Source organism: Zingiber officinale, chromosome 6A (assembly GCF_018446385.1).
Source record: "Zingiber officinale cultivar Zhangliang chromosome 6A, Zo_v1.1, whole genome shotgun sequence".
NCBI lineage: Eukaryota > Viridiplantae > Streptophyta > Magnoliopsida > Zingiberales > Zingiberaceae > Zingiber > Zingiber officinale.
In genome coordinates this window covers 84,475,719-84,547,072 of record NC_055997.1, presented here as the reverse complement: position 1 = coordinate 84,547,072, position 71,354 = coordinate 84,475,719, and the positions used below count along the sequence as shown (strand labels likewise).

General features: G+C 40.5%; 6 protein-coding genes and 1 long non-coding RNA gene across 14 annotated transcripts in view; 5 read left to right on the top strand and 2 right to left on the bottom strand.

Annotated features, from left to right (window-relative positions):
• Nucleotides 1-4,202, top strand: part of LOC121996760 — a 10,517-nt gene extending 6,315 nt beyond the window's left edge. The window contains exons 11-12 of one of the 5 annotated variants that reach the window (XM_042550844.1): nt 1,744-1,825; nt 4,067-4,202. In XM_042550844.1, the coding sequence (XP_042406778.1) occupies nt 1,744-1,825; nt 4,067-4,138 (154 nt within the window). In that variant the 3' untranslated portion in view covers nt 4,139-4,202. The other 4 variants (XM_042550840.1, XM_042550843.1, XM_042550845.1 and 1 more) reach the window with 4 other exon arrangements.
• On the top strand, nt 4,096-5,274 carry LOC121996761 (transcription factor MYB74-like). The gene is made up of 3 exons (XM_042550846.1): nt 4,096-4,364; nt 4,448-4,927; nt 5,024-5,274. Exons 1-3 carry the CDS (start codon nt 4,096-4,098, stop codon nt 5,049-5,051), a joined length of 777 nt encoding a protein of 258 aa, XP_042406780.1. The 3' UTR covers nt 5,052-5,274.
• A 16,460-nt stretch (nt 5,275-21,734) lies between these two features.
• LOC121994993 lies at nt 21,735-22,985 on the top strand. Its single transcript, XM_042548857.1, has one exon. The coding sequence runs from the start codon at nt 21,735-21,737 to the stop codon at nt 22,983-22,985; it is 1,251 nt and encodes a 416-aa protein (XP_042404791.1).
• Nucleotides 22,986-46,294: 23,309 nt separating this feature from the next.
• Nucleotides 46,295-47,378, bottom strand: LOC121994144. The gene is made up of 3 exons (XR_006115603.1): nt 46,888-47,378; nt 46,681-46,793; nt 46,295-46,355 (listed from the first exon to the last, which is right to left on the bottom strand). It is a non-coding gene; the product is annotated as an uncharacterized LOC121994144 (long non-coding RNA).
• A 4,081-nt stretch (nt 47,379-51,459) lies between these two features.
• Nucleotides 51,460-53,684, top strand: LOC121996759 (uncharacterized membrane protein At4g09580-like). The gene is made up of 4 exons (XM_042550839.1): nt 51,460-51,782; nt 52,640-52,910; nt 53,000-53,170; nt 53,275-53,684. The coding sequence occupies exons 1-4, from the start codon at nt 51,616-51,618 to the stop codon at nt 53,410-53,412; spliced, it is 747 nt and encodes a 248-aa protein (XP_042406773.1). The 5' UTR covers nt 51,460-51,615; the 3' UTR covers nt 53,413-53,684.
• A 124-nt stretch (nt 53,685-53,808) lies between these two features.
• Nucleotides 53,809-57,340, top strand: LOC121996756 (DNA repair protein RAD51 homolog 3-like). Of its 4 annotated transcripts, none has more exons than XM_042550838.1 (8): nt 53,809-53,982; nt 54,614-54,736; nt 55,058-55,091; nt 55,161-55,241; nt 55,518-55,578; nt 56,018-56,149; nt 56,784-56,850; nt 56,981-57,340. In XM_042550838.1, exons 1-8 carry the CDS (start codon nt 53,922-53,924, stop codon nt 57,154-57,156), a joined length of 735 nt encoding a protein of 244 aa, XP_042406772.1. In that variant the 5' UTR covers nt 53,809-53,921; the 3' UTR covers nt 57,157-57,340. The 4 variants fall into 4 exon arrangements, with proteins under 4 accessions (XP_042406772.1, XP_042406770.1, XP_042406769.1 ...); XM_042550836.1 differs by having other exon boundaries at nt 53,815-54,002; nt 55,171-55,241; nt 55,355-55,578; XM_042550835.1 differs by having other exon boundaries at nt 53,816-53,982; nt 55,171-55,241; nt 55,355-55,578.
• A 1,818-nt stretch (nt 57,341-59,158) lies between these two features.
• Nucleotides 59,159-60,983, bottom strand: LOC121994992 (protein HAIKU1-like). Its single transcript, XM_042548856.1, has 2 exons — nt 60,846-60,983; nt 59,159-60,371 (listed from the first exon to the last, which is right to left on the bottom strand). The coding sequence occupies exons 1-2, from the start codon at nt 60,981-60,983 to the stop codon at nt 59,505-59,507; spliced, it is 1,005 nt and encodes a 334-aa protein (XP_042404790.1). The 3' UTR covers nt 59,159-59,504.
• Between the last annotated feature and the right edge of the window lie 10,371 nt (nt 60,984-71,354).

Genomic DNA, 71,354 nt, shown 5'->3' with positions numbered 1-71,354 from the left:
TCATTAGCCTCCTCGTGTCCAATTGACTCTCCCAGAGTGTTGTCCTGATGCTGAGTTTGACTTCATGAACTAGCAAAATGGAAGGTAACCCACAGTCCAGGAGGACAGAATGAAACTTTAATCCTTGTTTGTTTGACAGGAAATATGCACTACATGCTATTCAAACGCATAAGGATCTGTTGTACAAATGCAAACATAAGTAAAAATCAAAATTTGGGTGGTGACGCATACCTAGGTGTTTATCGGCATTCACTCCATTCCCTCTGGCCTCAAATGTACTAACCCTTGCTTTCTGACCTTGAATATCTTCTCTGGTGTTGATTTTTTCCTCTTGTTACAGCTCCCAATGTCCAATTGATTGTTCTGTTGGTGTTTGTGTCTTGATTTCGTGAAGCACTAATGAAGCAGTACGTGTCACCAATTTGAGAAGTCAAAGAATGAAATTTCAATTCTTGTTCTCTGATCATATGGGAGCAAACATACACATCACTTTAAAAAAAACAAAAGGAGTGAACCAAGGAGGTTTTCTTGAGATAGCAGTACATGATAACAACTGACATCACAAAAAGGGAAGTTCCAGGAGAACCATAGAAAGCAAAGAGAGTTCACTGGCCTGGCCGCAGTTGATACTTTTAACCCTCCAAAGCCACTGAACATCTTCCCAGTCCCAAATACATTAACACTCTCTCTCTAAAAGATTTTGGAGCATCTGCAGTGACAAATTTCATGGTGCCAGACATCCACAAAAGTGCAGTATACTCTTTGTTTGACCCTGGAAACACCTGATCAAAAGCCATTGCAGAACCAGGTAAAAAATTAAAGAGAAGGTAGAATCTGATGAAGCCTGTGAACAATTGAGACATTTCTTGCTGATCTTCCGCTTAACTTTTCGGAGTTCTGAATTGATCTACCAGTATGGTGGTTGATATAAACTCATTGAAGGAGATGGAGAACTCACCAATCTCTGAAATCTTAACCTAAGCAAGGGAATCAGTAAATAAAAGAAAGCTTTTTTTGTTGGCGTTGTTGTCTTTAACACAAACTCATATATGATGGTACTCATATAATAAATCTCTCTTGTGGCTACTAACTGCTGTTCTAGCTTTAACACTATTTATTTCAAGATTCTCCATCTAATAATCTATCCACATTTTTGATACATACATCCTCCTGTCTTATTCCCAACTGCTCCTACCTTCAGTGATCTTGCTGCTTATGTTTCTTTTGTTTATAGAATTAATAACTTTTGGCTAGTGTGATACTTTTTTGACTGAGTTTTACTGATGCTATATCAGTTAAATTTTCTTGGCTATGTTCTGATATTGTATCTGTAACTGACACTATGCTGACTGAACAAAGGATTTATATCTATTGGAACATTAGCTGTGGGTTTGACCAATTTTTGCATTAAAGCCCTTGTTTGTTTTATTTTCCTCTTGTTCTCAAATCCCATTCCATTTTTTCTTTCCATAGAGATGCTGATGATTAAACTGCAATTATTTACTTTGTTTTCTCAGCAAAGCTACAAATTTATTTTCTTTCATTATATTGCAGTGCTACAGATTTATTTGCTCGTCATATTCACGCCACAGTTGTATTCTATGCAACTATTGTAAATCTTTGCATGCAATACAGTAAATATTTTCTCAGTTTTGTTATGTTATCTGACAAATGATATCATTTATGCATCCTTTTAATTATTGACGACATACTTTTTGAGTTGATTATATTTTTCTTCTGCAGGTACTGTTCTGCAGATGATCGATTATCAGAAGCTGTCAAGTTTCTAGATCTGGGAGATGGTGCTGGCTGGGAGTTGCTTCAGGTTAGCATCTGTGTTGTCACATTTTATATTTCTTAAAGTTCTCTCAGCAAATTATCATTATTTTCATATCTCAATCATCTGTAAGTATTGTTCAAAGATTTAAGGAATTACGCCCCAGGGCATAGCTAAGCTGGTCACCACATGGTAGATTTGCAGTAATAGGCAAGGGCCGATTCCTGGCGAAGCCGACGGAAATACCTCCCATGTGATGACCTGCTTGGTTTTCTAATTTACCCCTCTACAAATGACTATGGGGCCAGCCGTGTGGGGCATCCGGGATCAGCGTATGACCTTTTGAAGAAATAGATTTAAGGAATTACACTTTTTGGCATATTATTTTCTTAAATGAAATGTTGTTATCTCTTTGTAACACAATAACAAAAGGTATGTTATTACAAACAAGTTACTCTTTTAAGTTCTAACATGAAGTTATTACCTCGCTCCTCAACTCACACGGTCAAGTGAGCTTCGATGCCATAATCTCTCTTAGCAAACCATCATTCCACCTGATCCACTAAGAACCATGGCGGTTCATTAGCTTCCTCAGGAGAATTAACTGTTTGAGAAAAATCAGAGAAAACTTTGGCGCTTCTCATTTCTTTTCCCAAGCAACCTAAATAGTCTGGCACTCATCTTGCAATGGGGAATGAGAGACCTCGGGCTTTCGTAATCCTCTTCCTGTTGTTATATTCTTGAATTTCTAATGTTTATTGGTTGATAGTTGTGCTTATTTGTGGGTCCTAACACATTAATTAATGGGTCCTAACATCAATGCTTTAGTAGTCGAACACTCATTTCAACTTAGGCTGCTTTCCCTTTTTCTTATTATTCAGGCAATGCTGAACCCTGATTACCGTCAACGTCCAATTGCAGCAGCAGTATTGAATCATCGGTTTATGACAGTTGCTGTCCCATGAAGATCATACAGTTTGTGGCATTTAATGACTTTACTAGCAAGGCCATGCCATGTAGTTGATTTATTCCCTTTGGCTGAGCCAAACGGTTTCTGGATTTGCCATGCTTGAGCAATTTGAGAGTCATGCTACTAAATTGCAGACATGCAAGGGAACCGTGTGCGCTGTGTTAATTATGTAGATTATGTGTATATTAACAAGTAAAGTTAAATTAAGAATAAAAGACGTTTAAGCCCTCTTTTTTAGTGGTTTTCTATTTCTTTAGTTAGCAAATTAAATGCTTAAAATTTATCATATTCCTAAGTTTTGTTTTTTTTTCTGAATGCGTGGAGATTTTTATACATCATTAGTTTAAATGCAAAACAAGTATTATATGAATCTTTTTCTCGTCAAACTTTATATATTTCTTTATCACTACGTATGCATGCTTTAAATTATTGAAAACTATATTTGTACAGGTTGACTCAATTACAAGTCTAGATCTTGGACGTAATACACATGCACCTGAAGATATAGACTTGAAAATTATTCAAGTCTATATCTTGTTTAACTTACTGCCCCAAATTGAGGTCATTCATTAGGTGTCACCACCATTTACAAATATAATTAGCAAGGTGACTTCATTTCTTTAAGAGTTATTTTATTATTTTTATCTGAGAGTGATTGCTGTTGGTTGTCATAAAGCAAGGCCGCCATCTAAATCTATTCATTCATTGAATGATTTGATGACAAACTTTGAGGATCCTCTTTGACTAACCTTTTGGATGGTAAAAGACTAAATTTTTCAGTACTAATTTGTCAGCAAAATCCATTGCAGTCACCAAATAACTACTTGATGAATCAATCATGATTCATGAAACCAATTTTGACTTGGCTAACAGTTTTGAAGAACACAGTGAGTAGCAATAATCTGCAAAAATTTAAGGGAGTGTTGGATGAGGGGAGTTAAACTAATCAACTGTAGAAGGAGAAGAAATATTTGACTAAGAGGAGCAAAACATGCATGAATTTCTTGAGGACGATGACATATGAATGAGGAAGAAAATCTTGAGCCCTGACGGATGAGTATATTTTTTGAACTTTATAGTGTTCTTGTCAGTAAAAGGGAACCTTCCTATTTATAATACAAGTCTACTTGTTCCAACAAAATGTTGTGCACCACCAAAGTCAATAACAACTCATGTTGAACCATAAACCGAAATATAACCATTAACAATTTGACTTCTTTAATTTGTAATCGTTATAATTTATAAATAATCTAAAAGTCTCTATCTTCTTTTCAATTCCCTGTGTATATATATCTATGTCTCCATCCACTTTGTTGCAGCTACAAATTAAATATCAGCTTAGCAATCCATGGGGAGGTCTCCTTGCTGCAAAGAGACAAAGACTGACGTAAAGAAGGGGCCATGGACTCCGGAGGAGGACAGGAAGCTCATCGAATACGTTCAACTCCACGGCCACCGGAGCTGGAGGAGCCTACCAGAGAATGCCGGCCTCAACCGGTGCGGGAAGAGCTGCCGGCTCCGGTGGAATAACTACCTCCGGCCCGGCATCAAGAGGGGCCAGTTCTCTGATGAAGAAGAACGCCAGATCGTTCACCTCCATTCACTCCTCGGAAACAAGTATGCATGATTTATTTATTTCAGTTTCCGACTAAATTAAAAACTGCATTTCTCTTCACAAGAACTATTTATACTTCTTTTAGGTGGTCGAAGATCTCGTCGTTCCTGCCTGGACGCACTGACAATGAGATCAAGAACCACTGGAACACACGCCTGAAGAAGAAGCTCCTCAGAATGGGCATCGACCCTGTCACCCACGATCAGCTCCCTTCCCTAGCAAACTTAAACGCCCTCCTCATGCAAGTCGCCAATTTGCAGATGCTGCAAAACCTTGTTCAACTCATGAGTACTCCTAATCCCCCAGAGCCTTGCTCAGGCATTAATCCTCATCTCATTGATCTCCTCCCACTCAATTCTCTGCTTGAAGAATTACTCGTAACGAGTCCCCTCGATCCAATTGTCAGTTCTTATGGCATGCCAATTAGTTGTTCAGATACTCATCAGATGGTGCCGGAGGGTAACCTTGAGGGCACCGAGTGCTTGCAGAGGGATTCAGTTGCAGCAGCTCCGTGGCAAGGCCTAAATCTAGCAGAGCAAGAGTTTTCCTGGAAAGATATTTTAGAGTAAGTAATTGTTCTTACTTCTTAATTAACTCCCTAGTAAAATGGCTGCCAATCCATAAATTAACCTACGTGATCGATGATCTTGTTTTGTTGCAGCCAAATCAACTCTCCGAATGAAGATTGAAGTGTAAAAGATAGAGGGGGAATAACTAAATAAAATAGATATGTTATTTGAAGCTAGTAAAGATGCTGGCGAACATATTTGTTTTTTGATATTATTTGCTTTATTCCTTACGTAAAATATTGTTTCTGTTTAACAGAATTTTGTCATTGTCGTTTTAGGGTGAATGTCGATCCATTATTTCAAAGGTTGCATCTTCCTTTCAGAGTCAAAGCCATGGAAATGGAGCTCTCTCCTTTGCCTTCATTTTAAAAATTGTATATCATAAAGATATTTGTTAACTTTTATATTCATATTTGTTACTTAAAAATCTTTATTTTCTTTCGTAAAAATTGAAATTCAACTAGTCAAGTAAATTTCTAAAATTATCACAATTAATCGGAGTTCAACTTAGTTATAAATATAATTAGGGAAAAAATTACCTTTTAACTCCCCTTTATTTTCTATCTAGTAGTATTTTATCCCCGTGTATTTTAAAAAAATAATATTTAATCTCTTTTTATCAAAGTCAAATGTGAAAAAATTATTATGTCCTTATTTTTTTTATAATTTTTTAATAATTTTAAAAGGCAAAATATTTAATAATCTTAAAAGAAAAAAATTATTATGTATATTTTTTTAATAATCTTAAAAGGAAAAAATAATATTGAATTTATTGATAATTTATGTTCAATTCTGTTTCCTTTATTGATCAATATCTGAACTAATTCTAAATAATTAAAGGTTGTAATTTATATTTTTAACATGTGTATTACTGCTAATTTATTAATTAAAATTAATAAATTATATGTAATCTCTAATAATATAAAATAAAATTAAGTAATTTAAAATATATATTTTCGTCGCTCCACCTGCTTAACCTTCAAATACAATATATAATAATTATTTTCTTCACTTCCTAATAAATTTAAAATTTTAAATCCACTCATGTCCACGGTTATATAATATAAGATTTCATAAAAATATGTGAGTTATAATTCTTCTTCGAGTTCTTTTACTTTCTCATGTATACATGTGAGTCTCATATCATTCATCACTAATTTGATCGGCAAAGATGATAACATCGATAATGCCAACTCTCAATTGATAAATTTTGTTTTGTAGAACATCGGGGATTAAATATTATTTTTTAAATACAGAAGATAAAATATAACTTGATAGAAAATAGAGAAGGGTTAAAGGTACTTTTCCCATATAATTATTCCATTAGGTTTGTTCATTTTGAAGAAAATATTTTTAAAATGAAACTATGATAATTCAATTTAAAAAAAAACATATGTGAGTATATATTTTATAAGTGGTTAGTTATTACAAATTGAATTACAATTTTTTTTAAATGAACATATGAAATGTAAATTAAGGATTTCAAAAGTGAAAGTGAAGAATTTTAAAAGTAGGTTGAAATAGTGAATAATTTAATTAAGTGGATAATGTGAGCGATATTTAGGAAAATCGATGATCTCTTATTTGATAATTTAAAAATAGCATTCTAATTATATCTATAATTCATTGTAATTGATTCGATGTTATAAAATTTCTCATCAACTATTAGATTATTAGATAAATAGCATCAGGATAATCTAATACCAGGAGTGATTTAAACATCATAGTCATTTATTTGCACTAGATAAAAATTAAACCATTGTTATTTTAGAAACTCATATCGTAGCACCTCAGTAATTGAGAAACTCGTTCCTTCGTTTATTATAAAAGAATGATGAATCAACTAACACTAAATCTAAGATGAAAAAAATATTGAAATAGTAACATTGAACTTGGGACGGTTAATCTGATGATATAAAAAATTTTCATGGATAATTAAGATAAATTGAGTGCACGGGCGGCCGAGTAATAATTAAATTGTACATATCGAATAATAATTTAATACCCTTCTACTATAGCCCAGGGCGTTCCTTCGTTTACTATAACACCAAGCCTTGGGGCCTAAAGAAAGCAAATTTGATATTTAGGAAACCTGGTTAGATAAATAGCTGTCTTTTCTAATTAATTACTAAGGGAGATCTACTACTCGTATAATTAATTACTAAGGGCACTTATAACATAAGATTTATGATCCAATGATAAAATGGGGTGGATGCCCGCTCGACTGAAGGTCGAACACTCGACAGATGTTTGACTGTATAGATAACCTTCCTGATCGATAGGAGGAATAGCCGACCCGACATTTCGACAGCTCGGTCCGACATCGAGTTTCCGACGCTCATAAGGCAAAGCGGGAAGAGACAAAAGCCGAGCGGCCATCCCGCTCGGCTAACAAGTAGACCCGGTGTCAACCCTGCAGTTAAGGCTCACTCGCCGACACGGAAGGTGTGGACACCAAGTCACTGGCTGAGCGGGCATCCGCCCGGAGGGCGTTAGCCGACATGGCCTCCGCTCGACCCGAGAAAGGCGCTAGCCGAGCGGTTCCTCCACTCGGCCCGGTAAAGGACAGAGGGGGTAGGTGGCGATATCTTCCTAGGAGCTAGTGCCGCCGACGAGAGGCATGGTTGGTGGCATGGTCAGATAGAGGATTGTACGGTGGAAACTTCCACTGTCACATCAGAGATATGCTCGTGCTGTTGAGGTAGGGTGTCAGGCATACTTTCCTGACACGTCCATTCCAAGTATGCTTTAAGGAGCGTGCACACCTCGGGAAGCGTGCACGCGCCTCTGGGAAGCCCTATATAAGGGCCCCCAGACTTCGACAGAGGTATGCTCACTATTTTACTGTAGCTATAGTTCTCGTTTCTTCTCCGCTCTACTTCTTTCTGCCGGAGGTTTGACTTAAGCGTCGGAGGGTCGTCGCCGGGAACCCCTCCCCAGCTCGACATTGTGTTTGTAGGTTCACGGCGGCAAAGGATCTATGTCTTGGGAGTCTTCGACCAGTCAACAGGAGCGCCACATCCCCAGCGTCCATCGACTCAGCACTCGGACATGATCAAATTAACGCCGTCTGTGGGAACACACCTGAATCTGAGTCAAGGAGATGGAAGAAGCTGGACGCCAACACACCGTGACGCTCTCTCAAGAGGAGCTTGACGCACTCGTACAGGCGCGAGCAGCCAAGATGATAGAGCAGCAACAGAAGGCGCTGGTCGACCGGCTGACGCAACAAGCAACTTCAGCATCTGGAGGTCAAGCGGTGCATGAAGACCAGCCGGAATAGCTCTCCATATGGGGTCAAAACAAAGGCCCGACCGGTACACAAGTAGAGGTGCCGCTCACCCCGATCCCATTCCATCGGGCCTTATTTCAGATGCCCTTTGAGATCGCACATGCAAATCAAGACCGGTCTTCATCGAATGAAACTCCCGCTCGATATACGAGAAAGGGTAAAGCGCCCCAAGCTGATTCATCCCCCGAGCGGATCAATCGCCAATTCTCTGAGGCGATTCTACAAGATCCTCTGCCAAGGCACTACGCGCCCTTGGCGATCGACGAATACAATGGATTGACTAATCCGGATGACCACCTTAGTAAATTCGATAACGCTGTGACCCTTCACCAATACACGGATAGAGTCAAGTACTGAGTCTTCCTTACTACGTTGTCGGACTCAGCACAACGCTGGTTTCGAAGGTTGTCGGATGGGTCGATTCAGAGCTTCAAGGACTTCAGGACGACCTTCCTCCACCACTTTGCGAGCAGCCGACGTTATCAGAAGACCAGCGTCAGTCTGTTCTTTATGAAGCAAGGGTCGAGAGAAACTCTACGGGCCTACATTCAACGCTTTAACCAGGCAGCCATGAACATTCCCACGTTCTCATCTGAGACTATGATGCATGCCTTCACCCAAGGGCTCATTGACGGAGACTTCTTCCGCTCGCTCATCAGGAAGCTGCCCCGCAATTACGACCATATGCTGATAAAGGCCAGTGAGTATATCAACGTGGAGGAAGCTCAGGCGACCCGAAGGAAAGAAGCGCTCTCTGAACCATCGGTACATGCCGAACGGAGATCGCCGACTAGACACCAGCCTCCAAGAGGACCTCGGGCCGATGCAGCCCGACCACATCAGGAAGCGAGGTCGAACGCTGTTCAGCACGTGGCGGCCGAACAACCGAGGCTCAAGGGAAAGGTATGGACTCCTATGTTCTGTGCCTTCCATCAATCCGCGACCCACAACACCCGAGACTGCCGCGGAGTCCCTGCAGTCACCTAGCCAACTCCTAGGAGTTATCGTTGTCGATCACCTTCCTCGGAGCTGCGATATAGGCGGCCGAGTACTGGACGACGAGAGGAGAACATGCAATCACCCGAGCGGTGGCATCATCATCAAACCAGGAGTGACGACCACACCCTAACCTCGCGTAGGCAAGGCGGGCACCCCACTCTGGAGGAGGAAAACCGAAGCAACGCCGCTCGGGGTGAAATCAACATCATGATGGATCGAAAGCGCTAGAGGGGGGGGGGGTGAATAGCGCTCGTGGCTATTTTTAGCGATTTATAACTAAGAGTAGAAATGCAGCGGAAATGAAAAGTAAAGTAAATACAAACACAGAAGACACAAGTATTTTACTTCGTTCGGAGCCTATCGCGACTCCTATTCGAAGGCCCGCGGTCCTTGACCGCTTTCGGTGGGCAACAACTATATATTTGAACTATTACAAGCTAGAAGCAATTACAGTTAAGTGCCAATACGAAAGTTTTACCAACGAACAAGAAAGTAGAAGAGCGTTGGAGGTTCAGTTCGTTGTTGCAGCAAAGCGTTGTTGAAGCGTACGGAGCACACGAGAGCACAAGACTTCTGTTCGGAATTCGATGTTCTGAGCTGCACCTCGAGGCCCCTTTTTATAGCTCTGCAAGGTCTGATCCAGATCCCCAAGTCTCGGGATCAGATTTGACCTGAAGCGGATCGGTCGACCGATTCCCACGTTCGGTCGACCGATCAGATGATCTCCACTGCATCTGATCCGTCCATCCGTCGCTCCGCTTCGATCTGGTCAAACTTTATCCCTGGGTTCGGTCGACCGATCCCAAGGTTCGGTCGACCGATCCCAAGGTTCGGTCGACCGATCAGTCTCCTCTGACCCGCACACCTCGGCTTGATCCAGTCGACACCTATCCCAGGTTCGGTCGACCGATCCCTGGTCGAACCCGGTCCAACTTCTGGAGATCTGATCTGGTAGCTTGAAGGTTCGGTCAACCGATCCCAAGGTTCGGTCGACCGATCCCGGTCAGTACTAACCCTGCACAAAAGTGTTAGTTTCCTGCAAAACAGAGTTAGAACACAAAAGATAATAAACAAATGAATTGACAGCCTTCGGACTGTCCGGGTCTGACTTCGGGTTTCCGGTCGGAAACCCTAGGTCGACCCGACGCCTACTGTTCCCTCTACGGGGAACGTGTCCTCACCTATTCCACTCAGGAGATTTACCTGATGCCAGTCCGGTCCTCCAGACCGACTGGACTTTCCGCCTAGGGTTACCACCCCCTAGGACCTAGGGTTACCGCCCCTAGGGGTTTTTCTCCACCTAGGGTTATCACCCCCTAGGACCTAAGGTTACCGCCCCTTAGGTTTTCCTTCACCTAGGATTACCACCCCCTAGGACCTAAGGTTACCGCCCTTTAGGATTTTCCACCTGCCTAACCGCAGTTAGGACTTTCCTGCACACTTGTTTAAGCTCATTAGATAACAAAACAACTTAACTTGAACCCTTTGGCATAATCAAAACACCGGTTCGATCGTCGGATGCTTCCTGCACTAACAATCTCCCCCTTTTTGATTATGACAACACAGTTCAAAGTTAAGTAAAAGTATGACAAAAGTTAAATATGAAATTATTAAGAAATTTTGTAAGACTTGTGCTCCTCTTTATGTTTAAATTCTTAATTTCTTTAACTTTGACTTTTCTCTCCCCCTTTGACATAAATCAAAAAGAGTATCAGGAAGAGAAAAGAATAATTAGTTTAAGCTCCCCCTGAAGAGTAGCCCTTTATTTAATGTCTTAGTGTTTCAAAAAGAATTATTTTACTTAAATTAGGAAATACCTTGGAAAATACTTAGTGTTTTCAACAAAAACTTAGCAAAATTTAGCAATTGAAAATCATTACTTTGGTAAACACTTAGCTAAATTTGAAAAGCCTTTCATGAACAAATAGTTAACTTAGTTAATTTTGAAAAAGGCTATAGAAGTCACTTAGCTAAATTTGAAAAGCCTTTCGTGAACAAATAGTTAACTTAGTTAATTTTGAAAAAGGCTATAGAAGTCACTTAGCTAAAATTTTAACAAGTCTTTTGAAAAACACTTAGCTCAATTTGAAAATGATTTTGAAAATACGTAACTCATTTTCAACAAAGATTAGCTAAACTTAATCTTTTGAAACTAATTGTTGTTTGAAAAAATGAGTTATATAAAATTTTTTTTGACAAAACACTTAAAGGTATATATATATATATATATATATATATATATATATATATATAATTTTTTTAATATTTAAAAAAAACTTTGCTTGAGTATTTAACTTTAAAAGGATTTTCATAAAAGCTTAACTTAAGTACTTAGCTTTGAGAGACTATTTCTTGCAAAAAAAACTTAGTAAAGGATTTGGATAATTTTAGTGCTTATTTTTGAAAAATGATTATATGAAAATCCAAGCTTTTAAAAATAATGTTAATTCAATATCACATCTATCATAATTTTTTATTTTAAGTCAAGTCAAAAATAATTTTTTAAAACCAAGTCAAAGATAATTTTTATTTTAAAGGAGAACTAGCTTGAAAAGAAGAATTCACTCCCCTTGATTAATGTCTTCTAAATTCTTAGGTTCTTATAGTCCAAGCATGAGTCACGTTAAATAGTTGTTAAATTATTTAAATTGTTTTGATCAGGTATCAGAGCCCTAAAGTGTAAGCAAGCTTAAGCTTAACATTTCCTTCACCAACTGTCTAACCGTTAGCTACTTGCTGATTGCCTAGAGGGCAATAACTTTCACTTGGTTAGTCAAGTAAAGTCATTTAGTCCAGTTAGATTTGACTAAGGCTAGAAGACTTGACTTAATTATTGTTAATAAAGTATTTAACGCCCAGATTCATATTGATGCACAGTAATAAGCATTCTTGAGTCCAGGCTGTACCCTATGCATCTCACACCATTCTATGTTTTACAAACACAAGCAAGGTATACCTAGGTGCTTGTGAGATGCTCTGGCTTAAATTTAGGGGAACAAGATTTCTAGGGTAGATCCTAGGCTAAGTCATATTTTTGAAAATTCTAAGAAAATGGGATTTTAAAATCATTATTTTTCCTAGATTTTGAAAAGAATAAAAGAACAAGTTTTGAAGTAAGACAGTGAGTTTTGAAAAATTAATATCTATTCTACCCAGCACATTCCTATTTGCCTTCTAAGTGAGCTGAACTCAAGTTCAGGTAAGGGCTTTGTGAAGATGTCAGCTAGGTTTTATTTTGACTCAACATAGTTGAGTTCAATATCACCCTTAGCTACGTGATCCCTTACAAAGTGGTGTTTCACTTCTATATGTTTAGTCCTTGAGTGATGAATTGACTTTTTTGTTAGATTTATTGAGCTTATATTATCAATTGAGATTTTAGTTTTATGATACTCCAGTTAATAGTCTTTAAGGGTATGCATCATCCACAGCAACTGAGATGTGCATTCACCTAAGGCTATATATTCAGCTTCAGTGGTAGATAAAGCAACACAGTGTTGCTTTCTACTTGACCAACTTACTAGGCATTGTCCTAGAAATTGACAGCTACCACTTGTGCTTTTTCTATCTAGCTTGCATCTGGCATAGTCTGAGTCAAAGTAGCCGTTTAGGTCAAGGGTGCCAGATCTAGGGTACCATAGTCCTACATTTAGGGTTCCCTTAACATACCTAAGGATTCTTTTGACAAGGGTTAAGTGAGACTCTTTTGCACAAGATTGGTATCGTGCACACATACCTACTGCAAAAATAATGTCTGGTCGACTTGCAGTTAGGTACAGTAGACTTCCTATCGCACTCCGATAGTATTTCAATTCTACTGATTTACCTTCTAAGTCTGAGTCAATTTTAGCATTTGTAGCCATTGGTGTATTGATTATTTTTGAGTTTTCCATGCCAAATTTTATAATTAATTCCTTAGCATATTAGTTTGATAAATGTAAATTTCATCTTTAGTTTGCTTAATCTGTAAATCTAAGAAGAAATTAAGTTCTCCTACCAGACTCATTTCGAATTCATTTTCCATAAGTTTGGTGAATTCTTTTAGAAATCTAGAGTTTGTGGAACCGAAAATAATATCGTCAACGTAAATTTGGGCTATAAAAATGTCATTTTCTAAGGTTTTTACGAAAATGGTTGGGTCTATTTGACCTTGTTTAAATCCTTTTGATATTAAGTAATTGGACAGACATTCATACCAAGCCCTAGGTGCTTGTTTTAGTCCATATAGGGTCTTTTTTAATTTAAAGACATAATTTGGTTGTTCTAAATCTTCAAATCCTGGGGGTTGCCCTACATACCCTTCTTCTTTAATAAATCCGTTTAAAAATATGGATTTTACGTCCATTTGAAATAGCTTGAATCCTTTGTGTGCTGCATAGGCTAGCAACATCCTAATGGATTCAAGTCTTGCTACTGGAGCATAGGTCTCGTCATAATCTAACCCTTCTATTTGACTGAATCCTTTAGCTACTAACCTAGCTTTGTTTCTAACTATTTCACCTTGATCGTTTAATTTATTTCTAAAAACCCATTTAGTGTCAATTATGGATTTGTTAATGGGTTTCGACACTAATTCCCAGACCTGATTTTTTTCAAATTAGGCCAATTCTTTTTGCATTGCTATAGTCCAATCTGGGTCTGGTAGGGCTTCTTCTATGGTTTTGGGTTCGATTTTTGAAATCTAGGCTATTTGGCTCTGGTTTCTATAAGATGATATAGTTCTGACTCCTACAGTTGGGTCACCCAAAATTTGGTCAGATGAGTGATTTGTGCTTGTTCTAGTTGGTCGTATATCATTTGAGTTAGTGATTTGTTCTTCAGATTCAATAGGTTCAGGTTGAATTTCGTCATCTTCTCTGTTTATTGGGTTAATTTTTTCTGTATTTTCAGTTTCATTTATTGTGTTGGGTAACTTATTTTTTTCATCAAATATTATATTTATTGTTTCTTCTACCTTTAGGGTATTTTTGTTATACACTCTATATGCTCTACTAGTTGTTGAATATCCTAAAAATATTCCTGGGGTTATTTTTGATGTAAATTTCCCTAAGTAGTCTTTAGTGTTCAAAATGAAGACTTTACACCCAAATACTTTTAAATAGTTTAAGTTGAGAATTTTATTATAATAAATTTCATAGGGTGTTTTATTTTGAATTTTGTTAATTAAAATCCTATTTTGAATGTAACATGTTGTACTAACTGCTTCAGCCCAGAATTGATTAGATAGTTTTATATTCGTTTAACATGGTTCTAGCAGCTTCTTGTAGGGTTCTGTTTTTACGTTCTACTAAACCATTTTGTTGAGGGGTCCTAGGGCAGGAGTATTCATGTTTGTATCCATTTATTTAATAAAATTTAGTAAAGTTGTGATTCTCAAATTCTCCTCCATGGTCACTTCTTATTCTTTTAATTTTAGTGTCTTTTTCATTTTCTGTTAATTTACAAAAATTACTAAATATTTCAAAGGTTTCATCTTTTGTTTTTAGAAATTTTACCCAGGTGAACCTGGAGAAATCATCTATTATAACTAAGCAATACTGGTTCTTGCTTAGTGACTTGGCTCCGTGTGAATCGAATAGATCTAGGTGAAGGAGCTCAAGTAAACAAGTAGTTCTACCTAGATTGGTTGACTTGTGGGTTGACTTGGTTTGTTTTCCTTGTTGACACGCATTACAGATTGAATTTTCAATAACTTTTAATTTGGGCAATCCTCTGACTAATCCATTTTGACTCATTTTTGAAATGAGTCTTGTGTGAGTGTGACCCAATCTCCTGTGCCACAACTCAGTTTCCTCTTGTTGTGTTAGAAAACACTTTATCGAGGGTGTTGGTAGATAAATTGTGTAGACATTATCTTTCCTTGTGCCCTTAAGTATGATTTTTGGATTATCAATATGTTTGACTATACATTCGGACTTGGTAAAATTAACTGAGTAACCAGTATCGCATAATTGACTTATACTTAATAAATTAAAATTAAAATTTTCAACTAATAACACTTTTCGAATAATAAAATCGGAGTTAAGTTCGATATTACCTTTTCCGATTACTTTCAGTTTTCCATCGTTGCCGAATGCAACTGATCTTAGGTTCTTTAGTTTTAGCTTAGTGAACTTCAACCTATCTCCAGTCATATGTCTGGAGCATCCACTGTCCAACACCCATTGATCCAATTCCTACCCATAAAGTAGTTGATGGATCAAAAGACAGTTTGATTGAAGTACGTCCTTAATTTTGCATCCTACCCAATCTGAGTTAATAATTAGTTAATTCTATTGAAGAATTTTTTGAAAAATGTTTAAGTTTGAAAAATATTTTAAGTTAATTTTTTAATTTTGAAAAAGTAGTTAATTTTAATTTGAAAAATATTTAAGTTAATTTTTAATTTGTAAAATATTTAAGTTATTTTTAATTCCTTAGTCATCTCACCTGATCTAAATTTTCAATCAGGGACTCCTATAATTTTTATGAGATAAATTGAAATTCAATTTTAGGAGTATGTTTAACTTTATGTTAGATTCAGGTTTAGCTTTGAGTTTAACAAGTAAGCATTCTTTGGATAAACTTCTGGGCTATGGTGAGTCACAAGGAACTCATTAAAGTAACCATGCCTTCGAGGTTTTCCAAATAGTCCTACCCATTGAACTTAATACTAAACCTTGGTCTAACTAGTTAGGATCCATTTAAGGGTAGCTTTGGTCAGTTCCACTTGGCCAAATGCACCAGGTCGAAGCCATATCTTCCTAGACATGCGATGCCCAAGCTTCCCTAACGTACTATCATCCAAAAACTTCACCAGTACCGTGGATCAAGTTAAACCTAGCCTATTTTATCTGACTTAAATTACCCTACCGGGTAGTCTACTCTTGTTTACCCATTTCGGGTAGATTAAGTTTGGTTACCCAGTCGGGTAGTTTAGTTGCGGGTGCCAGCTATTCTGGATCCTCTTTCTATTTTCAATTGAATTTCGAATGTTAAGTTTAATTTCAAATTTTGATTTAATTGAATTTTTTAATTTTAATTTTGAATTAATTTGGATTTTTTTTAATTGAGTTTTTAATTTTAATTTCGAATTTTTAATTGAATTTTTAATTGATTTTTTAATTTTAATTTCGAATTTTTAATTTTAATTTCAAATTTTTAATTGAATTTTTTAATTTTAATTTCGAATTTTAATCGTTTTAGCTCCCCCTAGATCATAGCCTCGATATGGTCTATCGAGGTAATGTATTTGATCCTTGGGAACCCAATATTGTCCGAGTCCAACTTGATTGATCAGGTTGGACTTGGCAACCCATGCTTGGACCATTTTTCTATTTGTTCTTTGTATGAGAGATAAATATGACTTATATTTCTTTTTAGATTTGTATCCTAGTCCAGTTCTATTGTAGATTGCCCTTTGTGTTCCAAGAATCAAGTCAAGATTCTTGGATCCCAGGGAAAATCGTTCTAAGGTTGTCTTCAAATCCTTGACTTAACTTTTCAGGTGAGAATTCTCTTCCTCAAGTTTTTGAACTTGAGTTGAGGTCCCAGTCTGAACTGGATCAGTCAATGATTCGTTATTTGTTGTTTCTTTAAGGAGTGTTACCTCCTTTTGAAGCGACTTGATTCAAATTTTGGACTTAGCTACTTTATGCATTAAATAATTAATTAAGCTATATAAGCGATTTTTACTTACAGAGGGGTTTGACCCTTCGGAAATGGATGCGGATCCGTGGCTTCTCTCGGACTCGGCTTCTGATTCGTCCTCGCTTTCGGATTCGTTGTTATAGTCCCGGGCTGTTAACGCAAGAAAGTTCGTTTGCTCGAGTTCTTCGTCATCGGATTCCTCGGAAGAAGACTCATTCCATGTTGCCTTCAATGCCTTCTTTCTCTTTGGTTTCTTTGGATCCTTCTGGTTCGGGCAGTTTGCCTTGATATGCCCTTTTTGATTGCACCCGTAGCAGGTCACTTCGAATTTGACCTTCGAGCTTGGTTGAACTTCTTTGGACTGGATAGCTTTTCTGACATCCTTTTTGTTGAAGCCCTTCTTTTTGCAGAGTTTCTTTACCAGGTTGACTATTTCGGTTGTAAGCTCATCGTCGTCTTCCGAATCTGGTTCTTCTTCTGACTCAGGTTCGGTTCTGCGCTTCATCTTTGATTCGCGCATTCTTCCTGTTCCTGCAACCAAAGCCAACCCTTTCTCGGTCGGGTGTGCATTAGTCTGTTCATGAAGTTCGAATTCTGCAAAAAGTTCATCTAACTTAATAGTAGATAAATCCTTAGAAACCTTGTAGGCATCTACCATGGATGCCCACAAGGTGTTCCTCGGAAAGGCGTTTAAAGAATACCTTATGATGTCCCGGTTATTTACCTTCTGTCCAATTGCATGAAGACCATTGAGCAGATCTTGAATCTGGGCATGGAGTTGGGCAGCTGTCTCACCTTCCTGCAATTTGATATTAAACAATTTATTGAAAATTAAGTCTCTTTTACTTACTTTGGTGTCGGACGTCCCCTCGTGAAGTTCAATGAGCTTATCCCACAGCTCCTTGGCATTGCTAAAAGGGCCGACGCGGTTGAGTTCTTCTTTTGATAGGCCACACTGGAAGGTGCAGGTCGCCTTGGCCTTGGCATTGGCTTCCACCTTCTTAATCAGAGATGCGTCCCAGTCCTCGTATGGTAGTGGTTTGCCGGCGCTATCAGTTGGTAGTTGGAATCCGGTTTTGACAATCATCCAGACTTCGAAATGAGTCTGGAGATATGCCTCCATCCGACCCTTCCAGTACCCGAAGTCGTCTCCGGTGAATAGCGGGGGGCAGGCTGTACTGTAGCCTTCTTGAAGGGCCATTTTAGATCAACAAAAAAAAAATAAACAGCAAGAAAATCCCAGGACTTGGTCCTAGATTAGTAGTGCGGGAAGAAGAAAAATAGAACACGAACTTGGGTGGTGTTGCACCAACCTCGAGCAAAAACCGATTCGAGAAAAGAATTAAAATATAACTATAAAGCTAAATTCTAATTGACTCCGAAAAATCTGAAAATACCACGAAAAATTATTTTGAATGGTGGTTGCACCGATTCAAAATGACCCCGCTCTGATACCAATTGATGGATCGAAAGCGCTAGAGGGGGGGGGGGGGGTGAATAGCGCTCGTGACTATTTTTAGCGATTTATAACTAAGAGTAGAAATGCAGCGGAAATGAAAAGTAAAGTAAATACAAACACAGAAGACACAAGTATTTTACTTCGTTCGGAGCCTATCGCGACTCCTACTCGAAGGTCCGCGGTCCTTGACCGCTTTCGGTGGGCAACAATTATAAATTCGAACTATTACAAGCTAGAAGCAATTACAGTTAAGTGCCAATAAGAAAGTTTTACCAACGAACAAGAAAGTAGAAGAGCGTTGGAGGTTCAGTTCGTTGTTGCAGCAAAGCGTTGTTGAAGCGTACGGAGCACACGAGAGCACAAGACTTCTGTTCGGAATTCGATGTTCTGAGCTGCACCTCGAGGCCCCTTTTTATAACTCTGCAAGGTCTGATCCAGATCCCCAAGTCTCGGGATCAGATTTGACCCGAAGCGGATCGGTCGACCAATCCCCACGTTTGGTCGACCGATCAGATGATCTCCACTGCATCTGATCCGTTCATCCGTCTCTCCGCTTCGATCTGGTCAAACTTTATCCCTGGGTTCGGTCGACCGATCCCAAGGTTCGGTCGACCGATCAGTCTCCTCTGACCCGCACACCTCGGCTTGATCCAGTCGACACCTATCCCAGGTTCGGTCGACCGATCCTGAGGTCCGATCGACCGATCCTTGGTCGAACCCGGTCCAACTTCTGGAGTTCTGATCTGGTAGCTTGAAGGTTCGGTCGACCGATCCCAAGGTTCGGTCGACCGATCCCAAGGTTCGGTCGACCGATCCCGGTCAGTACTAACCCTGCACAAAAGTGTTAGTTTCCTGCAAAACAAAGTTAGAACACAAAAGATAATAAACAAATGAATTGACAGCCTTCGGACTGTCCGGGTCTGACTTCGGGTTTCTGGCCGGAAATCCTAGGTCGACCCGACGCCTACTGTTCCCTCTACGGGGAACGCGTCCTCACCTACTCCACTCAGGAGATTTACCTGATGCCAGTCCGGTCCTCCAGACCGAATGGACTTTCCGCCTAGGGTTATCACCCCCTAGGACCTAGGGTTACCGCCCCCTAGGGTTTTTCTCCACCTAGGGTTACCACCCCCTAGGACCTAAGGTTACCGCCCCTTAGGTTTTCCTCCACCTAGGGTTACCACCCCCTAGGACCTAAGGTTACCGCCCCTTAGGATTTTCCACCTGCCTAACCGCAGTTAGGACTTTCCTGCACAATTATTTAAGCTCATTAGATAACAAAACAACTTAACTTGAACCCTTTGACATAATCAAAACACCGGTTCGATCGTCGGATGCTTCCTGCACCAACACATCATAGTTGGTGGGTCGACCAGCGGAGACTCCAACCGAGCTCGAAAGTCGTATGCTAGACGACTGGAGATCCATGCTATAGGATCATCCAAGAGAAGGCGAACGGGCCCGAGATCAGCTTTGGTCCCAAGGATCTTGACGGGATCGAAGTGCCGCACGATGACGCCCTCATCATCCACGCGGTAATTGCCAACTACACTGTTCATCGCATATTTATTGACACAGGAAGTTCGGTCAACATCATCTTCAAGAAGGCCTTCGACCAACTCCGATCGACTGAGCCGAGTTGCTACCAATGACAACCCCTTTGTACGGGTTCACTGGCAACGAGGTCCAGCCGATCAGTCAAACAAAGTTGGCCATATCACTCGGGGAGGAACCACTCCGAAGGACCAGGACCACCACCTTCATTGTCGTGGATGCCCCATCAGCCTATAAAGTCATCCTGGGTCGACCGACTCTTAACGAGTTTCAGGCAGTAGTCTCGACCTATTGCCAAAAGATCAAGTTCTCCGTAGAGGACCGGGTCGGGGAAGTCAAAGGAGATCAACTGGTTGCTCGGCGCTGCTACGTTGAGATGGTAAAGGTGGAGGCTAAGTCCGCTCGGAAAGTTCCTCGACACGAGGTAAACGCCATAACCGAAAAACCTCATACTCTAGTTTATGAAGAGAAAGAAGAGGTGCAGATACACCCTAGCTGGACGGAGGCAATGACTTTCGTTGCGGCCGACCTGCAAGATGAGCAAAAGGCCGAGCTGATCAAATGCCTTCAGTGAAATCATGATGTCTTGCCTGGTCTACCCATGAACTACCTGGCATTTCCCCGAGCATAGCGCAACATGAGCTTCACGTCCGACCAGATGCTCGGCCGGTGAAACAAAGGAAGAGGGACTTCAGCGCGGAGCAGAATCAAATCATCCGAGATGAAGTAGAAAAGCTATTGGAGGTCGGCCATATCAGAGAGGTCCAGTTCCCAAGCTGGCTTGCAAATATAGTGTTGGTCTCCAAGCCTGGCAACAAATGGAGGGTCTGCATCGACTTTCGAGACCTCAACAAGGCCTACCCAAAAGACTTCTACCCATTGCCAAGGATCGATCAGATGGTAGACTTCACAGCTGGGTGTGAGCTGATATACATGCTAGACGCGTATCAGGGGGCATCATCAGGTGTCGCTCGCCCGGGAGGATCAAGAGAAGGTGAGTTTCAAAACGATGGACGGAACTTACTGCTATAATGTGATGTCATTCGGACTAAAGAATGTTGGGGCTACCTACCAAAGGCTCATGAATAATGTGTCCCGGCAGCAGATCAGATAGAACATTGAGGTGTATGTCGATGATATACTTATCAAATCCCTCCGGGCTGCCAACCTCTGTGCGGATATAGAAGAAACTTGCTAGACACTCCGCGCATATGGAATTAAGCTGAACCCGAACAAATGCCTGTTCGCCGCGAAGGGTGGGAAATTCCTCGGCTATATCGTTACTGAGCGGGGCATTGAGGTGAACCCTAGTAAGGTGAATGTGTTACAAGATATGTCGCCACCAAGAAATTTAAAGGAAGTTCAGCGCCTCACCGGTCGGATAACTGCCTTATCCCAGTTCATCTCTAAGTCCGCTGATCGGAGCCTCCCTTTTTTCAAGATACTACACCGAGCTACCAAGTTCTAATGGGACGAAAAATGCGATAAGGCCTTTGAAGAGATAAAGACATATCTGAATTCTTTGCCTGTATTGGCTAAGCCAGCTGCCGGCGAGCCGCTTCGTATTTATCTATCCTCGACCGAGCACGCTGTCGGCTCGACGCTAGTACGATCGAACGACGCGGAACAACTAGGGTACTTCCTGAGCCATATCTTAAAAGATGTTGAATCTCGCTACACTAGTCTCGAGAAACTTGCCTTTGCATTGGTGCTCGCCGCTCAGAGACTTCGGCCATACGTCCTTGCGCACACAATAATAGTAATGACCAGCAGCCCTCTGGGTAGAGTCCTTCTCAATCCAAAGGCATCTGGATGGCTGATTAAATAGACAACAGAGCTTAGTGAATTTGACATACAATATCAGCCCCGGATGACCATCAAAGCGCAATCCTTGGCGAACTTTGTCACCGAAGTTCAGAATCATGAGCCAGAAGGCACTTGGAGGATATATGTGGACGGATCGTCCACTTGGCAAGAAAGTGGAGTCAGTGTGCTACTAGTCTCTCCTCAGGAAGAGCGGATGCATCTATCGGTTCGGCTGGAATACCGGGCGACTAATAACGAAGCCGAGTACGAGGCGCTCATAACAGGTCTACAAGCTGCTCGGCATGTCGGAGCGATTAAAGTTTCGATTCACTCAGATTCCCAGTTAGCCGCCCATCAACTCACTTGGATATTTGAGATAAACAACACTCAGCTCAAGCTCTACGCCAAGGCCTTTGAAAAGCTAAAAGCCAACTTCCGGGAGGTGGTTGCTCAGAAGATACCCCGAGCAGAAAATCAAGTGGCGGACGAACTGACTAAGCTAGCCAGCTCCATCTCCCTAGTCATTATATTACAGCCGATCGAGCAGGTATCTCTGGTGGCACACGTCGATCGGATGAAAGGACTCACCTTCCCGAATGATTGGAGGATATCATTGATAGAGTTCCTGCGGTCAGGAATTACACCATCCGATCGGGAGGAAGCCCACCTGTTGAGAAGGAGAGCAGGAAGATTCACAATGATCGGGGATCAACTGTACAAGAAAGCTTTCTCCCGACCCCTACTTAAGTGCGTCAGACTAGAGGACATCGATTACATCTTACAGGAAGTGCATCAAGAAACTTGCATAGGACACCCAGGCGGTCGATCATTAGCCAAAAAGATACTGCTGGCCGGATATTTTTGGCTAACCCTCCAAGCAGACGCGGCTCGGACAGTGTCTACCTGCCTATCCTGCCAGAGGTATCACAACCTCTCACACCAACCCACAGAAGAGATGACGACGTCCACAGTATCCTGCCCATTCGACCAGTGGGGTATGGATATAGAGGGGTCCTTCCCCATGACAATCGACCAACGAAAGTTCCTGCTCGTCGCGGTAGACTACTTCTCCAAATGGGTCGAAGCCGAGCCGATCGCAAAAATAACCAAGCAAATGATTCAGAAATTCATCTGGCAGCACATCATATGTCGGTTCGAAATTCTGCGTCGGCTCGTCTCCGACAATGGGAGACAGTTCACCGGGCAACGTCTTAGAGAATGGTGCGAAGGCTACGAGATTCAGCAGGCCTTCATTTCTGTGGTGTATCCCCAGAGCAACGGACAAGCTAAAGTCGCCAATCAGGAGATTCTGTGAATTCTTCAAGTTCGGCTCGACCACATCGAGGGCAGCTGGGCGGACGAGCTTCTAGGCGTGCTATGGGTAATCCGCACTACCCCAAAGGAGGGGATGAGAATGCCACCGTTCCATTTGGTTTATGGAGGCGAAGCAGTCATCCCTGTTGAAGTTGGAATTGAGTCCGATCGTCTGCAGCAATATAGTGAGGGGAATGCCGAGCAGAGATTCCTGGAGCTGGACTTAGTGGACGAAGCACGCGCCAAAGCAGCCGTCCGGCTGACGGCTTACCTATTGGGACCTTTGTGCCCGCTAGAGGGGGGGGGGGGAATAGCAGCTCGTCGCGCTTGCGTCGGTTTGCTTCGTCTTGATAATGTGCAGTGAAATACAAAGACATAAACACTCACAACGCTAACAATTAGGATTTACTTGGTATCCACCTCAAGATGAGGTGACTAATCAAAGGATCCACACACGACACGCTATCTCCACTATGAATAACTCCTTCTCGGTCGCAGCCGGAGGCGGAGAAGCCTCGTACAAACTCACACAACAATACACACAAAAATACAAGAATAAGAATTACAAATACACGTAAAGAGACTCTCTTCTTGCTTACTTGTGCTTGTTGTTGCCTCTTGAACCTTGAGAGAACACTCCCAAGAGCTTTCAAGAACTGGCGGTGAAGATAGAAGAAGATCGCTGTAAGCTCGCAGGAAACAAATCGCAAAAGATCTGCGGAGAAAACGCTCCGCCCAGGCTTTAAACAGTGCTCCCAATCGATCCAATCAATCCCCAATCGATTGACACGTCAGCACCGCTCCATCGCAGCCGTCTATCACCTACATCCTGCCCAACGATTGAATCCCAATCGATCGGCTAATCGATTGGGATAGTCTGAATCGATCTGTGGATTGATTCAGAAGCTTTCTGTGTTCTCGCGATCGTGCGAGAACTTCCCTGCCCAATCGATCGGCTGATCGATCAACAGCTCCCAATCGATCACCCGATCGATTGGGAAGGCCTCTGTGCTTGTGAATTATGGTCCCAATCGATCGACCAATCGATTGGGTCATTCCTTCCTTCACAGCACACTCTAATCGATCAGCTGATCGATTGGACTCTGGTTCAATCGATCGCCCGATCGATTGAGCAGCCTGGACTTGACTCAAACTCAAGTCCAAAGTCTCTAACCCAACTCCCGGTCAACTGTGACCTGTTGGGTCTCCATGCCTAGTATTTGGCCACACCCTACCAACCTCGAACTAGCCTTCTAGTCTCCTCCATCAGCCTTGCATCCCTCTGATATCTCCCCATCCTTCACGCCTTGCCTTCAAGAGCTTCCTTCGACCTCATTCTAGTTGTCGAGTTCTCCTTACCAAGTCACACTAGGACTTACCTTGCCAAGACCACATGCTTGGACTTACAACCTTTGCCAAGATCACACTTGGGCTTTCCAATCGCCTGGCTCCTCACCAGGACTTTTTCCTTTGTCAAGATCACACTTGGACTTTCCAATTGCCCGGCTCCTCACCAGCACTTTCTCCTTTGCCAAGATCACACTTGGACTTCCCAATTGCCTGACTTTTCACCAGAACTTTCTCCTGCCTAGATATTTCGTTCCAAATTTGGAATGAAAATTTTTTGTCGTAAAAAATGTTGCATAATTGCAAATAACCACAACTAAAAAAACCCTATTTTCATTGTAAATTTACGACAAAAACATATTTTCGTAGCAAATATGCAACGAATCAAGATTTGTCGTAAATTTACAACAAATTTAGATTCGTCACAAATCTGCAATGAATCTGGATTCGTTGCAAATTTGCTATAAATCTGGATTCATTCGAGAAAATGTCGCTTTTCTCCCCTACAAAGCTCGACCATCTTTTATAAATTTGTGACGAATTTTGGGACGAATGTGGATTCATCACAGATTTGTGATGGCCAGTATGTATATATATAACTAGAAAACAAAGACTGAAAATAGAAACTGTCACAACATAGAGTGGGGACTAGCGACTGGAACCTCCTGACAGCTTCAACCTGAAATAGGAAATAAGCAACGGGATGAGTTCAAGAACTCGACGGTGGCTGGGGCTGCGACTGGTACTGAACTAGTAACTGAGGCTGCAACTGGTACTGAACCAGTGGCTGGGGCTGCAACTGATACTGCACTAGCGACTAAGGATGCAACTGATACTGCCCCTGCGTCAGATACTGAGGTCCCGAGATAGGACTCTGTGATACCGTAAAAACACTGAAGTGCTCCTGTCCGTGCATGCCATATACAGCTACTGCAGGGGGGCTTGTCCTTTATTGGGGATGCGAAGATTGGACCTTCTGCCCCCCTCGTTGAGTCCCTATCTGACTGTACTGCCCTCCTTGAACAGAAACCTCGAAAGCCACGTGTTGAGCCTTCAGCGAACAATCTCGGCTCATGTGCCCAGGGAGTTTGCAATAGTAGCAAACTGACTGTCCCAAGGTGCAAGCTGATGTGATATGATCCCTGGACCCACATCGAGTGCAGTGCACGTCATTGGCGGGCTGTTTCTGGTTCTCCTGAGAAGATTGGAAACGTCCTGATGAGGTCCACCCTGATTTCTGAGGTTGGCCAGATGCCCTAGAAGTACCCAGACCCGATTGACTGTGAACACTTTGGTGTTGTCCGGTAGCCTGTGGCTGCTGGATCTGTCCTAAAGTTCGATCTGTTTGCTTCCTTTTCTTGTCCGCACTAGTTCTCTGCTGAGCCAACTTAATCATAAGGGCTCTATCCAATGTCTCAATGTAAGATGAATTACCAAAACCCGTAATCTTTACTTGAAGATGTTCATCCAGTCCTTGGACAAACTGAAGCATACGTGACCTATTCTCAGCAACTAACTCTGGATAAAATCTGGCTAACTGATTAAATTCAACATTGTTTTCTATCGCTGTATGGTTGTTCTGCCGAAAACTCAGAAAATCCTAACGACATGTCATCTGATATAACCGTGGAAAATACCGACTCTCAAAAGTCTCTCTAAATCTTGCCCAAGTGATGTGTTGCTCGCCTATGATTGAGCACTGCATGTCCCACCAGATATCGGCCTCGTCCCGTAAATAGAAAGCAGCCAGCTCTGCCTTCTCCCACTCGGAGCAAGCTATATAGAAGAAAGTCTGCTCCATCGTCTCTATCCAACACTGAGCCACGTTCGAGTCAGACTCCGTGGAATAGCATGAATCGACTTTTCATTGACTTTGCCAAAGCTGGGATCTGAGCTCGTGCCGCAATTATATCAATAGGGTGAGTAGAGCTCGCCGTGGGAACTGGCGGAACCACTAGAGCTAGTACTACAAGTGGTAACTGTAACGCCCGGTCCTTAGCTGCTTCCGAAGGACGGGGTTACTTGAAACATAGAACAGAAAACATACATACATGCATACATGGCAGCGGAAGTAAATAAATAAAACCTAATAATCATTTTTCATATTTCATGTTATCATAGAAGCATGTCCATTATCATAAAGCATACTAACATGAAACATGGAAACATAAGTTCATAATAAGTATGCACCATAAAAAAAATATCATGTAGCAAAATATGATTCACATGTAAAGTTTTAAAACATATAAGCATGAAGCAGATTTATTCCACCATGTCACTGCCACACACATTCTTGCCCTTCCTGCTGCTCCCTTTTTAATTCAATCATTCTTTTTCTTTATCTGTAGTACAAGGGAAATTAAACTATAAGCTCATAGGCTTAGTAAGATTCTTTCCTACTCACAAAACATAAATCATGCATCTAAACATAAAGTGGTGACATGTTCATTCAACCAACATCCATATATAAATTTTGCATGCTAGCATAAAGTGGAGTCATACTCATGTAAATCAATCATAACATAGCATGTGAGAGCTCATACATAAAGTAATAGCATGATTATCTAGGCATCATAGACATATTTTCCAAAAAGAAACATCTTACTAGAACATAAAGAAAACATTTAGCATGAATAGGTATATGCAAGATGTCCTTTTGAAAACATGTATCATGAAATGAGCATATGCAAGATGTCCTTTGAATATATATATATATATATATATATCATATAAATACTTAAACATAATCTCAACATGAGGGCCCGGCTTTGTACCACATACATGAATTTACGCGCATCCTAAATAGATCCAAGGTAGCTAATCTTGAACCTACTAGGAACTAGGCCCGTTTCCTTGACCATCGACCTAGGGGCACTTAGGAGCCCATCCCTTACTAGGCCCGTTTCATTGACTATCGACCTAGGGGCAACTTAGGAGCCCATCCCCGGTACAAGTCATACAAAGTAAAATAACATACAATGTTTCTTATCATATCATAACATATCATGTTCTTGTCATATCATGTTCTTGTCATATCATGAAAAGTGCTTTTAATCCCAACTTAAGAGAAGCATCTCTTAGGCTTTTCATCATACATAAGCCTTGCATAACATAATGACATAAGTGCACATACATATAGCATATCATAGAGAAAACATACATGATGACATAAGTGCACATAACATTTAGCATATCATAGAGAAAACATACATGATGGCATAAATGCACATAACATTTAGCATATAACATACAACATAGTGACATAAACTCCATAGCACATCATAAGAAGTCATTATCATACATGGTTGGGGTTTTGATCCTCCTACAAACCTTAAATCATAACTTGGCCAAAACCTAAAGAGTAGGGTTTTAGGTCTTTAACATAACATGGAGCATGAAACTTACACTAACCATATATCAAAGATCATACATAATGAGGAAACATATACAAGCATAGTTAGGTTTCAAAACTTTTCCCTAAGCCTTTCATCCATTCTTGGGCGAAGCTTAAAGAGTAGGGTTCTAGGTTTTTAACACAACATGAAGCATGAAACTTACACTAACCATATATCAAAGATCATACATCATAAGGAAGCATATACAAGCATAGTTAGGTTTCAAAACTTTTCCCTAAGCCTTTCTTCCATTCATGGCCGAAACCTAAAGAGTAGGGTTCTAGGTTTTTAACACAACATGAAGCATGAAACTTACACTAACCATATATCAAAGATCATACATCATGAGGAAGCATATACAAGCATAGTTAGGTTTCAAAACTTTGCTCTAAGCCATATATTCAATCTTGGCGTTCTAAACTTTTTAATACAACATGTAGCATGAAATCTTAAACTAACAACATGTAAGAGATCATAAGTCATGAAGAAGCATAAACAAGTATGGTTAGATTTAAAAACTTTGCTCTAAGCCTTATATTCAATCTTGGCCGAAAACAAAGGGGTAGGGTTCTAGGTTTTTAACACAACATGAAGCATGAAACTTACACTAACCATATATCAAAGATCATACATAATGAGGAAGCATATACAAGCATAGTTAGGTTTCAAAACTTTTCCCTAAGCCATATATTCAATCTTGGCCGAAACCTAAAGGTAAGGTTCTAAACTTTTTAATACAACATGTAACATGAAAACTTAAACTAACAACATGTAAGAGATCATACATCATGAAGAAGCATAAACAAGCATGGTTAGATTTAAAAACTTTGCTCTAAGCCTTATATTCAATCTTGGCCGAAACCTAAGGAGTAGGGTTCTAGGTTTTTAACACAACATGAAGCATGAAACTTACACTAACCATATATCAAAGATCATACATCATAAGGAAGCATATACAAGTATAGTTAGGTTTCAAAACTTTTCCCTAAGCCTTTCTTCAATTCTTGGCCGAAACCTAAAGAGTAGGGTTCTAGGTTTTTAACACAACATGAAGCATGAAACTTACACTAACCATATATCAAAGATCATACATTATAAGGAAGCATATACAAGCATAGTTAGGTTTCAAAACTTTTCCCTAAGCCATATATTCAATCTTGGCCGAAACTTGCAAGGCAATTCCCTAGGTTTTTCAAACCACCTTTAAACATAAAGCATACGAGGGCTACTTGTACTGCAGGTGAGGGAATACTTACTTCCTTTCGCTAAATAACAAGACCCTTGTTGAGAAGTTTGCCTAGGAAGAAGATCCCCTTTAGCTTAGTTTCGGCAAATGAAGGAAATGGTTGGGAATTTCGGTGGAAGAAGAGAGGAGGAAATAGAGAGAAGACAAAATAAAAATTTTCCTTCCTCCCTCTTATTTATGCCAAAATGAAGGAAGAAGACAAAACCATCTTCTCATTGGGAAGGAAGAAGAGAACTCAAACTTCTCCTTCTAAGTCTCCTTCTAAGTGAAGGGGCCTTCAGCTTAACTACAATCTCCCTTCTTTTCCTAACAGCACACCTCTGCTGGGGCTACTGGTTATTACCTAAAACCACTTGCTAAGAGGTCCAAGGTTCAAACCTTGGTCATGCCTCTTTTTGGTTCTATTTCCTTTTTATTTTTTGAAAAATCTACATAAAGCCTATTTTAATCATGGGAAAAATTCATAAAATTGCTATCCTACGGGTGTTACTGTTGGTTGCCACTCGGAAAGCCTAGAGGTTCCACTGTAAAAAATTTTGTACAAAGGTCTGAACCTTTTCCAACCTACCATGTGTTCTTTTAAATTAAATTTTGGATCGCCTGCGAAACTTAACATATTTGATCCAAAACTTAATCTATTTGTTCTTTTAGGTTTTGACTTGGATCTCCTGCGGAACTTAACACGTTCGACCCAAATCACCTTAAGTTATTAATTCCATTAAATATTAATTTCCATAATTGGTTCCCAGTACTGACGTGGCGAGGCACATGACCTTCTTGGATATGGGAGCAACCACCACCGACTAGACAAAATCTTTTATAGAAATCTAATATTTAATTTCCTAAAATAACTTTAGGTTAACCGAAAAGAACAATCAAATCACAAGGAAAAATAAAACAAAAGAACACAACTCCGAAAAACATATTCGAAATACTATAACGTAAGCCTCTTGTATTTGGTATTATTTCCATAAATAACTAGTATGATGCGGAAAAGGAAAAACTACTAGTTATACCTTCTAGAAAGACCTCTTGATCTTCTACCGTATTCCTCTTCTAACCTCGGACGTTGTGCGGGCAACGATCTTCCGAGATGAGAAACCACCAACCACCTTCTCCTCCAAGCTAGGTTCGGCCACAATAAGGAAGCTTCACCAAGGAAGAAGATCAAAACACCAACCAAGCTCCAAGAGATGCTAGCTTTTTCTCCTTCTTCTTCTTCTTCTCCAAGTAGTATCCGGCCACCACAAGAGCTCCAAGGGGAGAGAGAGGTTCGACCACCACAAGAGGAAGAGAGGGAGAGGATGATGATGGCCGGCCACACCAAGGAACAAAAGAGGGAGAGAAATAATAGAAGTTGTACCTCATGAAGACACCCCTACCCCTTCTTTTATATTCCTTGGCTTTGTCAAATAAGGAAATTTATTTATAATAAAATTTCCTTAACTTTATTTGACAATAATTAATTAAGAAAAAATAAATAAAATTTCCTAATTAATTGAATTGTGGCCGACCACCTCATGGAGAACAAATAAGCCAATTTTTAATCAACAATTAAAACTTCCTTATTTATCTTTAGAAATTTTAAAAAATAAAATTTCCCTTTAAAATCCCTTCATGGTTGATAAAAAGTCTAATGAACCCAAATCCCTTTAAGCAAGATTCACAAGTTGGAAAATTTTCCAACTCTACTGAATCCAAAAGTCCATCGGCTATTAGCCTCTGAATCCTACTTAAGTTAATATGACCAAGCCTTAGATGCCAAAGATATGCTTGGTTCATTTCTGAAGGTTCTTTTCTTTTATTTGAGTTAGAAGATGAGTTATAAATTTCCTTGTTTTGCTTTGTGGAAGAAATTGGATTTAAAGTATACAAATTGCCAACTAATGTACCAGAACAGATAATCACTTTATTTCTCTTAATAACTACATCGTTACTGAAAGAAACTGAATATCCATCTAAAAACAGTTTAGAAACTGAAATTAAATTCTTTCTAAAACTGGGTACATAAAAACAATTTCTTAAAACCAAATTTCTATTACTACTAAAAGATAAGTAGACGTCTCCCACTGCAATAGCCGCCACCTTAGTAGCATTGCCCATGTAGACGGTAATCTCTCCTTCAGTTAGTCGTGGAACCCCTGCAGGAATTACGGGACATGATCGGTGGCTCCGTATCTCTGACAAACCAAAAGGTAGATAACACCGCTAAACATGTTTCAACAACTAGAGCATGAGATATACCTTTGTTGTTCGATTCCCTACGAGGACGATCGCCTTCCAATGCCCCGATCGTGAGATGAAGCACTTGCCTTCTGACTTCTTCACTCCGACTTTAAATCCCGTACTGAGTTTTATTCTTTCTTGAACCAACTTGTTTCTTCTTCTTCTTCCTTTCGGCTTAGTAGAACCATTTTCAACATAGTGAATATGAGAGTTGTGACGAAACAATCCTTCTGCTGCCTGAAGTTATGTCAGTACGTCCGCCAATGAATATACCCTTTTATTCATATTGTAATTCGTGAATTGCTCAAAACTTCTAGGTAGTGTTTGGAGGATCATATCGATCCGGGTTTCCCCAATTTCTCCTCCAAGGATCTATATCTCATTCGGATAAGCCATCATCTTTAGGATATGATCCCTCACAGAGTACCCTCTTGCATGGTGGTCGTCATTATCTTTCTCATGGCTTCTTGTCTGAAGCCCTATCCTGATCCAAAGAGTTCCTTGAGATTGTTCATAATATCATAAGTCGTTGGTAAATCTTGATCTCGATGTTGCAATACATTTGACATCGAAGCCAAATGTAACACCGCCGCCATCTCATCCGCTTTACCCATTTCCTATGATATTCAATCTCTTCGTAGATTCACCAAGATGGGTGCTTGGCAAGGCTCACAAGATAAATTTATAGCTTCAAAAGAAGAACAATGTCCGTGTTTCTTTTCCAATCTATGTAATTAGGTCCAATAAGTCTATTCCATTGAAGTATGATGGATGGGTTGAAAGTCATCCTAAGAATCACAAATAACTTTTGGTCGAACTCTAAATTTAGAATAATATTGATTCCTCAAACAATACTATTTTAAATTAACCAACACCTCAAAACACCGTGAATTTTGTATGCCACGTTAGTGTGGACATATACAAATTCAACATTTGTAAAAGGAGGGTTTTAACCCATTAATTTTATTATCTTGTCAACCTAACTTTTCGACAAATAAAATTAATAGTTGGTGTCTTTCGTCACACAAATAATAGCGATGACTCGATGGGAGGATACTATTAGATGTCTAAGTGTATACCATTACTTGACACTAAGTCCATTAATAAGATTATGCCCTTCCGTGGGGAAGATCACACGCTCTTAATTAACTTCCTATAGTCATCCAAAATGAAGTCCATTCTAGTGATCCACAAACAAGCTCATCCGCTATGGAGGAAGGCACTCGAGAGCCAACGCAAGTTTGTTTGCATACTTACAAACCAAGAATGGAGACCATGGGATTTATTTAAAATCTCTCTCCCACTTAGTTATTTATAAGCGAGGAATTTTAACTATGCTAGCCTACTAGTCATGTATACTAACATGCACACACACAAAGACAATATAAAAGCAATAAATAGAAAATCTAATTTTCAACTATTATGACTTTTATCTATAGTTGTCCTCGTGTTGTCAATCCCAAGTCGCCGTATTCGCCACCGCCATCGGGTTCTAGCCGCGATCCATCTTGCTCTAGTTCCCACGCCTACGGTCCTGTAAGGTTCCACGCTTTGCAAAGATTTGATCATGACATAAATAGAATTTTACATTTTGATCCTATATTCCATAAAAGGAATGTATATATCTAGATCGAAAATAAAATCCTAATAAAACTAAATACGCTCCTGCTGTATTTAATACAATCATGCACACACATATAAATGCCCTGACATGTCCAAGTCACACACATAATAACTAAAAGTCATAATAGTTGGATCCCGCATCCAAAAGTTAAGACATCCTACTATTAACTGCCTAAATTATGTATGGCACGTGCATAATTAAACTAATACCAAATACACAAAGGCAAAACCCTAGCTCGATACGATTGTTGGTTGCTACTCTGGAAAGCCTAGAGGTTCCATTGCAAAAATTTTCATAAAGGTCCGATCCTTTTCCTAGCTACCATGTGTTCTTTTAAATTAAATTTTGGATCGCTCATGGAACTTAACATGTTTGATCCAAAACTTAATCTATTTGTTATTTTAGGTTTTGACTTGGATCTCCTGCGAACTTACACGTTCGACCTAAATCACCTTAAGTTATTAATTCCATTAAATATTAATTTCCATAATTGGTTCCCAGTATTGACGTGGCAAGGTGACCTTCTTGGATATGGGAGCAACCACCACCGACTAGACAAAACCTTTTATAGAAATCTAATATTTAATTTCCTAAAATAACTTTAGGTTAACCGAAAAGAACAATTAAATCACAAGTAAAAATAAAACAAAAGAACACAACTCGAAAAACATATTCAAATACTAGAACGTAAGCCTCTTGTATTTGGTATTATTTCCATAAATAACTAGTATGATGGAAAAGGAAAAACTACTAGTTATACCTTCTAGAAAGACCTCTTGATCTTCTACCGTATTCCTCTTCTAACCCTGGACGTTGTGTGGGTAACGATCTTCAGAGATGAGAAACCACCAACCACTTTCTTCTCCTCCAAGCTAGGTTCGGCCAATAAGGAAGCTTCACCAAGGAAGAAGATCAAACACCAACCAAGCTCCAAGAGATGCTAGCTTTCTCTCCTCCTTCTTCTTCTTCTCAGTAGTATCCGCCACCACAAGAGCTCCAAGGGGAGAGAGGTTCGACCACCACAAGAGGAAGAGAGGGAGAGGATGATGATGGTGACCACACCAAGGAACAAAAGAGGGAGAAAAAATAGAGTTGTCACCCATGAAACCACCCCTCCTTTTATATTCCTTGGCTTTGGTGAATAAGGAAATTTATTTATAATAAAATTTCCTTAACTTTATTGACAATAATTAATTAAGAAAAATAAATAAAATTTCCTAATTAATTGAATCTTTTAACCACCTCATGGAGAACAAATAAGCCAATTTTAATCAACAATTAAAACTTCCTTATTTATCTTCGAAATTTTAAAAATAAAATTTCCTTTAAAATCCCTTCATGGTTGATAAAAAAATTTCTATAATTTTAATTTTCAATAATTTTAAAGAGAAAAATAAAATATCTTTCGATCTACAAATAAGGAAAGAGATCTAATTTCTTTCTTTAATCTTTAGATCCTTTTAAGAGAGATATTTTAATTTTAATTCTCTTTAATAAATTATATCTTCCACATAATAAAAATTAAAATTAAAATCCTTTTAATTTAATTATGGCGGCCCTCTCTAGCTTGGGTTCAAGCTAGGGCCGCCACCCTAAACCATGCTTAGGCCTACCTAGATTCCAGCTTGGCCGACCCCCTTTAGGTGGGTATAGTACTCTATAAATAAGAGGCTACGATAGGGATCGAGAGGAGGAATTGGTTTTGGTCTCCCGATAAAATTAAGCATCCCGTGTTCGCAACGAACACACAACTTAATTTTATCAATAATAATTCATTCCACTAGAGAACTATTATTGAACTACCGCACCAATCCCAAATTACATTTTTGGGCTCCTTCTTATTATGAGTGTGTTAGTCTCCTTGTGTTTAAGATATCGAATGTCCACTAATTAAGTGAGTTACTGACAACTCATTTAATTAATATCTTAGTCCAAGAGTAGTACCACTCAACCTTATCGTCATGTCGGACTAAGTCCACCTGCAGGGTTTAACATGACAATCCTTATGAGCTCCTCTTGGGGACATTATCAACTTAGTATCTCTAGGACACAGTTTCCTTCTATAATCAACAACACACACTATAAGTGATATCATTTCCCAACTTATCGGGTTTATTGATTTATCGAACTAAATCTCACCCATTGATAAATTAAAGAAATAAATATCAAATATATGTGCTTGTTATTATATTAGGATTAAGAGCACACACTTCCATAATAACCGAGGTATTTGTTCCTTTATAAAGTCAGTATAAAAGAAACAACCTCAAATGGTCCTACTCAATACACTCTAAGTGTACTAGTGTAATTATATAGTTAAGATAAACTAATTCCTAATTACACTACGACCTTCCAATGGTTTGTTCATTTCCATTTTGGTCGTGAGCTTCTGTTTATAATTTATAAGGTACTGATAACATCATCTTCTATATGTGACACCACATACTATGTTATCTACAATATAAATTAATTGAACAACTACAAACAAATGTAGATAAATTGACCAAATGTGATTCTTTATTTAACATAAATGTTTACGAAAGCTTAGGCTTTCAGTATACACTCCAACAGTTACAATCCCCATACCTCATAAAAGTTCGCCCTCGAACTTAAAATAACTCCGGGTACTTTTGGGTTGGGATAATACCTATAGTGACATCAAGGTGGCACAAGACTTTCCTGCTGAGCGCATCGGCCACTTTGTTGACTTTTCCTGGATGGTAGAAGATTTCGTAGTCATAGTCCTTGACCAGTTCGAGTCATCTGCGTTGTCTCATGTTCAGGTCTTTTTGTGTGAAGAAGTATTTCAGACTTTGGTAATCTGTATAAATCTTACACTGAGCTCCATATAGGTAATGTCTCCATATTTTGAGAGCGAAGACCACGACAGCTAGCTCTAGATCGTGAGTGGGATAATTTTTTTCATGTTCCTTGAGTTGCCTAGAGGCATAGGCAATGACCTTGCCATTCTGCATGAGTACAACTCCGAGTCCTAATCTGGAAGCGTCACTGTACATATCAAAGTTTTCGTTACTTTCTGGAAGAGTGAGGATTGGAGCACTGGTCAGTCTCCTTTTCAACTCCGTGAAACTCTTCTCGCAGTCGTCGGTCCATTCGTACTTTCTGTTCTTCCTGGTGAGAACGGTCATTGGGGTTGCAATTCTAGAGAAACCCTCCACAAACTTCCTGTAATAGCCTGCTAACCCAAGAAAACTTCTGATTTTTCTGGCATTCTTTGGCCTGTTCCAGCTACTCACAGCTTCGATCTTTATCGGGTCCACCATCACTCCATCCTTGGAGATAATATGACCCAAGAATGATACTCGATCGAGCCAGAACTCACATTTGGAGAATTTCACATAGAGCTGTTTCTCCCGAAGAATCTGTAATACCATATTCAGGTGTTCGACATGCTCGTCTTGGTTTCTCGAATAGATGAGGATATCGTCGATGAAGACAATTATGAATTTGTCGAGGTATGCCGAGAATACCCGATTCATCAGGTCCATAAACAAAGCAGGAGCATTCGTCACTCCGAAGGGCATAACCACGAACTCATAGTGTCCATATCTTGTTCAGAAAGTCATCTTCAGTATATCATCTTGTTTCACTTTTACTTGATGATATCCAGACCTCAGGTCAATCTTAGAGAAGACGGTGACACCTTTTAACTGGTCAAACAGGTCGTCAATCCGTGGTAGCGGGTACCTGTTCTTGATCGTCACTTTATTCAGCGCTCGGTAGTCTATGCACATTCGCATAGACCCATCTTTCTTCTTCACAAACAGTACCGGAGCTCCCCATGGAGAGTGACTAGGGAGGATAAGTCCCTTGTTGAGCAACTCCCGTAGCTGTTCCTGAAGTTCCTTTAATTCAGCTGGCGACATACGGTAAGGTGCTTTAGAGATCGGCTTAGTACCAGGAATCAATTCGATCTCAAATTCAACTTCTCTATCGGGGCTAACCCTAGTAGTTCATCGGGGAATACCTCTGGGTAGTTGCATACAATTCTGACATCTTCCCGCTTCTGGTCCTCTGCTTGACTAGTATCGACTACATGTGCTAGAAATCTAGTGCATCCGCGGTCTAACATCTTTTGCACCTTTAAGGCTGATAAGAATTCCTTAGTCTCCTTCCTTGGCTCTCCCATAAACTCAAATGTCAGTTCTGCTTTAGGCTGAAAAATCACTTTTCTTTTACGACACTCGATCGAAGCACTGTATTTACTCAGGAAATCCATGCCCAATATCATGTCATAGTCTTGCATGTCGAGCACTATCAGATCACAATAGAGCTCTTTGTCTGTGATTCTGATAGGTGCAGCTCGCAGCACATGAGTAGATGACATCACTTCTCCCGAAGACAGGGTCGTTAAGAACTTGTAATTTAAAGCTTGTGGTGACATGTCTATCTTCCTTGTAAAAGGTGTAGAGACGAACGAGTGCATCACCCCAGTATCAAATAATACAGTAGCATGCTGACTGAAAATAAATATCTGACTTGTGACAACTGTAGAAGCATTCGCCACGTCTTCCTTGGTGAGAGAGAAAATCCTAGCATCTAGTAATGATGGGGCTTCCAATCTCCTTGGCTTATCCGAGGGCCTCTATCGAGACTACATCCGGAGTGTGGGAGAGCACCTGTCGAACGCAGACTTTTGGTGAGTGTCGGACACGACTAGGGCTCTCGGCTCTATGCCTTCTAGTCCACAATTGAGCACCTTTTTGTGCCCATCCCATACTCGGGATGCTTCCACATATTAGTAGCGAGGGTACGTCGGTTGTATTCTGGCCTTGGGTCTGCTCCATTCTTTGCTTTCTGCCTTGCTGTGGTTTCCTTTCTCTGGGTCTGGTGCTTTGAAATTTCGTCCTCCGATCGGGCTTGACTCTTGCCCCGTTCGCCTTGCAAATAGTGTTCGGTGATCAAGGCACTCGATTAGCTCTTGATGGCGGTCTATTAACTCCTGCCCACATCAAAGCTATCTCGGGTTTGAGCATTTTCAGCATAAGTCTGGCCCTTTCTCTTTCTGTACTGACCAGCTCTGGGCATAGGCGCGCTAGTCGGTTGAATCTCTTCACAGCTTCATTGACTGATAGGTCACCTTGTCGGAACTCGGTGAACTCGTTATAGTGCTTGTTTGTCACACGCATGTGAAAGAATTCTTCGAAAAATTCAGTTTCGAAGTCCGTCCATCTCATCTGATTCACTTGTCTCTTTGCTTTAACTTCGTCCCACCACATTCTGGCATCTCTCGTAAGGCAGAACGATGCACACTTGACATTCTCATGTTCAGGCCAGTCCAATAGCTCTACTATACTCTCTACAGTCTTGAACCAGGTTTGAGCGTCCCATGGTTCACAATTTCCAGAGAAGGCTTTCGGCTTCAGCCTCTGCCACTGAATCAGGTACGCCTCCTGTCGAACCACTGGAGCAGGGCCCACGGGTGGTACTGGTGCCGGTGGTACTGGTACAGCCGTAGGTACGACTAACATCGCATTCTGATTCACTGGTGGGGTAGCAGGGTTCTCCTGCTGATTCATCAGAACATTAATCACCTGCTGTTGTTTTGTAACTTGACGCTAGAGCTCGGTAACTACATCCATCAGATCAGGTGAGGGTACTGTCTCATCAGCTCTGGCATTGCGTCTTCTGGCCATTCTTATCTTCATCAATCACAACAAGGCTAGTATAAGATTACCATTCTAACCTATATCCATGCATACTTAGACTAAAGTATTTCTTATCATAATTAAAGAATAGAGTAAGTAGAAATTCTTACTTGGAGCGGCAGGATGGAGGCTTGATGTGTGTGTAGTGGGAAGACAGACCTGCTCTGATACCAAACTGTAACGCCCGCCCCTCAGCTGCTTCCGAAGGAAGGGATTACTTGAAACATAATTTCAACATGAGGGCCCGACTTTGTACCACATACATGAATTTACGCGCATCCTAAATAGATCCAAGATAGCTAATCTTGAACCTACTGGGAACTAGGTCCGTTTCCTTGACCATCGACCTAGGGGCACTTAGGAGCCCATCCCTTACTAGGCCCGTTTCATTGACCATCGACCTAGGGGCAACTTAGGAGCCCATCCCCGGTACAAGCCATACAAAGTAAAATAACATACCATGTTTCTTATCATAGCATATCATGTTCTTGTCATATCATGAAGAGTGCTCTTAATCCCAACTTAAGGGAAGCATCTCTTAGACTTTTCATCATACATAAGCCTTGCATAACATAATGACATAAGTGCACATACATATAGCATATCATAGAGAAAACATACATGATGGCATAAGTGCACATAACATTTAGCATATCATAGAGAAAATATACATGATGACATAAATGCACATAACATTTAGCATATAACATACAACATAGTGACATAAACTCCATAGCACATCATAAGAAGTCATTATCATGCATGGTTGGGGTTTTGATCCTCCTACAAACCTTAAATCATAACTTGGCCGAAACCTAAAGAGTAGGGTTTTAGGTCTTTAACATAACATGGAGCATGAAACTTACACTAACCATATATCAAAGATCATACATAATGAGGAAGCATATACAAGCATAGTTAGGTTTCAAAACTTTTCCCTAAGCCTTTCATCCATTCTTGGGCGAAACTTAAAGAGTAGGGTTCTAGGTTTTTAACACAACATGAAGCATGAAACTTACACTAACCATATATTAAAGATCATACATCATAAGGAAACATATACAAGCATAGTTAGGTTTCAAAACTTTTCTCTAAGCCTTTCTTCCATTCTTGGCCGAAACCTAAAGAGTAGGGTTCTAGGTTTTTAACACAACATGAAGCATGAAACTTACACTAACCATATATCAAAGATCATACATCATGAGGAAGCATATACAAGCATAGTTAGGTTTCAAAACTTTGCTCTAAGCCATATATTCAATCTTGGCCGAAACCTAAAGGTAAGGTTCTAAACTTTTTAATACAACATGTAGCATGAAAACTTAAACTAACGACATGTAAGAGATCATACATCATGAAGAAGCATAAACAAGCATGGTTAGATTTAAAAACTTTGCTCTAAGCCTTATATTCAATCTTGGCCGAAACCTAAGGGGTAGGGTTCTAGGTTTTTAACACAACATGAAGCATGAAACTTACACTAACCATATATCAAAGATCATACATCATGAGAAAGCATATACCAGCATAGTTAGGTTTCAAAACTTTTCCCTAAGCCATATATTCAATCTTGGCCGAAACCTAAAGGTAAGGTTCTAAACTTTTTAATACAACATGTAGCATGAAAACTTAAACTAACAACATGTAAGAGATCATACATCATGAAGAAACATAAACAAGCATGGTCAGATTTAAAAACTTTGCTCTTGTTGGTTGCTACTCGGAAAACCTAATGGTTCCACTGTACAAAAATTTTGTACAAAGGTCTGAACCTTTTCCTAGCTACCATGTGTTCTTTTAAATTAAACTTGGATCGCCTGCGGAACTTAACACATTTAATCCAAAGTTTAATTTATTTGTTCTTTTAGGTTTAGACTTGGATCTCCTGCGGAACTTAACACTTTCGATCCAAATCACCTAGGTTATTAAATTCATTAAATATTAATTTCCAAAATTGGCTTTCAGTACTGACGTGGCGAGGCACATGACCTTCTTGGATATGGGAGCAACCACCACCGACTAGACAAAGCCTTTTAAGGAAAGCTAATATTTAATTTCCTTAAATAACTTTAGGTCAACCGAAAAGAACAATCAAATCACAAGGAAAAGAAAAAACTAAAGAACACAACATCGAAAACAAATTCGAAATACTAGAATCGCATGCCTCTTGTATTTGGTATTTTTACAAAGAAATAAAACTAGCATGATGCGGAAAAACATTACTAGTTATACCTTTCTTTTGAAGACAAAGACCTCTTGATCTTCTACCGTATTCTTCTTCTAACCTCGGACGTTGTGTGGGCAACGATCTTCCGAGATGAGAACCACCTTTCCACCTTCCTTCTTTCTTCTAGATTTCGGCCACAATAAATTTCTTCAAGGATGAAGAATTTCGGCCACCACCAATGCTCCAAGGGATGCTAGAGACGAGGCTTGCTTTCTCTTCTTCTTCTCCTTCCTTGATCCGGCCACAAATAAGAGCTCCACCAAGAAGATAGGTTTCGGCCAACAAGAGGAGAGGAGAGAAATAGGGTCGGCCACCAAAACCAAGGAAGAGAGGGAGGAAAAGAATAGAGGTTGTTCACCCATGAAGGCTCCTCCACCTCCTCTTTTATAATCCTTGGTCTTGGCAAATAAAGAAATTTTAATAAAAACTTCCTTAATTCTTTTGCCATGAAAAGGAAAAATTTATTTAATTAAAAATAATTTTTCTTCTCGTTATTATAATGGCCGGTCACACCAAATCTCCAAGCAAATAAAAATTTTAAACATAAATTAAAACTTCCTTATTTGCTTCCGGAAATTTTATAAAAAATTTCTCCAATAATTTTTATCCCTTCATGATTGGTTAAAAGGAAATTTTATAAATTAAATCTTTCTTTAAACATGTGGATAATTTCCGGAAAGTTATCTCTAAAAATTAAAATCTCCTTTCAATCTACAAATAAGGAAAGATATCAAATCTTTTCTTAATCTTTTGTAGAAACTAATAAAAGAGAATTATTAATTTTTAAACTTTTAAATCATGAACATGGTTAAAAGGAAAGTTTTTACCAAAATTAAAATCAACCTTTTATTCTACAAATAAGGAAAGAGATTTAGCTCTTCTCTTAATCTTTTGTAGAATCTTATAAAAGGAAAGATTTAAATTTTTAAACTCCCTTTTAAATCATGTTATCCACATAAGAAAATTTTAAAAAATAAAAATCCTTTTATTTTAATTTGGGCCGGCCACACCAAGCTTGAACCCAAGCTAGGGCCGGCCACCTTGAAGCACACATGAACCAAACTTTGGCCGGCCCTTGCTTGGTCTCCAAGCTAACTTGGCCCATGGGTAAGAAGGTGGGTATAGGTGGGTATAGTACTTATAATTAAGAGGCTACGATGGGGACAGGAGGAATTGGTTTGGTCTCCCGATAAAATTAAGCATCTCGTGTTCACCGAAACAACTTAATTTTATCAATAATAATTTATTCACTAGAGAACTATTATTGAACTATCACACCAATCCCAAATTACATTTGAGCTCCTTCTTATTATGAGTAGTTTCCCTGTGTTTAAGATAACAAATGTCCACTAATTAAGTAAGTTACTGACAACTCACTTAATTAATATCTAGCTCCAAGAGTAGTACCACTCAACTTCATCGTCATGTCGGACTAAGTCCACCTGCAGGGTTTAACATGACAATATTTATGAGCTCCTCTTGGGGCCATTCTCAACCTAGATCACTAGGACACAGTTTCCTTCTATAATCAACAACACACACTATAAGTGATATCATTTCCCAACTTATCGGGCTTATTGATTTATCGAACTAAATCTCACCCATTGATAAATTAAAGAAATAAATATCAAATATATGTGCTTGTTATTATATTAAGATTAAGAGCACACACTTCCATAATAATTGAGGTCTTTGTTCCTTCATAAAGTCAGTATAAAAGGAACGACCTTAAATGGTCCTACTCAATACACTCTAAGTGTACTAGTGTAATTATATAGTTAAGATAAACTAATACCTAATTACACTACGACCTTCCAATGGTTTGTTCCTTTCCATCTTGGTCGTGAGCTACTGTTTATAATTTATAAGGAACCGATAACATAATCTTCTGTGTGTGACACCACACACCATGTTATCTACAATATAAATTAATTGAGTAACTACATTTATCGTAAATGTAGACATTTGACCAATGTGATTCTTATTTCTAGATAAATGTTTATACCAAAAGCTAGGCTTTTAGTATACATCCTAACAGCTCTAAGCCTTATATTCAATCTTGGCCGAAACCTAAGGGGTAGGGTTCTAGGTTTTTAACACAACATGAAGCATGAAACTTACATTAACCATATATCAAAGATCATACATAATGAGGAAGCATATACAAGCATAGTTAGGTTTCAAAACTTTTCCCTAAGCCATATATTCAATCTTGGTCGAAACCTAAAGGTAAGGTTCTAAACTTTTTAATACAACATGTAGCATGAAAACTTAAACTAACAACATATAAGAGATCATACATCATGAAGAAGCATAAACAAACATGGTTAGATTTAAAAACTTTGCTCTAAGCCTTATATTCAATCTTGGCCGAAACCTAAGGAGTAGGGTTCTAGGTTTTTAACACAACATGAAGCATGAAACTTACACTAACCATATATCAAAGATCATACATCATAAGAAAGCATATACAAGTATAGTTAGGTTTCAAAACTTTTCCCTAAGCCTTTCTTCCATTCTTGGCCGAAACCTAAAGAGTAGGGTTCTAGGTTTTTAACACAACATGAAGCATGAAACTTACACTAACCATATATCAAAGATCATACATCATAAGGAAGCATATACAAGCTTAGTTAGGTTTCAAAACTTTTCCCTAAGCCATATATTCAATCTTGGCCGAAACTTGCAAGGCAATTCCCTAGGTTTTTCAAACCACCTTTAAACATAAAGCATACGAGGGCTACTTGTACTGTAGGTGAGGGAATACTTACTTCCTTTCGCTAAAGAACAAGACCCTTGTTGAGAAGTTTGCCTAGGAAGAAGATCCCCTTTAACTTGGTTTCGGCAAATGAAGGAAATGGTCGGGAATTTCGGTGGAAGAAGAAAGGACGAAATAGAGAGAAGACAAAATGAAAATTTTCCTTCCTCCCTCTTATTTATGCCAAAATGAAGGAAGAAGACAAAACCATCTTCTCATTGGGAAGGAAGAAGAGAACTCAAACTTCTCCTTCTAAGTCTCCTTCTAAGTGAAGGGGCCTTCAGCTTAACTACAATCTCCCTTCTTTTCCTAACAGCACACCCCTGCTGGGGCTACTGGTTATTACCTAAAACTACTTGCTAAGAGGTCCAAGGTTCAAACCTTGGTCATGTCTCTTTTTGGTTCTATTTCCTTTTTATTTTTTGAAAAATCTACATAAAGCCTATTTTAATCATGGGAGAAATTCATAAAATTGCTAGGGATCCTACGGGTGTTACAGTACCGCTGGATAGGCCAGGGAAGGTACCCCTGGTGCTGTTGCATAAGCCAGGGCAGATACCGCTGGTGTCACTGCAGGGTCAATATAGGTAGGAGTGACTGGAGGTACGATAGGTAGTAGTACCAGATAAGGAGCAACTGGTACTGTTGGTGCAGGTGCCGAGTACGCAGTTGCAAACACAAGTGACGGTGGTGTCGGGTACACAGTAATAACAGCTGGAGGAGATGTCAGGTACACAGCAGGCATGACCGGAGGAGGTGTCGGGTACGCTGCAGCAGACACTACTGGTGGAGGGGCCGGATATGCCGCAGGTGGTATCGCTGGTGGTACCGTGAATACTGTAGGGGTGGGTCCGACAGGTATGGTTGGGGTAAGTATCTCTGGAGAAGGAACCGTCAGAAATTGAGAGCCTGACGTGCCTATAATACTATGAGGAATCTGTCCCTGACCGACAGGCTCGATTTCAGCAGACCTCTCTCGCGACTTCGTCGCTAGGTATTCCAACGCCCTCTTACGTGGCCGTCCTGCGCCATGTCTCAGCGTGGGAACACGTGTAACTCACTTCATATCTGTTAAATTATTACACAGGAATTACTACGAGTATCAAAATTATAAAATTAATCATCATACTTATTTGCCGTTTGGAGATGTTCTGTCGCTGCCAAGTCCCCAATATGACCTTGTCAAATAATACCTCGGAACTCCGAAACATGAAAATCGATGAAAAATCGTATAAAATATGAAAATACCCAGATTAACTCGCAAAACTGGGCTCTGATACCAAATAAATTGTCATGCCCCGAGGGAGTCCTTGTCGGTGAAATTCCGACAGCATCTCCCCTGTACGTGTGATAATTTGAAACTTATCTATAAGCCCTTAGGGCCTCTTAATCCTCGGGCAACGCGGCCGGAACATATTCAATAATTAAATAAACAATCCATGTAGTTTATATAATACAGACTCCGGCTGACAATCACAACCACGCAGTTTAATGAAAACCTACTCCACTACAACGAGGAAAATACAACCCATAACGTAAAACTATCGTAGCAAAAAACATGGGCATTATACCCGAATCACGATATAAAATCCACGAGTGCAAGACACATGCATCACTAGTATGTATATATATAACAAGAAAACAAAGATTGAAAACAAAAATCGTCACAACACGGAGTGGGGACTAGCGACTAGAACCTCCTGACAGCTTCAATTTGAAATAGGAAATAAGCAACGGGGTGAGTTCAAGAACTTAGCTGGTATCGAACTGACATGCATAATAAGATATATATATCAGTAATAATCATGAAGTACAGTCTCCTGATCAAAAACAGGAAATGCAAAAACTGAACAAACAAAGAAAATGTACTCACCAGGACCTCCTATACGGATATAAGGGTCGTCAGACCAAATACCTCATGTCTCCTGTTTGCATGTCAATCATATGCAATCATAAAAATGCAACATTCAATGTGCAGCAATCACATGCAATAAATACAATCCATGCATATGATGCAAATGACATGGTCTCCCTTGATGCTAGTCAGCCACCTCACACGCGATGGTGAGATCGAGTGGGTAGAGCTATGACAACTGTGCACTCTGTCATCACTACTCCTGAGTGACTGAGTGGACAGGATGCTGTCGGAGTACACCAGTCCTCCTACCCCCAAACAGAGTGGGGGATCCAAAGCTCTCATCTCCCTGTGGCATAGTCAAGAGGAGGGATCTTTGCACGCTACCACGAAGAAGTCACCACTACTCATGAGTGGACTAGCGGAGTCCTAACAGAGCAAACTGCACACACACCTTGCCTGAAATACCACTAACTCATGAGTGGTTGTGTGTGTGCATGTCATGTAACTGGCGATGTGCTCAACAACAATGGAGCCAACAATCGCATAGCCTGTAATCATGCAAAATGGTGCATGACACTAAGCATGTAAATCCTGAAAATACCAGCCTCCTCATAATGTGTACCAAAAAGGAAACCAAGTCCATAACAATGACCTAGGTACACATGTCAGATGATAAACCTAGGTACACATGCCAAGTAATAAAACTGAGTACACAAGCCAAGTATATCTAGTAGCTAGACATGTATCCGGTAACGCATTGTATGTCACTACATAAGTACACATGGCAAGAATAAAAAAGGACATACACATAAATACACAACAGATAACAAAATATGTATACTATGGGTATCAAGTAGTGACATACCAAGCAGATATCAACATAACTATTACTACTAGTTATAACTCACTAAGCATATCAGAATGACAATATCAAAAAGATAATTCAAAGGTACCTGCCTAAAAAATGGAGATCGTATCCGAAATAGATCCCACGTCGAGACACTCGTATCGAATCAAAGTCCTATAACAACATGTTATATTTAGCTAGTTACATAAGAAGTAAATAACGAAACAACTCCCCCACCTAATTAGAGTAACTCTAATCCAACATGGTTATAGATTAATTCCCCAATCAACCTTAACCATACTACAACTCCAATTAATATCAACAACTTCTTCATCATTAATAGAAAATTAATCTCCACAAACAACCACCAGATTGTATCATTCCAAATTCCAATTTCATATAATAAAATTAATTACCCACATAATTACCACGAATCAGATTCTAAATACATGAAAGAAACAACATGGAATGGGGTTCTTGTTGCCTCATAGCTTATTACCGTGGATGCTCACTGTCCTAGCAGCAACTCACAACAACAGGTGATCACCAATGGTGCTGCCAGCGCAAACAGAGGAGACAAGAGGACTCAAGGCATTTCGTCAAACATATGTCCTGCATCACCAACATGAATGGTTAGAACAAGAAACACCACTGCCTTCCAAACAATAATCCCCAAATCAATACCATATAAGGATCAAATACTCACCTACAAATTTTGCGACGAAGCAACAGAATACCCCTGACGAGCAAGTGGAAAGAAGGATCGGTATGTGGGAGAGAGTTTCAAAGATTAACACTGCCCTCATAGAGCCAGCTCTGGCCCAGACCTAGCACCGATGGTTGTGGCTTCAACTTGACGAAGGAGATCGGTGAGACGCCGGAAAGGAGAAGAACGGCTCGGCGCTGCAGCTTGCGGGAATTTGAAAAGAGGAGGATCACTCACTCTTGAAGCTCCTAGGTTAGATCCACACCAGCGATGCCGAGGGGAGGAGACAAGAACCGGCGAAGACCGGGGCGATCGCAGTGAAGAGGAAGAAATGAATTAGAGCTGCTAATCAGGAGAAGATAAAGAAGAGGAAGGGGAAGAGCCTCGGTGTCGCGTCGGGTTGGGGAAGATGAAGAGGAGGTCGGTGTTGCTCGGCGTCACGAGAGGGAGAGGAGGAGACGACGTCGGGTGAGGATGAGTTTAGGGCTCGAGAAAAGAAAAAAAGGAAAATAAAAGAAATATTTAAAGAAATTAAACATTTCCTCATTCAAATAGGGTAGCTTAAACATACTTTTCCTTAACCCAATAATTTATCCCCTTAACATACGTCATTCAAGCTCCGATTAAATCTTAGAAAATTTTTAAAAATTCTAATAAGATTATTTTCTCAAATAACATTATTATTTAATTATTATTATTTGGGTACCGTATTTTATAATCAGGCCATGGTGATTAGCTTTCTTTAAGGTTTGTTCAACCATAAAAAATATATTTGGTTTTGATATTCTAATCTGCTCATTTCTAAATATTATATTACTATATGTTTCAGACATCCCTATTTACATATTCATCACGATCATCATCATCATCTTTCTATCCGGGTATCATTTTTATTACATGTAAAATTCGTTATACATATATGCAACATTTTGAATTATATATCAATCTGATCATAAGCTATCGTATTTGACTTTCTGTAAAATTTTATATTACTAGTTTTCTTTGAAGTATTTGTTACCATGGTATGAATTTATATATTTGATTATGTACATTTAGATTTATATATGAATATTTGTTTATATTATTATGTTCGTATTTTATTTAGATTATGTTTTGTTTTGTTTAGCTTGTGTTTGTGTTTGTTTCTATCTGTTTTTCTATCCATAATACTATTTTGTTTGTTTGTGCTATATGAATTGTTACAATTAGATTAGTTTATTTGTATATATGGATTGTTAGGATATATAAAATGTGATTGTATATATGGATTATTAGGATGTGTAAAATGTGATTGTATATATAAATTGTAAAATGTGATGTTTATATGTATGAAATGTCATCGCTTATGATAGTTTTATATAGATATGTAAATTATAAACTGAGTAGATCCCGATTGTAAGCTGTCCTATTTTTTTTACTGACGGAATATCGACAGAAACTTTGTTTCCTTCGATATTTAATTTTGATAATCACCGATGGAAATACTCTTTCCGTCGGTGATTATCGACGAAAATACTCTTTCCGTCGGTGATTATCGACGGAAATTCTGTTTATGTCGGTAATCACCATCGGAAAGAGTATTTCTGTAGATAAATTTAGTTGCGGGGAACAATATTCTCGGTGGCATTTATCAACGAAATATTTATTCAGTCAGAAAAAAAATCGACATAATATTTATTTTGATCGTAAAACTCCATTTCAACGAATGATATCCCAACAAATACTTTTTCATCGATAAACGAATATACCAACGGATTCTCAATGAAAAATTTCATCGACAAACCCAATTAATTTTGTAGTAAGAGTTTATGCCCTCTCTCTTGATGTGCGCATGAGGGCAACAGGCTTTCAAGGGTATGCTTTCGTATTTAATATTTTTTAATATGTTTTTTAAAATATTTATTTATTTTTATCAAATTATTATTTTTACATAAATAAATGTATAAAATTTAAAATATTAATATAATTATAAATATTAAATTAAAATATTAATTAATATTTTATATACAACAAATGATATTTTATATAAAAATAAATGAAAAATAAAAATAAAAATAAATAATTTGATAATGTGGTTATTTGTTAGGAAGGTTTATGAGACTATGAGAGTAGAGAGATTTTTTAACAGAAGTGAGATGTTTATTTTTATTTTTATTTTTATTTAGATATGACGGATGATTAACAGCAGGCATTATCGCCTCCACATCTTTATCTGGGCCCACTAATTTCCCTTAAATAGAACACGTTGGAAACGAGCCGCTGTTGGAAAAGGAAATCTCATCTCCGACGCAAAGCCAGCTGTAAAATCGATTAGATCCTCGCCACGCGGCGACATGTATCAAAGAATATTCGCTAAAATAATTCGCTCGCCGCTTAGCCGCTGCTGGTAAAGGAAATCTCATCTTCGACGCAAATCCAACCGTAAAATCGATTAGATCCTCGCCACGCGGCGACATGTATGAGAGAATATTCGCTAAAATAATTCTCTCGCTGCTTAGCCGCTGCTGGAAAAGGAAATCTCATCTTCGACGCAAATCCAGCCGTAAAATCCGATTAGATCCTCGCCACGCGGCGACATGTATCAGAGAATATTCGCTAAAATAATTCGCTCGCCGCTTACTACCCGTAGAATTTTATTTTCCAAATTTGTCCCTGTATTTTTTTATATATTATTAATATGACGAACGGCTTGCAAATTGCTAATTATCTTTAATTTTTTGTCATTTTATCCCTATCATATGATATTTTTAATATATATATATACACACACCTTGAGACAGTGTCAACTTAGTGTTATATATCCATAGATGATTGTCAAGTTATTGCTAAAATATGTAATCTTGATTTTTAGGTTACTCATCGTGAGTATTTTTTAATTTATCATGATATATAATGAGAACTTTCATGTGATTAAGTCGATTACCTCAAGTTTAGTATTATCTGATTTATCATATATCTTTTTATTTAAAAATTTATTTTTGAGATTATGATATAACGGAAAAGTGTTAAGTTGTTACCTAGACACTTATGATAATTTGTGAAGATATTTTTTTATCAAATGAGGTACTCAATCATGAGATGTTGGACTTGATTTATTCTCAAGGTTTAATATTTTTTTATTTATAAAATTGATATTTCCAATCCTTTAAAATGATTAGCTATCGCGTTAAGTGTTGTATGTGTAATATAATATATGAATATATGTAAATTAATATCCAACGTATTAGTAGTGCAATGTAACATACTCTCATTCATAAAAAAAATAATTTAATTTTTTATATAAGATATTAAACTGATAAGAATAGATACTATACTTAGATCTTAATTAGGTTGAGAAAGATATATTTTCTAATATAATCAATCTAAGAAATTTATAGAAATTTCTTCATAGTATTATCAATTTTAAGATATATGATTAAAAAAAAATTATAATACTACATATTTTTTTAATATAAAAAAATTTAAAAAATTATTAATAAATCTTAAAATTATTTTTAATATGAAAAAGATTAAAAAAATTATTAACATAATTTAATTTTAGATTTTATCAAAATTAATTATTAAAAGTATATATATATATATATATATATATATATATATATATATATATATATATATATATATATATATATATATTTCTTAATTAAATAGTAATACAATATTTTTTTTAAAGAATTTAATCCGTAACATTTTGAAAACCAAATGGACGTTTTCGTTTAATTAGGTCTCTAAACTCACAAATAGTTTCAGCATTTCTCGATTTTTTAATATTATCATATTACAATTTAATTAAGAATATGAATATTTAGTAACCCACTCTCAAATAATTTGATGTAGTTTAAAATTAAGTTATGTTAATATTTTTTTATATAAAAATAATTTTAAATTTTATTAGTAATTTTAAATTTTATTTTTTCACATTTTAATACATTTGTATTGATTATTCTGACATATCGTGAGATTTAATTAATAATTTAATTTCTTCTATTTGTATCGTTTTCTTTTACTGTCTTAATTTTCATTATTTTTCGTTGTTCTCTCCTCTTTCTAATTTTTACTATAACTTTATTTTATTCCTTTTATATCACAACGTATCAATTAATATATTTAAATTGTTTGATATAACCATATCAATTCATTTATATTTCATCAATCAATTTTTTTAAAAAATCACAACCATACCTACCTATCTCTATATCTCACATACCATGTCATCGTTTCTTCACGTGATATAAAATATACTTATTATATAACGTAAGGTATAATTAATAATTTTTTTTACTTTAATTTTAGATTTAGTTTTACCTGTTATATATGAATTTAGAATATCGTACATATGATTTTATTTAGAAATTTAATTTCTAGAAAACTTATGTATTATTAAATAAAATTATTTAATTACTTCACCGTAATCACGTAACGCAGGTGCGTGAACCGCTATTAAACTGTGTTCATTGATACTAAAATAAGACAATAGAAAGGAATAGATTTGTGTGAACTAAAAAAATTCATAAAACTACAAGAACTTAAATAAAACAAAACTGAATAATTGAAAATGGGTTGAGATAAAAGCCGGGGGGAAGGAGAAGGATCCGAGAGAGAGAGAGAGGAATCGAAGAGGGGAATAACGTGAAATAGGGTTTGCTTAATTTGATCCTCCTCCTCCTCCTCCTCCTCCTCTCTCTCCCCTCTGCATCTTCTTCGTTCCCCATCGAAGCCTTCAAATTGATGGGGCGGAATTCCAAGTTCCCCTTGTCGAGATGCGAGGTGGCGGCGGCTGTCGGCGTTGTGGCCAGCCTGGGATTGGGCTTGGCGGCCGTCTACTTTTCCATGCCGTCCTCCGACTACAGTTTCCTCAAATTGCCCCGCACGCTTGAAGATATCCAGGATTTGAGGTGAGATTTCTTCAAAATTGGGGATTCTCCTGGAATAGTGATATCGATTTATCTATATTCTTTTGGCGTGTCTCAAGAGCCATATCTTCTGTTTAGGTTTTGGTTCGTGAATTTACATCTGTTCATACTTTGTTATTTTTCGGGGTATTTATGTTTGATGCGGAAAAAACTCAACCTTCTTTTTGTATTAGAATCACGGATCCTTCTCTTCGAATTCTTGTCGCCTTGTCTAGTTGTTTTCAGTTTTTAACCTATGAATTCATTGCAAATGATCGGAAAACCCAGAGGCTGCCTGTGAATCGTACTCTTTAATATCTTCGGATGTCTACGTTTTGGTTATGATTCAAGGTTTAGTACCATTGCAGGGAATTTCATTGTGATGTTATTTTTTGCCAACATTAGTGGAATATTATGCGATTCTGCTCAAAATAAAGGATCCTGTTCCCTCAGATTGTGAAGAGTTATTACTGTTAAAACATGTTTTTTTATTGTAAAGGTTTCCATAGATTTACGTTCAGGGTTAAGATTTTGCCTCAGAGATGCATATTCTCATATTTGTGAATCATAGTGTAAATGCATATTTTGCTGCTATGATATCTTGCTGGTCTGGCTAGGTCAAGGGAGGGAATGAATAGACGGTGAGCTCAATTCGTTCAAACCTCACACTTAAAAACAAACAAATACAAGTTTATTAATACGAATGTGCTTGTGTGAATAATTGTGTAGTTTAGGGAGAGAATAGACTACCAAAAGTTTGAGTTGAAGCCGCCTTTGCATGTAAATTTCATCTTGGTGCAGGCTAGTACTTACAGAAGTGCAAGCTTTTCTGATGCTCTTATTGAATCTCTTTGATGTAGGGACAATCTTGAGAGTTATACAAGTGACTACACCATACAGGTTCTAGTGGGCTACTGCACAGTCTACATTTTTATGCAAACTTTCATGATTCCAGGGACAATTTTTATGTCTCTTCTAGCCGGTGCACTTTTTGGAGTTGTGCGTGGTGTAGCCCTGGTTGTCTTTGCGGCAACAGCCGGTGCATCCTCATGCTATTTCCTGTCATATTTAATAGGACGGCCCTTGGTCTTCTCATTGTGGCCAGACAAGCTAAGTTTCTTTCAAAAACAGGTGCTTCTTCGCTATCGACATTATTTCATTTGCTATCGAGTTCCTTTGAGAATTGGTTTGCTGATGTAGCAATAACACTGGGTGTCTAGGTGGCTAGAAGAAGAGAGAAGTTGTTAAATTACATGCTTTTTCTCAGAGTTACTCCAACACTGCCAAATACTTTCATCAATGTCGCTTCACCCATTGTTGATGTCCCTTATCACATCTTCTTCCTGGCTACCATCATCGGGCTAATTCCAGCTGCTTATGTCACAGTCAGGGTAACCTTTCTACCTTGTAACCAATTCACCATAGTCTCATGATATTCCTATATCACTCTTCGTGCATTTTTATAGAACTTTCCTACATGTTACATGTATTTCAGGCTGGAATTGCTATCGGAGAGCTTCGATCGGTAGCAGACCTTTACGATTTCCAAGCAATAGCAACACTATTCTTAATAGGGATTGTTTCAGTGACCCCCACTCTGATAAGCAGAAGTCAAGCCCTAGATAATGCATAGGAAGGAAAAACGTAAACTGACCTCGGTTTCGCTCATTCATTCCTACTTGCATTCGATTATTCGATGGACCGAGTTTCTGAAGTTTGATGATTCCATGCTGCTGATCAGACCCTGTTATACACTTTTTTAATTATAATGCAAATTCATGGGATACAGATGCAAAGATTTGTAAATAATAATGTCAAGTGTATGATGATAAGTGTATGATGATGCAAACTCAATGTAAATATTTCTTCATGTGTAAATTGTTGTAGGGCATGATTTCTGTTGTATGCTTATCGTCCACGATCACTGTGAAAATTATTTTAAAAAATAGATGTAAAGGAGGGTCAAATATAAAATTATTCTAAAAAGAGTTGTTAATCTAAATTAAATCGGGGATGGAGATCGGGCCTATTGGAATTGGGCTCTTGTCATAGGCGGGCCAATTAACATGCGTCGCTTCTTGACGATGCCGAATTCCGAAATTGGTTCCGATCTCTTGGTCCATCCGGCGGCGTTGGCATCCGATGTCTGCTTCGATCGCTATGGCAGAGAGCAGCAGATCCGGCGGTCATGCGCTTCTCGATGGTAGCACTCGATCGTTCCTAGTAATGCCAACTGCGTCTTCTTCTTCTTTTGTTTCTCGCAATTCTCGGCCAGACTTTAGCGAATGATCCCTTTCTTTCTTGGCTTCTTACGTGCGGGCGTAACCCTAGAAAGTTTCCGTTGAGAAGAGTCGGTCTTTGAGAGAAGAACTCTCTAACTTCCGGTGTGCATGATAGTTTCGCACATCGAGTACTTTTATCTTTGATTTGATGTTGCTTATGCCTTAGCGAAGTCATTTGGAGTTGAGGTTCTCCCTGAGGTCTGGAAACACTCTTTGCAACTTGCAGCGATCTAATTTTCGAATCGTGTTCACAGATAAAGCTATTATGTGTTATTGGACTGGATTTCGGTATTCCTGACCCAAGCTCCTAAGTATCTCCTCTTTGTCAACATGTGAAAAGAAGAGTGTAGGTATGTTCACCAGCATCAGTTTGTAGTGGGCCGAACACGCAAGGAGACATGGCCTTTTCCTCCTTGCTGTTGTTATCTTGTGGTTGCGGTGCATATGTTGAATGTAGGGTTCGAGGGATGTTTTTATCTTTTTGTATTTATATATTAGTGTAAGCCTGATGTCATGTATTTCTTATCCTCGTTATTTTATATTCCTTTTTAGGAGCCCAAACGGCTTGGGATATGCTTTCAGAGGAGCAAATGCAGAAACCTATCACTACGGGTTGTGAGGAACTTGATACAATACTTGGAGGTGGAATACAGTGCAAAGCAGTAACTGAAATTGGTCAGTTTTTTTTGGTTAAATTACATTGGTTTCTTGATGCTTGCATATTGCTATGAAGCTTAATGATCAGTATTTTTTTTTTAAATTTCTATGTGCACTTATATAAAGCACATCATCCATTGATTAGGAGAGATGCTGTCCATTTTGTATTCATGGCTGTGTTCCTTCCTGCAATCTCTCTTACAATTTATCCAGTCCTTATTCTATTATATTCTTTTAATGTGGCATTTTCATCCTGGCTTCTGCAAAAAACATATTGCAGCCTCCTGTTGTCGCATGCATCTATGTATTTCAGTTCTCATTGACTTGTGTAATTTCCAGGAGGAATTCCAGGAATTGGTAAAACACAACTTGGGTACGTCTAGCTATTTGAATTTCAAATAGTATATGAAGGATTTGGATATGCAACATTACTTTATGCCAGAATTTTACAGGATTCAACTAGCAGTCAATGTCCAAATTCCTGTACAATATGGTGGTCTTGGTGGAAAGGCAGTTTACATAGGTGACACCAAACGAATCTAAGATGCTTACCTAGATAGGTTTATATTGACTTTGAAATGGATTTTTTTTTTAATCTTAAGCAGTAGCATAGATATTATTTTTTGATGGTGACAGATACAGAAGGCAGCTTCATGGTTGAACGTGCACACCAAATTATTGAAGGATGTATTGCTGATTTGTTTGAAAATTTTGAGCATAGGAAGCAGTCTTTAGTGTGCCCAGACATATTGCAACCTAACAGCTTCCTGGCTAATATATTCTACTTCCGCATCTGCAGTTATACTGAGCAAATTGCAGCTGTTAACTATTTGGAGAAATTTCTTGAAGAACATCAAGATGTAAATTGAATACTTTTATTCCCTATTTACTTAAAGAAAACTCTTTATCTTTTGCTGTTTATCATACTGCTATATTTTTCTAATAAAGATGCTTGTTTTCTTGTACTGAAAACAATTAGCAAAAGTTATTTTCATTCACGAAAGACCATTGGTTAAAGTGAATCTGCATTAACGATAACAATTCATGCTTCAATCTTAAATGTCTATTCCTCATCAACATAGCATAATTTATTTTGAACAAGGCCTTCTTTGTAATCCACATCTACAATTTACTCATTTTGGTTTATGCGAATTGATTATCATACACATGAAAGTAAATAGAGAAAAGAAATATTGGATTAATGTGGTCACATCTCTTTTACAAATTTGCAATAACATGCTTTGACCTGTTTGTATAATTCTCTGTTTTATGGCTGTGTAATCAATGAATCTTCGGTAGGTGAATATAATTGTTGTGGACAGCATCACTTTTCATTTTCGTCGAGATTTTGATGATTTGGCTATGAGAACTAGAGTACTTGGAGGGATGTCATCGAAGCTGATGAGATTTGCAAAGAAGCATAACTTGGCTGTAAGTAGTTACATCTTTGAAGTTCAGAAAAGGATTCCACATTTAACTATTAGTTCAGTTATGCTAGCTAGTTGGTGATGGTGTAACCATTAGAAGGCATTTCATTTTGTGATGTTTCACATTGGAAGCAGTTGGCACAATAAGTTGTGGCTTAGATATATATACTTAATCTTCTGTTTGGTATACATAATCCCAGGGTTTTCCGTTTTGTGCTTGTCCAAGTTAACCAGCTCGCATCATATATTTGTGGTCAAAATAGTTTACTTGTCTGATTATAGTTGTTTCACACAACTTGCTCAAGGGATTGTGTTAAATAAATCATATAAGGTAAATTCTCTTGCTATGCATATGTTCCATGAGTCATCAAAATGTAGACAGGCATATTGGTTGGCAACTGTACTTCTAGGCTACAAATTACTCCTGATAAAGTTATTTTGACATGCTACTTAGTTTTGTTATATTTTCATTGCTAGGATCTTGAATTAGTCAACTCCATCTAGTGAGATAAGACTCGTGGTTGTTGCTAGAATCTTGAATTAAGCACAGTAGTGCATTTCCCCATTTTTGAATTTTATTCTCCTTATTTTCCTATTGTCTTTGCAAAACAGCTGAATCCTCTTTTAACCCTAAGCAGGTTGTTTTGCTGAATCAAGTTACAACAAAGTTTGTGGATGGCTCATTTCAGTTAACTCTTGCTCTTGGTATACTTCCATCCTCTCCTTCCCATATCAATCAATTAAACATTGAATTTATTTTTGTTATGTCATGGAAGAAATATTACATAGTCTATCAATGTTTCTTCTTTCTCATTTGTATGTTTGCATGGAATAGGTGATAGTTGGTCTCATGCATGCACCAATCGGATCATTCTATACTGGAATGGTAATGAACGACACGCATATATCGATAAGTCTCCATCTCTTCGATCAGCCTCCGCACCCTTCCAGGTTACAAGTAAAGGTATTCGAAATGTCACTTCAAATTGCAAGCGTGTCAGGATGATGTGAAGACAGATGTGATTCGAAGAGAAGATGATAACTAGAGTTGTTTCGTTTAGTTTCATATAGTATAAATTGGATTATTAACTGATGTCGAAAACAAAGATAACTCAAGGAGTTTCTTTCAGATACCTGGAACTGCTTCCACAATGTGGTACTTGTAATGTATTAAATGATAAATTAGTTAGTGTTATTGGCTAGTTTTGGGATGATTTGTCAGGTCTTACGAAATTTTTTCATCGGTCATTAGGATAAATCGGGAAGCGCATTGTGGTAGTCCAAGAATCTAATATCTTTTGGTTGCGTATTTCATTTGGAGAAATTTTTTTTATAAATATATCATAACTGGAGATCTAATTCTAGATACCTAAGTGATAATTTAAATGACAATCTGAATAGCTTATTACAGTATCATAACCTCGGGAACTACTTAAAATGCATTAAGGACCTATTTTGAGAGTTATGCTGTTATAATTCTGTCACTATAACTCCTCTTATTTGTTACATTCAAATGGTTACGAAGTACGAAGTTGGCCAAAATGCTTAGAATCCAAAATCTCATTGCCTTGGGATATCTCTGTCTGTTAGGATATATTTAGTTGGGGGTTATTTTTATATAATATTATCAATAAAAATTTTATTTGATTTAAGTAATCGGTAATTTTTGAATAATGATATATGTTCGATATGTTAATAAAAGAGGCATGTAATATGAATTCGAAAAATTTAAAAAAATGAAATATCTTGATTTGAGGATTAACAAAAATTTTTAATCATATATATATATATATATTATACATTAAAATTTTATTACATTATCTAGATTAAATAAAATAAAATAAAATAAAATTATATTTTATTCTTCATAATCAAAATTATATAACTTAAATCAAACACATCTTTAGAGGTAAACTTTTTAGTCTCTAATATACTATCTTAAAATAAAAAAAATATCCCTATATATATATTTTTAAATCCTACGCTATCAATAATTTTTTTACATTATTAATTAATAGTGTCATCCACATTGTTAATTTTGAGATGAAGAAAGCAGATTTAAAATTTCAATATCACTCTAAAATTATAAATCTCACAATTTACACCCTCAATTATTGTATTTTATTTTATTTTTTCATTTCACAAATCTCTTTAAAAGGAAAACAATAAAACCTCCATAGGAACGCCACTATATCTTCCAAACCCCCATGTCTCAATCCCCACCATTATTTCACGATCTGCCATCGGCTCAACCCAAAGGCTATCCGATTGAGCATTTGGCTAGAATCAAATTGAACTATTTGAAAATAAACTAATCTATTATTTTTTAAACTAACGAAATCCATCAAAATTTACCGTTAAAATCAAACACATCAAATCAAATTAATCAATTTTAAAAAAATAATAAAGATTTAATTTATTCAATAAAAATTTAAAAATCTTAATATTTTTTCCTTAATAAAAAAAAAATCAATTTAATTGATTTTGAAAATTCAAAACTAATGACCTATGTTTATTAAAAAACAAACACTTTCGCATAAACTAAATCAAATTTTCGAACTAATAAGATTTTGTAGAGATTTCAGTTTAACCGAAATGAAGCATACGAAAGATCTTTCATAAACACAAGTTTCGGAAGCATAACTAAATTCTCTTTATAATCAAAGTTACTTCCTAACTTTTATGTTCAAGATAGACATAACAAGCTGGAAAAAAAGACTGATACTGACAGAAATATAAGAAACCCAAATCACTGGTCAAAGTTTGCAGGCAGCGCCGAACAAACTGGAGAACAAGTGTTGCTTTCAAATGCATCCAAGTTTTCTTTTGGATGAAAGAAAACTGAATTAAATCTTTACGTCTAGTTTGACATTGTGTAAGTTTCTGGAAATAGATTCTCTTGTCGGAATGAAGAGGATAGATATATCGAGATATGGCTTGAGGAATTCAAGTGCTACTTGCTCACCAACAAACTCTACCACATAAGCTATTTGACCAGAACTCTATAAAATACTAACATTAGAATAATTTCTGAGGGAATTAATGATGAAATGATATGATATCATAGCTAAATACAAACATTTAACTAAGTAATCCACGATTAGAGAAACTAAAGTAATATACTACACTTCACCTTGTATGTTTTCAGTTATTCTTTATCTTCCTGCAACTCCCGGAAGAACAGGCCCTTCACATGGCTGCGTCTCCGGAGTGAATCAGCAAAGAACAGCTATCTACCGATCTTCTTCGTGCTCCCATGAGGATGAGGTCATTGGTCGGACCAACACGAAAAAATTGAATTTTTTGCAGCAGAAAATGCTTGGAAGAAGGTCATACTGCAGAACAAGTTCCCACTATGACTAATCTCTCCGTCTAGGGCTCCGACTTGGTAGGAAGGCCGAGGGCGACTGGGGGAAGAAGAAGAACCCGGGAGAAGGCGGGGCCGGAAGGCCATGCCCCCCCGTTCCAGCTCCCAATGTTTCCGGATGGGGCAACGGAGAGAAGACCGGCGGCGGAGGGTACTGGAACCCCGGAGAAATCAAGGGATACGGCGACCTCGGAGATAAGAGATTTAGGTATCCACTCGGAGAAGGGGAAAGGAACGAGTTTGGACTCATTATCAATCTCGGCGACAGCAGTGCTAGGGGTGGCGGGGAGGGGAAGGGCGGCGGGGGGCGATGGCGAGAAGAGGAGGCGGGGCCGAGGAGGGTGCTCTCGAGGTAGCGCATGTAGGCGGAGACAGGGGAGGAAGCCCAGGCAGGAGCGCGGAGGTTAGGGTTAGGGTGCGGCGGAGGGGCGATTGGGGAGAGCGGGGGAGGGCGGATCTTGAGTAAGCGGGAGCTGGGAGGGCGCGGGCGAGGCGGTGGCTGAGGGCGGAGGTGGTCGCGGGAGGGGGAGCCGGTGAGTTGCTGGACGACGGCGCGGAAGTCGTTCTTGCTGATATTGTATATCTGCTGCGGCGGAGGAGGAGGCGAGGGCTTGCGGATTTGCTTGCTCTGCTTGTTGATACCGAGCGATGGATCCATAGCATGGATTGTTGCAGAGATCGAAGGAAAGGCGTTCGTGGCGGCGGTGGAATCGGGGTGGCGCCGGTTTCGCCTTCTCTTTATAATGGAAATGTGGCGGTGACAAGGAACGAAGGAGACCGGCAGTTGTGTTGACCGCTGCGCTGCGTCCGCGCGAAGAGGGCGGCGGCCAAAGAATAACTTCGGAAGCCGCCGAAGGTTCTAAATTACTATTTTTGGAATGGTGAAAATTTTCGTTCATCTTTTCCCAAAATATCCTTAAAATTTTAAATTTATTAAAATATCCCTCCGTTTTCAAATTGTTATTTATTACACTCATTAAGGGCCTTTAAAATAATTTAAAAATTCTTAAATGTATTTAAAATGTAGATAAAATTTCAAGAGAGGTAAATATCAAAACGCAGCCACTCATCTCATTTTCATGCTAAAAATAATTTTATTTTAATATTATTATAATAATTTTATTTGTAAGATAAAAAAATATTTGAATGAAGCTCTTAAATTATTCAATGTTATTATTGGTTAAAATGGTGAAACTGATAGTACGTATAGATCAAAACTTATTATATTTTAATTATTGTCCATAATTCAATTAACTCATAATGTTTTTAAATATATAAGATGAGTGGGATAATACCCATGGAATATTAACGCGATAATTATATTATTTATTACATTTATTATTTGGCGAATTTTTTCTTCAGCCAGCAACTCAAGGACGGTAACCTCCACTGTAGCCACCGGCTCCACCGTATCCTCCCCCGATTCCCGAGCCACCGCCCGTGCCGCCTCCATAGCCACCAGCACCGCCATAGCCACCTCCTATCCCCGAGCCACCGCCTGTGCCGCCTCCATAGCCACCAGCACCGCCATAGCCACCTCCCATCCCTGAGCCACCGCCAGCGCCCCCACCGTAACCGCCTGCGCCTCCATAGCCGCCTCCTATTCCCGAACCACCGGCCGACCCGCCGCCGTAGCCTCCGGCGCCACCATAGCCGCCTCCTAGTCCCGAGCCGCCGCCAGCACCGCTCCCATAACCACCTGCTCCGCCGTAACCACCCGCACCACCGTATCCAGAGCCTCCGCCGGTTCCGCCGCCTCCTCCTATACCACCTCCGTGCTCTCCCCCGGCACCGTATCCGCCACCGGCCCCACTACCGGCGCCACTTCCGTAGCCTGCGCCGTGTTCTCCGCCTTCTCCGATTGCACTCCCACCACCACCGCCATGGCCGCCTCCGGCTCCCCCACCGGCCGCACCTCCATGCTCTCCTCCTGCACCGTATCCACCACCAGCCCCACTTCCTGCACCACTTCTGTATCCTGCGCCGTGCTCTCCCCCTTCTCCGATTGCACTCCCACCACCACCGCCATGGCCGCCTCCGGCTCCCCCACCGGCCGCACCTCCATGCTCTCCTCCTGCACCGTATCCACCACCAGCCCCACTTCCTGCACCACTTCCGTAGCCTGCGCCGTGCTCTCCCCCTTCACCGATTGCACTCCCGCCGCCACCACCATGGCCGCCTCCGGCTCCGCCACCGGCCGCACCTCCATGCTCTCCTCCAGCACCGTATCCACCACCAGCCCCACTTCCTGCACCACTTCCGTAGCCAGCACCATGCTCTCCGCCTTCTCCGATTGCACTCCCACCACCACCGCCATGGCCGCCTCCGGCTCCGCCACCGGCCGCACCTCCATGCTCTCCTCCAGCACCGTATCCACCACCAGCCCCACTTCCTGCACCACTTCCGTAGCCAGCGCCGTGTTCTCCGCCTCCTCCGATTGCACTCCCACCACCACCGCCATGGCCGCCGCCTCCTCCTCCACCGGCCGCACCTCCATGCTCTCCTCCGGCACCGTATCCACCACCAGCCCCACTTCCTGCACCACTTCCGTAGCCTGCGCCGTGCTCTCCCCCTTCTCCGATTGCACTCCCACCGCCACCGCCATGGCCGCCGCCTCCTCCTCCACCGGCCGCACCTCCATGCTCTCCTCCGGCACCATACCCACCACCAGCCCCACTTCCTGCACCACTTCCATAGCCTGCACCGTGCTCACCGCCTTCTCCAATTGCACTGCCGCCACCAGCGCCAGCACCGCTCCCTCCACCACCGCCGTACCCACCACCATGCTCACCCCCGGCTCCATAACCTACTCCACCGCCGCTCCCTCCGCCAGTACCATACCCACCTCCATGGCCTCCCAAACCGCCATACTCCCCGCCGGAGGCCCCCCCATACCCGGCTCCAGACCCGCCTCCACCTCCACCACCAAGCCCACCTCCATGCTCACCGCCAGCACCATAACCGGCACCGCCGCCGCTTCCATAACCACTGCCAAAGCCGGCACCTTTCTCCCCTGAAGCGCCGTAACCCGGCAGGAACTGCACGCCGGAGCCATAACCAGCACCAGAACCACCGCCACCTCCGCCTCCATACCCTCCCGCTCCGCCCGCAGCGCCTCCGGCGCCATAGCCTGCGCCAGAACCAATGCCGTGACCGGCGCCATATGGAATCGGCTCTGCGAAGAGCAATCTAGAAGCAGAGCATACGGCGATGCCGAGCAAAAACAAGAACAGAGGAATTACAATTCTACAAGTGGCCATTTGCGTTGTGAGGATGAACGAAAGCAGCGGAATCGGGTCGCAATTTATAGAGATGGATTGACCAAGCAGGCCATGTTACTTTTGGCCTATGTGTTCTTCCCACTTCCATTCTAATCTTCAAAGTTTCTGCGTTCCTGCTGTAATGCATCCTTTCCTTTCCCCTCGAGATTTCATCTCCAAACTCTCAATGATGAACCAACTTAACATCTCAATAATGGCGTTTAATCCTCAACAACCGCAACCTTAATAACAGAGCCACTATTGACGAGCAGTGAAAGAAGACATCCCACTAAGCAGCAAAGGCTCTGAGTTACGTTCTTCGTAGGGTGGTGCAACTTTGTGGGGCTGAGAGAAGAAGAAGAAGAAGCTTTAATCCTGCTTTGTCAACAAAAGGAATGTTGAATTCACATCAACAACAAGTGGCCACAACCTCCATTTATTCGAAGATTTATATACATAAAACAGAACTGTTCTCTGAAATTATGAACTCCAGTGGATTGATGTTCTTCAGACCTTATATTTAATTCGTCACTGCCACATGGTGAAACAACTGATAATGTAGATTTGGTTTGGTGGTTGATGTGAAATGCTTCGCCATGCGCGACCAAGATGAGGAAAAGGAAGATGATGAGCACAATTTGATTCGATAGTAATGATAGAAGAAAGAAAGAAAAAGTATTTATTCATGTACTTATATATGGATTGTACATTGTGGTGCATGACAGAGGAAGCACAGCGGAGATTGCACTAGAGAGAGAAAAAGATGAGAGCCAAAGGTCAATCCTACAAGCTTGAGTGGGGATGGCAACTTCGTAGGATGTGTCTAGAAACTATATCTATTGATTCTAACTTCGCTCGCTTTGATTTCGACTTTAGACTAATTTGAGTTCTTTTGTATTTTTGCAAAGGATAACATGCTTCGAATTTTAAGTAAACTGATTTTCAAGATAATATATTTGATGGGGGAGTTTGATACATCTATAATGGTGCTTGAGAGTAAACATTACGCTTAAAATCATAGAGGTTAATGTTCAACTAACACTTATATATAACTTTTAGTAGATCTTATTAATTTTAAATAATAAATTGTGTAGAATCAAAGCTATATATATATATATATATATATATATATATATATATATATATAAAAGCTAAGTTAGAATAAAGCTCTATTTGGGTATACCACTCTCTTTGGGGTAGGAGGGGAGGGTAAATAAAGGAAAGGGAAATTTTGAACTCAAATTTTTTTTTTCAATTTTATTCCTTATTTCAAAATATATAGATTCTGTATTGTTTCAATTTTATGCTTATGGTATGTCTACTTATTGTTTCTTTAAACTTTTCTTGTTTATTTAAGTCATAAATACTAATTTTAGCTGACCTCACAAGGTGGTTTTGGCAAGAAAAATCTTAAATCCATATGTTTAATGGGCTATACCTATATTTTCACATATAGGATTATTTTAAAAAGGGAAGATATTTTTGTAATTTTCATTGGAGTGTTAGAGGGGTGAATAGCACACTCCAAAGTCCGCAATCATTTGACTGCTTTCATTAGATCAGACAAGCACTATAAATTCGCTTATTTTACTAAAGATCAGGTTCGATAACAATCTTACCGACCATTAACTTAAAGCATACAAAGAAACTGAAAGAATGACAACTCATGATACCAGAGACAAGGTTCATTTGAGCTCGTAGCGATGTCACAGTGTTTTTGTGTCATTGTGGCTTGAGCGTAGCAACGTTTCACAATCGGAGAAGTGTAGACTTGAGTGTAGATGAATGGTATGAAGTTTCTAGTTGTGACCTCCTTTAATAGCTCTATCCAGACGATTGGATCAGTATAGGACGCCTCCAGCAACATCTATCCGATGCTACTTTGAACCTGATTCCGCCAGTCCAGGTGCCTAGATCCTTTCCGGGTGCCTAACTAGTTGACGTGACAACACTTCATTGAAGCTCTATCCGACCTATTCTGTTGAAGCTTTATTCTTTCCTAAGAGCCTAGATCTATTCTAGGCGCCTGAAAGTTGACGTGTGTCGACCAAACAAGATGTGCCATCACATTTGGACGCGGAGCTAAGTTTCGAATAGTCCAGGTGCTTGGAACCATTTGGGGTGCCAGAACCTCAAGTCGCTTGGATCCATTTCGGATGCATGGAGTCCCTTTTTCGGTTGGCTCCCATACTTAGCTTCTTGCATCACAATGCTAGCACATATATATAATAATGAGTATGATTGACAACTTTTTGAGTTGTCCGATCTTAACTTTAGGTTTCTTGTGAAACCTTTAGATTGGACCAATGCCTATTGCTCTTTTTCTGAGAGCGTGTTCTCACCACTCCACTCAAGAGAATTTATTTGGTGCCAAACCTTAGTCCATACAATATGTTTGAGCTTTTGCTCAGTTGATCTTGACCCTTGGGATTTTTTGGTAGACCTTCGATTATTGATCTATCTAGACTTTTGCCTAGTATCCTTGACCCTAGGACTTCCCACCCGATGTCCTCAATCTGCCAATACTTCCTGCCTAGTTCCACCAACTAGGATTTCGTTACTTAGTCCCGCTGACCAGGACTTCCTTGTCTAGTCTCAACTAGGACTTTTCTGTAAGCTTGATCAACACATCAAAACCTCAAACATACTTAACTTTTAACCCTTTACCAATATCAAAATTTAAGTTCGATCATATGATGCATCTTGTACCAACAATCTTTCCTTTTTTTTATTATGATAATATGATTAAAGTTAAGTTAAAAAAAATATAGTATAACTGATCCCGTCCGGAGGCTGAGTCGGACAGAGGCCGGTCGCGGTGGACTGGGCGTTGACAGGAAGTCGCGGGCGATGCAGGCTCCCCACGGGTGGCTGACGCCGCTACAGGACCCTGCGCACACTCAGACGATCTCCCTTCTCACGTTAGGGACCGAAACCCAGGGAAAAAGTCCCCGGATCAGGCCCTCCGACGCTCAAGTCAGGTCCTTTTTCCCCAGAAAGAACAGAGAGAAGCAGAAGGGAAAAACAGTTGTGGAAAGAAGTGACGAGAGAGTGTGTGCGCGTACCTGCGTACGAGGGCTTTCTCCCCTTTTATGCGTCCTCCTGCCAGAACTTGCCCTCCTGTCAGAAAACGTTAGACGCCCCGCTTTGTCCGCTAGTCCCGTACACCTGTCGCGCTGTTATTTGCTGTGAGAGCATCTTTCTGTTTAGGAACCTCCGCCTTCGCACTTGGGTTTTGTCCTGTAGTGAGAGACAGCTGGCAGACTACTATTGGCTATGAGGGCGTCTTTTCGTTTCAGGAACCTTCGCCTTCGCTCGCATTGTTGGTATGTAATAATTACCCCTGACGGACCGTTGAGATTCTCCGCTCCCGTATTACTTAGCTCCTCCGATTCGTTGTGCCCGCGCACCAGCCTGCACCTGTGGTTCGCATTTGCCTCTGCTTAGCTATGCCGATCTCGACCTGCATCCTGCGCTTTGTACTTCCTGAGATCAGCTCTGCCGCCTCCGACCCATTGGCCTATACTTCCGGTTCTTGGCCTCGCTTGCCTATGTATCCTGCGCTTTGTACTTCACGGCCCTCAACCGCGTTGTGATTAGCTCTGCCGATGCCGACCCATTGGCCTATACTTCCAGTTCTTGGCCTATGCTTAGCTCTGCCGTCTGACTTGCATCACCACTTTGTACTTCGGCCCTCAGCCGCAGGTGGTTCCGACTGCCGACCGACGGCCGGCCTGTGCTCTGTGTTTGCCTCTGTGGATCGGTGACTCCTCTCGCCGCTCCCAACCCGCCTATCTTGAACCACCGCCTGTCAGCCTGCCTTTTTGACCGCCAAGTCGCCATGACTATTGACCGCCACCTCCTCGTGACTTTTGACCGCCACATAGCCTGGACTTTTCTAACCCTTTCCTCTTGGGCCCCTCCATCACTAACCGTATCACAAGTCTCCTCCACAAGTCTAGTCGAAGGAGGACGACAGTCTGACTGACTAGACCTCTGCACATTTCTGTGACTTCGGCCTATCTTTGTGACTTCAGCAGATCTCTGTGTATCTACCTCAGCGTATCTCTATGATCTCAGCATATCTCTGCGCACCTTGCTTCTTGCGTCACGCATCAGCTTTTGTGTCTCGTTGCTTGGGATATCATGCCTCCTTTACTGTGTCGCCAGCCGCTTGGGGCGCCGCGCCCACTTAGTTGCTTGGATTCAGCTGCCATTCCTCTTTATAAGGAGCCTTAAGGTTGCTTCTCCGTGCTATCGCTTCTTTTTTACGCTGTCTTTCCAGCGTTCCGCCAACCGCTCCTCCACACGATGCATTCTCCTCCTCCTTCTCAGGAAGTTGACCAACCACCCTCCCGAGTGATGGTAAACGAACTCACCACGCTACTTGTCTCAAAAGAGCGTGAGCTGAATCGCGTGTCTCAGGATCGAGATCGCCAGGTAGCTGCTCTGCGTTCCATGGAAGACCAGTACCGCCTTGCGAAGTACTGCGTGGATGTGGAGAGGACGAGGAAGGAGCAGTGCCAGGCTAGCCTGCAGCGTCAACTCGGTATCCAGGAACAGTTGCGTCAAGAGCATGAACAAGCGCTCTCCCTCCTCCGCGCAGGCCTTGAGGATAAGCAACGTACTATCACTCAACAGCAAGCGGTCATCAGATCTTTGCGCGCGGAGCTGGCTCAAGCTGTGAACGCTCCCGAATCCCCCAACAGGTCTTCCCGCGGAAGTGTTCATTCCCCCGGGCCAATTCTTTCCACGAGTAAAAGCTGGCCTGGGGAATAGTTGTCTCAGTGGCTCCTTTGCCAAACGACGCTTCTGCTTGTGGCCTAGGCTGTATCCCTCCCTTGCTGAACGACGTTGCTACGCTCGTCGATCCGTCCCCTTTTGGCCCAGCTTCTCCTGCTCAATTCTCATCTAACAAACATATTTTTAGAAATTGGCCCTTGGGTAAGAGCCTAGAGTCGCTTCATGATTTCTTTTCATGCATGTATTTCAGATAATAAAGTCAATGTAGTGCTTGAAAACTGCAACTGAGATGAACGTGTAAAACCTGATTTTGTAGTTAATATTGGCGCTGTAGGAGAAGGGTAGATGGCCTTTCACACCCCTTGCTCTGCGTGTTTGCTGCATATTTGCAATTTGCATAAAATAAATCCAAATATAGCTGACCTGATTATGGAAAACGCTCTGCTCAAGGTGAGGCACATCTCTCGGAAAGGTAGTTAGGCATATGCACCGAGTTCGCTTATGATTTTCGCAGAGGGGCTGATTTTTGATTCCCGCATGGGGCCGACTTTTGATTCTCGCATGGGAGACGACCTAAAAAGATCGTTGGGCGTGAGAGCAGAACTCACTTATAACTCGCACTGGGGCGAGAGTCTGGGACAACCGACCTAAAAGGTCGTTGGGCGTGAGCACAGGGCTCACTTTTGATTCTCGCATGGGAGCCGACCTAAAAAGGTCGTTGGGCGTGAGAGCAGAGCTCACTTATAACTCGCACTGGGGCGAGAGTCTGGGACAACCGACCTAAAGGCGTGAGCGCGAGGCTCACTTTTGATTCTGCATGGGAGCCGACCTAAAAGGTCGTTGGGCGTGAGAGCAGAGCTCACTTATAACTCGCACTGAGACGAGAGTCTGGGACTACCGACCTTAAAGGTCGTTGGGCGTGAGCACAGGGCTCACTTTTGATTCTCGCATGGGAGCCGACCTAAAAAGGTCGTTGGGCGTGAGAGCAGAGCTCACTTATAACTCGCACTGGGGCGAGAGTCTGGGACAACCGACCTAAAAGGTCGTTGGGCGTGAGCACAGGGCTCACTTTTGATTCTCGCATGGGAGCCGACCTAAAAAGGTCGTTGGGCGTGAGAGCAGAGCTCACTTATAACTCGCACTGGGGCGAGAGTCTGGAACTACCGACCTAAAAGGTCGTTGGGCGTGAGAGCAGTGCTCACTTATAACTCGCACTAGGGCGAGAGTCTGGGACTACCGACCTAAAAGGTCGTTGGGCGTGAGCACAGGGCTCACTTTTAATTCTCGCATGGGAGCCGACCTAAAAAGGTCGTTGGGCGTGAGAGCAGAGCTCACTTATAACTCGACCGGGCGGATCTAGGACAACCGACCTAAAGGTCGTTGGCGTGAGCACATGGCTCACTTTTATTCTCATGGGAGCCGACCTAAAAGGTCGTTGGGCGTGAGCGCGGGCATAACTCACACTGGGGTGAGAGTCTAGGACAACCGACCTAAAGGTCGTTGGGCGTGAGCAGGGCTCACTTTGATTCTCGCATGGGAGCCGCCGAAAAGGTCGTTGGGCGTGAGCGCAGCTCACTTAACTCGCACTGGGGCGAGTCTGGGACAACCGACCTAAAGGTCGTTGGGCGTGGCTCACTTTTGATTCTCGCATGGGAGCCGACCTAAAAGGTCGTTGGGCGTGAGCGAGCTCACTTATAACTCGCCGGGGGGTGGGACAACCGACCTAAAGGTCGTTGGGCGCGTGGCTCACTTTTGATTCTCGCATGGGGCCGACCTAAAAGGTCGTGTGAGCAGAGCTCACTTATAACTTCGACCTGACGGGAGTTGGGACAACCGACCTAAAGGTCGTTGGGCGTGAGCACACTTTTGATTGCACCGACCGAAAAGGTCGTTGGGCGTGAGCGAGCTCACTTATAACTCGAGGCGCGAGTGGGACAACCGACCTAAAGGTCGTTGGGCGTGAGCACAGGCTCACTTTGATTCTCGCATGGGAGCCGACCTAAAAGGTCGTTGGGCGTGAGCGAGCTCACTTATAACTCGTGCCGGGGACTGGAACAACCGACCTAAAAGGTCGTTGGGCGTGAGCACAGGGCTCACTTTTGATTCTCGCATGGGAGCCGACCTAAAAAGGTCGTTGGGCGTGAGAGCAGAGCTCACTTATAACTCGCACTGGGGCGAGAGTCTGGGACAACCGACCTAAAAGGTCGTTGGGCGTGAGCACAGGGCTCACTTTTGATTCTCGCATGGGAGCCGACCTAAAAAGGTCGTTGGGCGTGAGAGCAGAGCTCACTTATAACTCGCACTAGGGCGAGAGTCTGGGTACTCCGGTCCGAGACCGGTGGCGATGGCGCTGGTCCGAGACCAGTAATGACACTCCGGTCCGAGACCGGTGGCGATGGCGCTGGTCCGAGACCAGTAATGACACTCCGGTCCGAGACCGGTGGCGATGGCGCTGGTCCGAGACCCGCTGGACCCTCCTCGCCCGTAACACATGTGATGCTCTCTTCATCCTCCATTTGCCCCACCCGAACCGCCTTAATTGCTTCTACCGAGCCGGGCATTGTTTGCCAGTTTTGCATTCGCTCTGTCGTGTCCCTCGTCTTCCTGCAAGCATATCACGCATAGTATAGGATGTGGGCGGGAGAGAGGGAACATGAACCTTATTCGGCCCTGGGTACGCAACGCTCTTCTAGCTTGTGGGAGCTTCGCGTGCCTTTGCATGCTGGTGTGGTTAATGAACCGACCCGGGGGCTGTCTCCACCGAGATGCTTGCCTAGCTACTTCGAGTGAGCAGCTCTCCTGGTCGCCAACCCCTGCCTTCCTAACTTTCGCTGATCAGCCTTGTTCCCTGCGCGACCTCTACTGGATTATCCGGCTTTTGCAGCTCTGTAAAATATCCCGCTTGCCCCTACCGAGGGATGCCTCTTTTTTAGAGCCACACCTTGTCATGATTACCCCGCCGCGCTCATCTTTAATAGGTTTATTCTTATGCTGACACCTGTCCGTTGCCTCTATGGTCCACGCTTCCTGACGTCAGTTTCCATACCTTTTTCGTACGCCTCCGTGCTCACTTCCCCTTAGACGGCGCGGGGCGGGTTACCCAAAAAGATACTCGGCCCGATTCTCGATGCTTCCTAGGCCTGAATGGGCTTTATAAACCCTAAAGGTCATCTGCCGATGCCTTTCCAACGCTTCGTTCTCCCCCTCTCCTCCTCCGTGCTCGTCCTTGTCAGTGCAACTTGCCATCTTCCGGCCTGAGCTCGCGACCCCTTCGCCCTTCTGATCGTTCCTGGCCTGTGATCCTTCTCGCCTCCACTCTTCTTGCTTGCTTCTTCCCCGCGACGATGGATGGTAAGGACCTCCCCTGGTATTCATGCTATCTTTCGGATTTAGACCACCATGACCTGTCGGTATTACAATCCCTTCTGCGATTGGATTCCTCCTATGAGCTTCGACTCCCATCACCCAATGAACATCCTTCGTCCCCTCCTGAAGGCTGTATCACTGTCTTTAAAGATCAGATTATGGGCGGTCTTCGCTTTCCTTTGCATCCCTTTATTTCAGACTTATGCCAGTATTATGGCATCGGCGTCTCCCAATTTGCCCCCAATGTATTTCGAGCTATCTGTGGAACCATCATCTTATGCCGTATCTATCGGATTCCCTTGACGCCTCACCTATTCCAGCACTTCTACTCTTTCCGGCGAGCCGAGGCGGGGATATTCAACGTTCAGGCCAAGCCAGACTTTAAGTTCTTTGACGGCCTACCTTCTTCCAATAAGGGTTGGAGGTCCCGCTTTTTCTTTCTTAAACCGCCTCCCCCCTTAGCCGGGCCTTCT

Bases quoted from the DNA above. Each gene is read 5' to 3' on its own strand.
- LOC121996759 (XM_042550839.1), top strand. From the start codon at position 51,616: ATGGGGCGGAATTCCAAGTTCCCCTTGTCGAGATGCGAGGTGGCGGCG. The intron at 52,911-52,999 runs GTGCTTCTTCGC...CTGGGTGTCTAG, and splicing joins TAAGTTTCTTTCAAAAACAG to GTGGCTAGAAGAAGAGAGAA. The intron at 53,171-53,274 runs GTAACCTTTCTA...CATGTATTTCAG, and splicing joins CTGCTTATGTCACAGTCAGG to GCTGGAATTGCTATCGGAGA.
- LOC121996756 (XM_042550835.1), top strand. From the start codon at position 53,922: ATGTCTGCTTCGATCGCTATGGCAGAGAGCAGCAGATCCGGCGGTCAT. The intron at 53,983-54,613 runs GTAGCACTCGAT...ATTCCTTTTTAG, and splicing joins CGGTCATGCGCTTCTCGATG to GAGCCCAAACGGCTTGGGAT. The intron at 56,150-56,783 runs GTAAGTAGTTAC...AACCCTAAGCAG, and splicing joins CAAAGAAGCATAACTTGGCT to GTTGTTTTGCTGAATCAAGT.
- LOC121994993 (XM_042548857.1), top strand. From the start codon at position 21,735: ATGACCATCAAAGCGCAATCCTTGGCGAACTTTGTCACCGAAGTTCAG.
- LOC121994992 (XM_042548856.1), bottom strand. From the start codon at position 60,983: ATGGCGGTGCTGGTGGCTATGGAGGCGGCACGGGCGGTGGCTCGGGAA. The intron at 60,372-60,845 runs GTAATAAATAAT...ATAGTAATTTAG, and splicing joins AAATTCGCCAAATAATAAAT to AACCTTCGGCGGCTTCCGAA.
- LOC121996761 (XM_042550846.1), top strand. From the start codon at position 4,096: ATGGGGAGGTCTCCTTGCTGCAAAGAGACAAAGACTGACGTAAAGAAG. The intron at 4,365-4,447 runs GTATGCATGATT...TACTTCTTTTAG, and splicing joins CATTCACTCCTCGGAAACAA to GTGGTCGAAGATCTCGTCGT. The intron at 4,928-5,023 runs GTAAGTAATTGT...GTTTTGTTGCAG, and splicing joins TCCTGGAAAGATATTTTAGA to CCAAATCAACTCTCCGAATG.